The sequence below is a fragment of the Bos mutus genome, chromosome 22 (assembly GCF_027580195.1).
Source record: "Bos mutus isolate GX-2022 chromosome 22, NWIPB_WYAK_1.1, whole genome shotgun sequence".
Lineage (NCBI taxonomy): Eukaryota > Metazoa > Chordata > Mammalia > Artiodactyla > Bovidae > Bos > Bos mutus.
Genome location: NC_091638.1, coordinates 53,059,128 through 53,130,354, shown reverse-complemented (window position 1 = coordinate 53,130,354; position 71,227 = coordinate 53,059,128). Strand labels below are relative to the sequence as shown.

Genomic DNA, 71,227 nt, shown 5'->3' with positions numbered 1-71,227 from the left:
ACCAACAGAGAAAGAGAGGTTGGAGCTAAAGCAAAACATGGAATACTCTAACGGAGGTTAGACAGAATGAGAGCCAGAGTGCAGAAGGAGACATCAGCCTTCAATAAAAGAGGAGCAGCTGAGTCCGCGGAAAGAGGGAAGAAAGGAGAATCTGAAGCTGGGGACCAGGGAGCTGAGGCAGTTCAAGAAAGGTAGAAGGTCAGGTCATTTCCTGAACATAAATGTAGGTGACAGGGATGGGCATTTGAAGAGGTGGAAGAGTTTTAAATTGCTCAAAGTAGCCAACCGAAAATAGGAGAAAGTGGCAATTTGGGACATTCATGACCCATAAGAGTTAGAAGGAAAACGAGAAAAACCCTTGGAAGCCAGCTGAGACTAGAGACCATAAATTAGTCATAAATTCTGTCTTCATGGCTAAGTGGTTTTAACCAGCTATTCTCAGAAACACATTCTCAAAGAAAGAATGGCAGGGAGAAGTAGAGTGATGGGATCAAAGGCTGGGAATCAAGGGCACCCAAGGTACTGACCAGAGAATGACTACATTATAGACTATGGGATCTTAGCAAGACTAGGAGGGATGTGGCTGTAGGAAGGGCTGAGACGCAGAGGCTAGAGGGCTTGATGAAGGAGAACAACAGTACAGAAGGAGCAAATGCAGTGAGAAAGATCTAAGGAGTAGATGCTGTGATCAGAAGAGTGAGCAATTTTACTGTGAAAGTTCAGTGCAGAATCAATTTAACAAACCCCACATCTGACTGTTAGCGTGGATGATAGTGGAGTGAAACTGAAGGCCAGTGGAGTTAATGAGTTGAAAGCCCTGGGCCCTGAGTGGAAGGCAACATGGGCAATTAAGCCACCAGGATGATGGAGAAAACTAGGTGAAGAGAAGCTCCTTATCCACATACCGTTGTCTTAATAAGAGGCAATCAGGCAGACAGTGGTAATCAGCAATGATGAGCAGAGGGCAGGGTGGGGGCTGGAGACCACAGCAGTCTGTTATATATCTACCTACTGAAATCTGCAGGAGTAATGGTCAGCAAGAGGCACTGGAGCCAGGAACATCACCTTCTGACCCTCAAGGATTAGGCATGTGTAAAAGGGAAAGAGCATCCTCAAGGAACATGCCAAGGAATGTTCTGGGATTCAGTTGAGGATGCCAGGAGGATTGTCTGCAGTGGAATTCAGATTTCAGAGGGCACAGAGGAGAGCAATGGAGAAAAGAGAGAGTTAGGAAGGGAGGTGAGGGCAGAGGAGACAGGAAGAAGAATGGCAATCAGAAACTGAGCTGGCGCACTGACTGAAGATGGCATGGATGGGGGCATAATGACATCAAGTGGCCTTATGTGTCTCAAAAAGATTGACCCCAGCAGAGCACAGGTAGGTGAAATGAAGTCGCTCAGTCATGTCCAACTCTTTGCAACTCCATGGACTGTAGCCTAACAGGGTCCTCCATCCATGGGGTTTTCCAGGCAAGAGTACTGGAGTGGGTTACCATTTCCTTCTCTAGAGGATCTTCCCGACCCAGGGATCAATCCCAGGTCTCCTGCATTGTAGGCAGGCACTTTACCATCTGAGCCACCAGGGAAGTCAGGTAGACAGTGGCTAAAAAGATGAAGGAGGGATTAAGATGCTGGTAAAGAATCTGCCTACAATGCAGGAGACCCAGATTTGATCCCTGCGTTGGCAAGATCCCTGAAGAAGGAAATGGCTACCCACTGCAGTATTCTGAAGAATTCCATCAGAAGAGTCTGGTGGGCTACAGTCCATGGGGTTGCAAAGAGTCAGACATGACTGAGCTACTAACACTTAAGATGCTGCAGAACATATCATTCTTCAGTAAGCAAAGGACTCAAGACTCTCTAAAGACTGATGTCTCCCTTCCAAGGCTGTGTTTACCCAAATTCTTTCAAGATACAGACACTAATAAGTGACTCAGCATAAAATAAATGTATTAGATGAAACCTCTGAGAGAGATTGCGAAGGGTGGCGGGCAAAGCTGGGAAAGTTACCAGATCACAATGCAAGTCTGACCCAAAACAAAGGACAGAAGGAAGAAGTGGGGTGAGGGAGAAGCACCAGTCCATCATCCAGGAATGGGCCCATCCCAGTGGCCCTAGGGCCACTGGGCTGGGAGCAGCCCTTGGCAGGCAAGGCCTTGGCATGGATGCAAGGATGTACTTTTGGAGTGAGGGAGCTGGGCTCCTCAGTCAATTATCCTCGTTCCCACACAGCACTGTATAATCATAAGGGATTTGATTTAGGTCATACCTGAATGGTCTAGTGGTTTTCCCTACTTTCTTCAATTTAAGTCTGAATTTGGCAATAAGGAGTTCATTGTCTGAGCCACAGCTCCTGGTCTTGTTTTTGCTGACTGTGTAGAGCTTCTCCATCTTTGGCTGCGAAGAATATAGTCAATCTGATTTCAGTGTTGGCCAGCTGGTGATGTCCATGTATAGAGTCTTCTCTTGTGTTGTTGGAAGAGGGTGTTTGCTATGACCAGTGCGTTTTCTTGGCAAAACTCTATTAGTCTTTGCCCTGCTTCATTCCGTATTCCAAGGCCAAATTTGCCTGTTACTACAGGTGTTTCTTGACTTCCTACTTTTGCATTCCAGTCCCCTATAATGAAAAGGACATCTTTTTTGGGTGTTAGTTCTAAAAGGTTTTGTAGGTCTTCATAGAACCGTTCAACTTCAGCTTCTTCAGCATTACTGGTTGAAGCATAGACTTGGATTACTGTGATATTGAATGGTTTGCCTTGGAAACGAACAGAGATCATTCTGTTGTTTTTGAGATTGCATCCAAGTACTGCATTTCGGACTCTTTTGTTGACCATGATGGCTACTCCATTTCTTCTGAGGATTCCTGCCCACAGTAGTAGATATAATGGTCAGCTCAGTTAAATTCACCCATTCCAGTCCATTTTAGTTCGCTGATTCCTAGAATGTCGACATTCACTCTTGCCATCTCTTGTTTGACCACTTCCAATTTCCCTTGATTCATTGACCTGACATTCCAGGTTCCTATGCAATATTGCTCTTTACAGCATCGGACCTTGCTTCTATCACCAGTCACATCCACAACTGGGTATTGTTTTTGCCTTGGCTCCATCCCTTCATTCTTTCTGGAGTTATTTCTCCACTGATCTCCAGTAACATATTGGGCACCTACTGACCTGGGGAGTTCCTCTTTCAGTATCCTATCATTTTGCCTTTTCATACTGTTCATGGGGTTCTCAAGGCAAGAATACTGAAGTGGTTTGCCATTCCCTTCTCCAGTGGACCACATTCTGTCAGATCTCTCCACCATGACCCGCCCATCTTGGGTTGCCCCACAGGCATGGCTTAGTTTCATTGAGTTAGACAAGGCTGTGGTCCTAGTGTGATTAGATTGACTAGTTTTCTGTGAGTATGGTTTCAGTGTATCTGCCCTCTGATGCCCTCTTGCAACACCTACCGTCTTACATGGGTTTCTCTTACCTTGGGCGTGGGGTATCTCTTCACGGCTGCTCCAGCAAAGCGCAGCCAATGCTCCTTACCTTGGATGAGGGGCATCTCCTCACCGCCACCCTTCCTGACCTTCAAAGTGGGATAGCTCCTCTAGGCCCTCCTGTGCCCGTGCAGCCACGGTGTGGGTTGGTGCTCCCGGCCACCGCCCCTGGCCTCGGGCATGGGGTAGCTTCTCCCGCCCGCCACCCCTGGCCTGGGGCTTAAGGGCATGGGGTATCTCCTCCCGGCCGCCACCCCTGACCTCAGACACTGGGTATCTCCTCTCGGCCGCCCCCCCTCCCCCCCGCAACCTCGGACGTGGGGTAGCTCCTCTCGGCCAGTCCTGCACCATCGCAGTCTGGCACTCTCGGCCGCTGCCCCTGACCTCGGACGTGGGGTAACTCCTCTTGGCCGCCGCCCTTCAGGCATGGGGTCCTCCGGGCTTCTGCCCCTGACCTCAGACGTGGGGTACCTTGCCGGTGCCAGCCGGCAAAGTCGATCAGGTCCCGAGAACGTGCACGGCGGGGCTAAGAAAGAAACTAAAGCAAGAGACTACAAAGATGGGGTCGATAGGTTCAGACACGTCACCACGAAGGGACGCAGTCTGACACCAACTTTATTCAGCATCTCATATTTATACAGAAGAGCGTGAGAAAGACAAGACAGTTGACATTTCTTGGTTGGCCTATACATCTTACAAACAGTCACAAGAAATCTTGAGAGCATGGGAATGGCACCCTGTTATTATTTCTTACACCAGATAACATTTCTCTGTGCGTGAGAAGTTTGCACAGAACTCCAGGTGCCTGCAGTAAATAAGCGCCTAATCTCTGGGGTGGCGGGACAGAGAGCTATGTTTGCAAGCAAACCCTCAAGGACTGAGGCAGCTCCCAGAGCTGTGTCCTTCGGACAAAGGACCCCGTTCTCACGGGCAGCTCCCCGCAGTACCTCCTCTAGGCCGCGCTTAGCGCGCCCGTCGCAGCCGCCTGCACTTTAATTGAAGAAAATAGGGAAAACCACTAGACCATTCAGGTATGACTTAAATCAAATCCCTTATGATTATACAGTGGAAGTGAGAAATAGATTTAAGGGACTAGATCTGATAGATAGAGTGCCTGATGAGCTATGGAATGAGGTTCGTGACATTGTACAGGAGACAGGGATCAAGACCATCCCCATGGAAAAGAAATGCAAAAAAGCAAAATGGCTGTCTGGGGAGGCCTTACAAATAGCTGTGAAAAGAAGAGAAGCAAAAGGCAAAGGAGAAAAGGAAAGATATAAGCATCTGAATACAGAGTTCCAAAGAATAGTAAGAAGAGATAAGAAAGCCTTCTTCAGCGATCGATGCAAAGAAATAGAGGAAAATAACAGAATGGGAAAGATTAGAGATCTCTTCAAGAAAATCAGAGATACCAAAGGAACATTTCATGCAAAGATGGGCTTGATAAAGGACAGAAATGATATGGACCTAACAGAAGCAGAAGATATTAAGAAGAGATGGCAAGAATACACAGAAGAACTGTACAAAAAAGATCTTCACAACCCAGATAATCACGATGGTGTGATCACTGACCTAAAGCCAGACATCCTAGAATGTGAAGTCAAGTGGGCCTTAGAAAGCATCACTACGAACAAAGCTAGTGGAGGTGATGGAATTCCAGTTGAGCTATTCCAAATCCTCAAAGATGATGCTGTGAAAGTGCTGTACTCAATATGCCAGCAAATTTGGAAAACGCAACAGTGGCCACAGGACTGGAAAAGGTCCGTTTTCATTCCAATCCCAAAGAAAGGCAATGCCAAAGAATGCTCAAACTACCATACCATTGCACTCATCTCACACGCTAGTAAAGTAATGCTCAAAATTCTTCAAGCCAAGCTTCAGCAATATGTGAACCGTGAACTTCCTGACGTTCAAGCTGGTTTTAGAAAAGGCAGAGGAACCAGAAATCAAATTGCCAATATCCGCTGGATCATGGAAAAAGCAAGAAAGTTCCAGAAAAACATCTATTTCTGCTTTATTGACTATGCCAAAGCCTTTGACTATGTGGATCACAATAAACTGTGGGAAATTCTGAAAGAGATGGGAATGCCAGACCACCTGATCTGCCTCTTGAGAAATTTGCATGCAGGTCAGGAAGCAACAGTTAGAACTGGACACGGAACAACAGACTGGTTCCAAATAGGAAAAGGAGTTCGTCAAGGCTGTATATTGTCACCCTGTTTATTTAACTTATATGCAGAGTACATCATGAGAAATGCTGGACTGGAAGAAACACAAGCTGGAATCAAGATTGCCGGGAGAAATACCAATAACCTCAGATATGCAGATGACACCACCCTTACAGCACAAAGTGAAGAGGAACTCAAAAGCCTCTTGATGAAGGTAAAAATGGAGAGTGAAAAAGTTGGCTTAAAGCTCAACATTCAGAAAACGAAGATCATGGCATCTGGTCCCATCACTTCATGGGAAATAGACGGGGAAACAGTGGAAACAGTGGCTGACTTTATTTTTCTGGGCTCCAAAATCACCGCAGATGGTGACTACAGCCATGAAATTAAAAGATGCTTACTCCTTGGAAGGAAAGTTATGACCAACCTAGATAGCATTTCAAAAGCAGAGACATTACTTTGCCAATAAAGGTTCATCTAGTCAAGGCTATGGTCATGTATGGATGTGAGAGTTGGACTGTAAAGAAGGCTGAGCGCCAAAGAATTGATGCTTTTGAACTGTGGTGTTGGAGAAGACTCTTGAGAGTCCCTTGGACCGCAAGGAGATCCAACCAGTCCATTCTGAAGGAGATCAGCCCTGGGATTTCTTTGGAAGGAATGATGCTAAAGCTGAAACTCCAGTACTTTGGCCACCTCATGCGAAGAGTTGACTCACTGGAAAAGACTCTGATGCTGGGAGGGATTGGGGGCAAGAGGAGAAGGGGACGACAGAGGATGAGATGGCTGGATGGCATCACTGACTCGATGGACGTGAGTCTGAGTGAACTCCAGGAGTTGGTGATGGACAGGGAGGCCTGGCGTGCTGCGATTCATGGGGTCACGAAGAGTCGGACACAACTGAGCGACTGATCTGATCTGATCCACACAGCACAGCAATATTTGCATGTCTGAGGTAACATTTCTCGAAACATGTCCTGCAGAGCGGTTAGTCCATACGTAACTGCAAGAGAATTAACAAGGGGGCTCCATGATTTAACAACTTTGGGAAACGCCACATACTTTCTCCAGGATCCAAATGCTTATCAGCACTTGAAGAGCTCTGACAAGCACTGTAGTAAAGACTTGTTTTATATTTTTAGTCCACCTATCTTCTAAACATCTGTGAGCAAAGTCACCCTCCCCCATTTTTTACGTTTTTTAGCACAATGCAGAATAAACCAAACAAACGTTGAAAAAGCTTTGTTAAGGATATAATTAACTATTTTTCTTCCAGTAAGTACATATAAAATCTGTATTTCAGAGTTCGTCATCAGGTAGCCCAGGTAGTACGAGGACTAAGCACTAAAGTGATGCTGTAAGCTTGGCCAGGATGTAGGAGAAAATGTGGGGGCAGGATGAGACATTCTCAGAATCCCTTAAATTACAACATGAAGGTATATTCCCCTTCAATCTACTGCTCAGCACCAAACAACGAACCCAGAGGAAAACTGATGGTTTTCTAAAAATAGGTTTTACACACTTTCCATCAAGAAGTAGTTCTATTTAAAAATTATAATAGCTGCTATTTGGGAGTATCATTATCAAAGATTTTTTTTCCTACACGTATCAAATTTTCTGGAATATTTGCTAATAAAAATTAGATAATCTGACAGCACTGATATTTGATGAAGCCATTTTAAGAAATAGATAAATTATTGTAATTCTAAATTTTTGAATAACCTTTTCTCAGTATCATTAGATCCCTGAAATGCCACCGCACTAGGATGCATTAAGCATCCTAGCACTCTCCCATCCCTTCACTCAACTAATTTAATGTTCTATCAATCAATCAGCATCCAGTTAAGAGACAGGAATCATACCAGCAATTTGAACAAAGAAAATTCACTACCAAGAATTGTTAAGCAGTCAAAGGGGACTGAAAACCCAAGGGAGGAGGAAGCAGATATAGGGAGCGGCCTCCAGGCTGAGGCAGAGCGCCCGAGAAGGAACACACCTGCAAGATGCCTTCCCTCGCAAATCTGAGATTCAGACCTTGTCAGAGAGGGTGACTGCAACCCTCTAGATGGTCAGGAAATTTGCCAAGGTGCTGCCCTTTGGGGCTGGTGAGTCGGAAACTGCCTGTAACGGTACCAGCGAGACACACAAGAGGGTGGGCATCAGTCTCCACACAGCACTGTCAGGTCATCCCAAGGAGCGAAAACAAACAACAAAATCCTGGAACCAGAATGAGAAGCCCCTGCCTCTTCCTGTGATTCTCAGCACCTTCTGTACTAGCTGGCAAAGGACAAATGTTTACAGAGTTCAGCTTGAGGATCACGAAGCAAAGGAAGGAAGGTGGGTTAGGGGCTAAAAGGCAATGAATTACTAACAGATGCACTGCACCCTCAGCTTTTTTTTTTTTAATGGAAAACCAATGTAACATGAAGAATACTTCTGCATCTCCTGTAAAGTTATTGCTAAGTGTGTTTTCCAGTGTGTTTCTGTGTGCCTTTGCTCAGTGTGTTTTCTGATCTCCTTGATACAAGAACTCAGTAACAAGAAGAAAATGAGATGAGTATAAATTATTGGACCTAATCATTTGCTGTTTCATCTCATCAGAGATTATCTTGTCAGCAAGGCTTTCTCTGACTATTCTACATAAAATGTGACCCCCCAAACCACCCTTGCCCCTCCTAGTCTCCTTCCCTGCTTTACTTTTTGCCACAGAACTTCTCTCCTACCACCTTCAACTTACATACTTATTTTGTTTTTGTCTGCAACGTAAGCTCCATGAAGGTCAGGATGTTTGTCTACTAAACAGAGCTGGGCACATGCTATGCATTTTATAAACATTCGTTGAACAAATGAATGATCTACATGTTATGGGGGGAGTAAGAGTTATAACATGATAGCCTCCTATACTGAAACTGGGACTGAACCTGAATAAACACTTTTCTAAAAACATACAGATGGCCAACAGACACAGGAAAAGATGTTCAACATCATTAGTCATCAGATAAATGCAAATCAAAACCACAATGGTATTATCACCTCATATCTGTTAAAATGGCTATTATCAAAAAGGCCACAAATAACTAATATTGGTGAGGATGTAGAGAAAAGGGAACCCTCGTACACTGTTGATAGGAATGTAAATTGATGCAGCCACTATGGAAAACAGTATAGAGGTTCTTCAAAAAACTAAAATAAAACTTCCAGATGACCCAGCAATTACACTCCTGGGTATACATCTGAAAAAAATGAAACCACTAATTTCAAAGATATAAGAACCCCAACTTTCACAGCATTATTTACATTAGCCATGATATGGAAGAAACCTAAGTGCCCATAAACAGATGAATGGATAAGGAAGGTGTGGTGCATACATGTACAATGGAATATTAGTCATAAAAATGAATGAAATTTTGCCATTCACAACAACATGGATGGACACAGTATTATGCTTAGTTAAATAAATCATAGAAAAACAAACACTGTATGTTATCACTTATATGTGGAATCTAAATTAAAAAAGCAAACTCACGAATATAACAAAACAGAAAGAGCCTCACAGATGCAGAGAACAAACTAGTGGTTACCTGTGGAGAGAGGGAAGATTCGGGGAAAGGCCAAGAGAGGGGTAAAGGGTGAAAAGATACAAACTATTATGTATAAAATAAATAAGCAATATTGATATATTGCACAACACAAGGAAATATAGCCATTATTTTGCAATAATTTTGCTGTTATTTAGTCACTAAGTCATGTCCAACTCTCTGCAACCCCAAGGACTGAAGCACACCAGGATTACCTGTCCTTCACTATCTCTGAGAGTTTGCTCAAACCCATGTTTATTGAGTTGGTAACGCTATCAAACCATCTCATCCTCTGTCATCCCCCTCTACTCCTACCCTCAATCTTTCCCGGCATCAAGGTCTTTTCCAATGAGTCGGCTCTTCACATCAGGCAGCTGAAGTATTGGAGGTTCAGCTTCAGCTGAACCTTCAGTCCTTCTAAAGAATAACTTCAAATGGAGTATAATGTATAATATCCTGAATCACTATGTTATACACCTGAAACTAATATAACACTGTAAATCAACTATACTTCAATTGTCTAAAAAACTGGGGTTTAATTATATGTATCACAGAATCATGTGAAATTTGAAGTTTCCTAGAGAAAAGCATTGTTCGGTAAGGATCATCCTAACTTCCTGATATTCAAATGGACTTCACTTTCGGAATTATTTTATTTTGGCTTGATTCCCAGAATTCTGCTTATTTACACCCAGACCTTGGATTTCTTTTTTTTTTTTTTTTAATTGAGCATGCAGCTCACAAACCTTAGAATGTAGTGAAGTTTCACCAATAATGATGACCCTATTACAGTTCCAGATACTAAAATGGTAAATAAAACCTTCCTCCTGCTTCAACTTTAGACTTGTAAACAACTCCTTCCTACTAATTTTCAAGAATCCCATGGTCTTCGAGATCAAATATACAGTATAGTGATTATAGACAACCAAATTGTATTATAAACATTAAATTTGCTAAGAAAACAGAATTGTTTTCACCACATAAAAAATTGGTAATTTTGTTAGCTAACACTACCATGGCAATCATATTGCAATATAAATGTATCAATATGGCACACCTTAAACTTCTAGAATGCTTTTTGTCGATTATATCTCAATTTAAACAAAAAAGAACTCCAAGGTCTGGGTGTAAATAAGCAGAATTCTGGGAATCAAGCCAAAATAAAATAATTCCGAAAGTGAAGTCCATTTGAATATCAGGAAGTTAGGGTGATCTGGAATTTACCGAACGATGCTTTTCTCTAGGAAACTTCAAATTTCACATGATTCTGTGATACAGATGAGGCACCTGCTTGCTGCTATTTTCCTCCACTTAACCACACAATGTGCAGTGTGTATGTTCATGGGGTTTTTTAAGTTTCAAAGTTTGACTTGACCCTCACTCCTCTCTGGGAGACTGACCAGTGAGCATCAGGCAATAAAGCACCATGAGGCACCATCACTTAGTCAAAGCTGTGGGGGGACTGATGTGTCTCCAAATAGCCCAGCTGCAGGGGGCAGAACCCCCAGGGCACAGTGACCCTCACTGACTCACAGAAGTCATACTGGGGGATGATGGAGGAAGACTTGCTGGGAAATATTCACAGCCCAGGTTCCCAGCAGCACCAATCTCTCCCAACCCCTTCCAACCCCTTCATACAGAGGAACATCACGAGTTTCCCTCTGGGTTAAATTTAATGCTTGTCACATATCTGTCCAGGCCTTTATTGTTTATTTTTCCTTTCCCTTAATAGTTCCCTCAGTTATATTTCTGACAGATCTACATTCTGCACTATCACTTCAAAAACATCTTTGGCATTAACAGAAGTGTTTCAACCAGTGAAATGAACAGGAAGCCAACATGTAAGACTGGTCCCCAAATTAGGTCCATCACAGGTACAAACAGTCGATCCAGGAGTTCATACAGATTTTCCAGTTATTTCAAGTTATTTTTTTCAGTTCATTTTTCTTCCCAACCACCCCCATCTCCCTTCAAATGTGGACTCTCAGCTTCCTTTCTCTCTGGCCTTAAACGTCACCCACCCCAGCCTCAGTCTAGGGTTGAACTTGTTCCCCTCACATTCTCTGCACAGCATTTTGATAGAGCCTGTGTCCTCACCATGGAATCTTCCTGCACTAGACCCTTCTTACAGGAGCAGGGTCAGCTCCTAACATCCTTCCTAATTCCTTGGTTCCATCACATCGATTTCCCCCAGGCTCACTGGTACTGAGGTCTCATCTCTGAACCCACTCTCTTCTCAAATGACATTATTCTGTGGCTTCCACTGGCACCAAATCCTCCCTTGGGGCCCCATTCTTCAGTCAAATATCTGACACACAAAAAATGTCTCTCAGAAAGAATAAAGAAAGTCGCTTGTCGTGTCCGACTCTTTGCAACCCCATGGACTATACAGTCCACAGAATTCTGCAGGCCAGATTACTGGAGTGGGTAGCCATTCCCTTCTCCAGGGTATCTTCCCAACCCAGGGATAGAAGCCAGGTCTCCCACATTGCAGATGGATTCTTTGCCAGCTGAGCTGAGGAAAGCCCTGTTACTGTTCCTCTCAGCTACTGCTACTTTCAAAAGTAACAGTACGAGTCCAAGCAGGGTTGCTCACTACAAGTTCTTGAAGACTGACCCATATGCTAATACTGATGAAATGCTCCAGGGGAGCATCAGCCCCTGGTCCGGATGCACAGTCACCGCCAGTCACTGCATGTGACACTTCTCTGCTGCTACCCACTACCTGCTCAGAATTGCACGTCAGAGCACTTTCCATCCCTCCCTCAGTATCACTGAGAAGCAGCAATAACTTAGTTCCTTATCTGGGGCAGCCAGCAGGATGGCCACAGGGAAATCAAAGGCGGGGTGCGGGGTGGGGGTGGGGAGAGCAGCAGCAGGAGCAAACAACTTCCCGGTTTCTCTTTGCAGCTTGAGAAACTATCTAGGGGTTAGTGGGAGCTTTCAAGTTGCTTTATTTCGCTTAGTCCCCGAGACCTGTGACTGGTGGGACACAGCCACCAGGGGGATAAACAGTGGTTTCTCTTGCCCCAAAGGGTCAGGGGCCGGCTATTCAGAAGGAAGTTAAGTCTTTGATCTGGCCAGACGGCTCCCACAGCAACTCGTAGGTCAGGAGGCTGTTCCCTCCCCTCCCAGGAACTCAGTCAGTGGTAAGTCATCGACGTATTTAACCAGTTGTGTCCACTTGATACTTAGGGTGGTTTCACTTTTGCAAACATTTATTTATATCCTTCGAGAGAACTCAGACTTCTCTGCCTATCACAGGAAGCTGTTTACAGAGGGTGAGCAAACTTTTTAAACACATAGGAACTGTGACGGACACCAATTTTGTGAAACTAAACCCTGGTACTTAGTTCTCTTTAATTGTGTTTTTTCTTATATAGCTTCAAGTAGGCAAGTCTTGTTTCTACCAGGAGAATGAAGTTGTATGAAGAAGGGTAACGTTTACTTTTGTCTCCCTGTGGTAGCTGGTATACTACTAAACACCTAAGTGCTTAATGAAGGGATGAATTATAGCAGCTGTGCTCAGGATGCAGGGGCATGTTAAAGAAATGTTTATTTTAAATCTTCTAAGTTGAGACCTGCTCTGGCTAAAATAAACACCAGAAAAGGACGCGCGTGGCTGCAGGGGCTCTAGTCCTGTGTGCTGTTTCATCCAGGACCACATAGCTGTAGGAAGGGAAAATAACCTTTCATTTCTCCCCAGGGCAGCCTGAAGATGGCTAATTACACGTCAGCACCAGAGGATGACTATGATGTCTTCATAGAGGATGATCTGAGTGATGACGAAATAGAACCATGCACCCCATACGACCCCAAGATTCTCTCAGCCCAGCTGGTGCCTTACCTCTACACCACGGTGTTCATGGTTGGCCTCCTGGACAATATCTTGGTTGTGTTTATCCTGGTAAAATATAAAGGACTCAGGCAAGCAGAAAATATGTCTTTCCTCAATTTGGCACTTTCGAACTTGGGTTTCTTGCTCACTCTGCCATTCTGGGCTTACGCAGCCTCTCATGGGGAGGGCTTTGATGACCCTCTGTGTAAAATTCTCCTGTTGCTCTACTCCATAGGCCTGTACAGTGAGGCATTTTTCAATGTCCTTCTGACTGTGCAAAGGTACAAGGAGTTTTTCCATGTGAGAAGGCGTTTCTCGGCCTGCAGGACTGTGGCCGGCAGCATCTTCATAAGTGTTCTAGTGTGGGTCACAGCCACTCTGGTCACTTTGCCTGAACTTGTTTCTTACAAACCTCAGATGCAAAGCCAGAAATACAAGTGCTTCTTTACCGGACTTCACTTCTTACCAGCCGATGAGACATTCTGGAAGCATTTTCTGACCTTAAAGATGAACATTTTGGGATTTCTTTTGCCACTGTTTGCTTTTGTATATTGCTACGTGCGAATGAGGAACACACTCCAGTTCAGGGAGAGGAACTATGGCCTTTTCAAGCTTGTTTTCACCATAATGGCAGTTTTCCTTCTGATGTGGGGACCCTACAATATTGTACTTTTCCTGTCTGCTTTCAATGAACACTTCTCCCTGCATGGCTGTGGGAGTAGTTACAACCTGAACAAAAGCGTTCAGATCACGAGAATCATCGCCGCCACCCACTGCTGCGTCAACCCTCTCCTCTACGTGTTTCTTGACAAGGCATTTAGGAAACACCTCTGCCACCTTTTCTACCTGTGTAGTGACACTGCACCTCAGCCCACTGAGGAACCTGCCCAAGACGCCTCAGGGGAAGAATATCACCTTTCTAGCTAAATGGAAACTAGCTCCTGTCAAAGGCAGGATAAATAAACATCGATTTTTCACTCATCATCTTGTTCTGTCCAGTCGTTTTTTACACATCTGTATATAAAATAGGACACAGGGAGAAAAGGGGGCGGCGAACAAACATCCACCAAGCATTGAATCTGTCTCAGGCAACGTGCTAGGCTCTTGACAAACGCGAGCTCCTCCACATCTCACTGCTTGCTCATGATATGGGTGGAATTATTCTCCTTTCTCTGGGGAGGAAACAGGCTCAGAAATTTGTCTATGATCACACAGCTAGAGAGTGGCAAAGCTGGGACACAAACCCAGTGCCATTCACTCCAGAATCTATGCTGTGGCCAGCACACCAAACTTTCAAAATTCAGGCGAGAAAATACATACAGAAAATATGCACTTTTAAAACCAACTGAACCACATTCTGAAAGAGAAGCAACCTACTCCCACAGAAGCAATTTATCAGGCACCTTTCCTTTCATGTAACTGAAAGAGCTGGCTAGCTGGAGGCTCTGGATAAAAAGAGGAAAACAGACTTTCTCTGTGGAAAGTACTCTGGGTCTTCTTGGCTACTTGCCACACCCCCAATGAGCCCAGACAACCCCAACCGCTGAGCCTCCCAAGGTTTCTAATACTTCCTCCTATTTAACAATAGTAAATGTAAGATTGTGTCTAGAAACCTTTAATACAAGGCATGCTTTGTTCTTTTCAGTGTAACATACACCTTAGGCCTCACCACATGCAACTACAAAATGCCACAATACACGTTTGCCGGGTGCTATCTAGTGCCAGTTTTCTGTTACATATCCCAAGTAGAGGTGACAGCTTATATTTGGGATGACTACGGACAACAACCTCTCACCTCCAGTACAGAGGAGGGAGGAGGAAGAGGTGGCACCTGGGAGAAATCTCATAGTAAGCACAAGCTATACCAATCCCTGGATCTTCCATATCCACACAGGGTAGTATGGATGAATCATGTCCTACAAAATATTCATACATTGCAATCCAAGCCCCATTGTGACGGTATTTGGAGATGGGGACTTTGTGGGGTAACTTGGTTTAGATGAGGTGGAGCCCTCAGGAAGGGATTAATGCCTTTTAAGAAAAGACACTAGAGAACGTCTTCTTTCTGCACCATGGGAGGACACAGCAAGAAAGTGGCCATTGGCAAGCCAGGGAGAGAGCCAGCACCAGAATTCCACTGGCACCTCAATCTTGGACCTCCCAACCTTCAGTACTGTGAGAAATAAGTTTCTGTTGTTTAAGCCACCAAGTCTGTGGTATTTGTTGTGACAGCCTGAGCTAAGACAGGACTCATCCTCAATGACATTAAACAGCAAATAAAAACACCATGACAAGTTAAGAGCAAGACCTCAGAAGAAAGTACCCCAGCAGATATAAAAAGAGGAGAAGGAGAAGGCATTTGGGAATGCTCTTCACATGCTGATATGAGTAGGTCTGGACTCTCCATTCACCTCTACCACATATGGAACAGAAATCTCAGACAAAATGACATTGATTTTGGATGTTCATACACACAGTGCTGAATTCACACAACAAATCCTTTCAGAATTTTCAGAATGAAAACATGGGCGTATATAAATTCTGACAGTGACTCAGAGTGAAATCATTATTGAAAATCAAAAGTTTGTGAAGGATGATCCAGTTACAACAGCTCACACACATATGTAGTATATTTGGAACATTGATAATCCAGCAAGATCTTCTTCCCCTAGCAGAGGACAGTTGTTCTAAAGATAAAAATGATTCAGGTTTGCACCATTTACAATAGCCAAGACATGATAGCAGCCCAAGTGCCCATCAAGTGCAGATCACACACACCCAAAATGAAATATTATTCAGCCATAAAAAGGAAGGAATTTTAACATTTGCAGAAATGTGGATGGACCTACAGAATATTGTGCTGCATGAAATAAGTCAGACAGAGAAAGACAAATACTGCATGGCATCACTTATGTGGAATCTAGAAAATAACACAAATGAGTGTATATGAAAAACAGAAACAGTCACGGACATAGAAAATAAACTTGTGGTTACCAAAGGGGAGAGGGAAGTGCAGGGGACAAATTAGGGATATGGGATCAACAAACACAAACCACTACGTATAAAATAGATAAGTATCAAAGGTGTATTACATAGTATAGGGAACTATAGCCATTAACTTATAATAACTTATAAAGGAGTATCATTTGCAAAAATACAGAATCACTATGCTATATACTTGAAACTACTAAAATACTGTGAATCAACTATCTTTCAATTAAAAAAAAAACATGCTTTTGCACTTTTCTACAAACTATTGCATTAGAAACTAAAAATCATTAAAAAGCCAAAGAGAAAATAGTTAGCATAGTTAAGAAAAATTGACAACGTTTCTGTTTTGCCTGTAAATTAAATTATTTTCTAATGCAAAAAGAATTGCCTATCAAGTCAAGATAATTCTGACTTGGGACATTTGAGAGAAAGGCTGAAATCTCACAAGAAATCTCTTGTTCATCTCAATTCTATGTATTTGTGGGTATAAACGGAACAAGTTGCAAAATGGTAAACAACTGATACAGTGAATGAGAAAGCAATAAAATTTGAGGTTGAAAAAAAAACACAGGATGCCAGTTAATTTTGAAGTTTGGTTAAGCAACAAATACCCTTTTTTCTCCCCAAATGTTCTGGGGCCACATCAGCCCATCATCCTCCTTCCTAAGAGCTGCTCATCCTTTGCTGGTCTCAGGCTCCCCCACCAAGCTGGAATTTCAGTAAGACTTTGTCGTTGTTGTTTACCAACTGCCTTCACAGACATATCTGCACCACAGAAAAGTCAAAGAAAACTGAGAATCATCAGCTTCAGTTTACAAGTGTGGAAACTGAGAATTAAATCACACAGCTCTCAGGGGTCAGAATCTGGGCTTGACATTTTCTGATATCAAATCTTATGCTCCTTCCTCTCCTCCACCCAGTACTTCCTGGTTAGTCTCTAGAGCTTGGTTTATAGAGTGAGTTCCTGTATATAACTGCACCAGATTTTTTACAATATACCAAGTGATTGGGGGAAGGCGGGTCTGAGGATTGCCGGTCCTGTCAACCACCCATTTACGGACGCTGAGAAAAGCAGAGTTCTCCAAACCACCATTTCTGGCACATCTAACAGAAGAAAATCTTTGATCTAAATTTCAGACTCCAAATCCTTTGATCTTTCCCTGGGATGTGGCCTTTAGCTATGACTAGGGCCATTAGTCACATCCCTAGAGCCCCCTGCCGTGCCTGCTTGGAGAGAGGGTAGGAAGGGGTGTCTCTCTCTTCCAGTGGGACCCAACACAGGCCACCTAGCCTCCCTGACCTTCAGATAACTGGGAATAAGACTCCTCCCCAGGCAGGGTTGATGGCCAGGATGAGGGCTTAGTGAGCAACACGGTGACTGGCCCACTGGATGCTGCCACACAGCACTTTTCCTCACAACCTCCACAGACGCTGCCTGAACCTTGATGGTGTTTGAATTTCAGTTCTCATGGGCCTCCTCCTCCCCATATAAGCCTCCTGCAACTGCCAGGTAAATGACTATGTTTAACAAAAGGATCTGGGGACATGTGGCTCATCCCCACTTCTTTGTCTGAAGAGTAGTAGGGAGGATCAGACCATCTGGCTTGTATCGCCTATGACAATATGTATTTTCCTCTGCCCTCAACCACATGGTCAGCTCAACAGTTTTGCTGTGAGTCTGTGGACAGCCCTCCCCACCAAGCCCTCGCCCACACGCTACTTCAGGCGTCTGTCTTTGCAGCGCACCTGCCGCACACTTCCTGGGGGTGCACCCAGCTTGCTCACCATGGCTCAGGACCTTCCTCAGCTGCCCCGTGCAAACAGGCCGGCCCTCCTCTGCAAGCACACAACCCAAGTCCCCAAGTACACACCAGCTCTGTCTGACGATGATCTGCACACATACTCACTGTTTCCACTCTGTCTCTGAAAGACTCCAAGGCAGAGGTCAGGTTCATCTCCAAATGGACTAGAGGAGATGGGATGCAGTGACAGATGAGGAGGTGACCAAGAAAGACTCCAGCCAACACAGGTGCTGTTATTCCCACAGAGAGAAGTGACACTTATGCCCATGAAGGAAGGTAAGGAGGGGTTGACTACCAATGGGTAATGGGAACACTTCCTTAAAAAGAGGCTAAAGACATTACAGGGAAAATCTGAAAAATATGACTATGAACAACATATCAGATGCTATAGATTTATCATTTCAAGAGTAACAATAAAATTGGGATTATGTGGGACACTGTCCTTACTCTTAGAGAATGCATGCTCAAGAATTTAGGAATGATATGGCTGATTCATATTGATGTATGGCAGAAATCCACACAATATTGTAAAGCAATTATCCTCCAGTTAAAAATAATTTGTTTTAAAAAAATGCAAAAAAAAAACCAACTTAGGAATGAAATGTCACAGTGGTCACAACACACATTCAAATGATTTAATGTCTCACACACACACACACACACATCAGGTCATATAAAGGAAACGAGGAAGAAAACACATCAAAATGTTAACACCTGTCAGCTCCACATGGTGGGTATGTAGATGTCCACTGAGCCCTCTTTGACTCTCACTGCACAAAGGGAAATGTTCCTAAGATCAAGCTGAAGAGGAAAACTGATTTTTTTTTTAATTTTCTGGCCACGATGGGTCTTCGTTGCTGTCTGTGTGCTTTCTCTGGTTGCAGGGAGCACGGGCTGCTCTCCAGTTGTGGTGCATGGGCTTCTCACTGCAGTGGCTTCTCACCTGTGCTCAGCAGTGGCAGCTCCCTGGCTCTGGGCACAGGCTTAGTAGTTGAGGAACACAGACTCAGTTGCTCTGCAGCTTGTGGAACGTTCCTGGACCCGAGATGGATCTCATGAGTCCTGCACCAGCAGGTAGAGTCTTTACCACTGAGCCACGAGGTAAGCCCAGAAAACTAACTTTGATATTGTCTGGATAATATAGTGGCCAGAGGACAAAAGAACAAGCTGAGCTCGAAGGGCCTCAGAAGGCAGAAACAGAAAGCATCAGACCCTTATCGCCCTTCCACCCATGTCACAACTGTTGCAATTTTTGCGCTATCCTGGGCAGAATAGCTTGTCCCTTTCCTAACCCCATATTAGGAAGGGTATTTGTCCTGTTCTTCTCCCCCGTAAAAGGAAAGCATACATATGGTACCTAATTAGTAAATGATAGCAAGATTTCTATCCCATTCCCTTCCTTGTTCCCCGGCTAGAAAAGACAGGCAGATGACCCGTGTTAGTTGTCATTTCTTCCCTGAGCCTGCCCGCTGCGTCTATTAGACACACTCTATTTAATGAGTGCACTCTAATAAATTGTATTCTCCTCTCATTCTGCCTTTCTAGAAATTCTTTTCCAACCTGCACACAGACCACCACAGGTAAAAACAAAGAAAAAAGTATGATACCCTTCCCCAGGACAAATTTTAAAAGTCTCCTTTCTGGTCCCTCATGACTGGGGTGAGACTCAATCTGTTCGACAGTCAGAGAGAACAAGGCCCAGCCCCTCATTTCACCCACAAATAAAGCCGAGGCAAGAACAGTTAAGGGACTTACCTGAGGTCACACAGCAGCAGAGCTGGGCCTGGGCTCTAGATGTCCTGCTCACAGGCCACTTCTTTCCCACTCAGGACTGACTTGTAATTATTTCTGGAAACAACGCGGCGCTAAACTAGTCCAAATACGCTAAGGCTAACAGCTAACTCCCTGAGAGAGAATTATGCAGCCTCAGTCTGTTTCCCGACTTAAGAATACATGACGCTCCTCCTGACAGGAAGCTCCCGGCACCACACGGTAGGGGCTTTTCCCTCAAACTAAACCCACAAAACAAGGAAAGCAGCCAGAGGGAAAACCTTCGAGCCCTTGACATAATCTTAAAGGCCGTCAGAGAACTTTTGAGGCCTCTCGAGAATCTTCTAACCCTCGCGATAACCTTCCGGCCCTCTGCCGCGCAGTCCTTCCGTTGCCGCGCAGCCCTCCACGGAAGGACTGCGCAAGCGCAGGCGCAGACACTGGCAGCCACGTGGACTCTTGCGCGGTAGCGATAGTCCCAAAAGCACTGACCAAGCGCTGCAGCACCACGCTGCAGGTATCGGTGTGGTGGATAATTCGCTGCCCCAGAGCAGCTCTAGGCCCTTTCAACACGTGGTGCAGTGGAAACAAGAGTCGTCGTTGTTGTGCTTCTAGAGCACCTCCAGACACTTGTCCTGCTCGGCAGAGGCAGAGCCTAACTTGTAAGAGTAGATGGAAAGAGCCAGGGATGTTCCTACCACAGGACAAAGGGCGGCATCCAAAGGAACTGGCAAACTACAAGCCTTGGAACAAACCCAGCCTACCACCTGCTGTTTTGTTTGGCAGGGCACCTGTGCAAAGAATGGCTTTTACCTTTTTTTTTAATAGTTAGGAAAAAGTCAAAAGAATATTTCATGGCATGTGTAAGTCATATGAAATAAAGATTTCAGTATCCATTAACAAAGTTTTATTGGCATTGTAAATACGTGTTGCTAGTGGGCTTTTTTGCACTGTAATGGCTGAGTCCAGTGGTTGTGCGATGGTTTCTGGAACTCTCGTGGCTTCCTGCTGCCCCTTGGTGCCTTGCAAATCACAGTCAGGTGGTTATGATTCAGCAGCACTTCAAGTAGCAGACTGTGACGATGCGATACGACAATGGCATGTACATGTACAGGCACAATACGATATGACATGTACATGCAATCTTCAGCCTAGACTGACGGGGTGATAGGAGTGTCTTTTGTTATTCATAATAAACTTTATACCTGAGTTTCAGTCAGATCTGAGTGTATGCTGGTGAAGTAACTTTTGCTGCTTTCCTATGTAAGTTCAGCGTGGGAGCTGGTTCCCAGCACCAACTTGTAATTAGAGGATTGGATCTTTCAGCTCTACTTCCCAACCTCCAGGGATGGCAGAGTGGCTGAATAATCACCAGAGGTAAATGGCTTAATCAATTGTGTGTATGTTACAAAACTTCCATACAAACCCTATACTACGGGGTTCAGGGAGCTTCTTGGTTAGTGAACACATTCATGTGCTGGAAGAGAGGCACACCCCAACTCCACAGGGACAGAAAATCCTATGCTCTAGGCCCTTCCAGTCCTTAGCCTATGTACCTCTTTATCTGGCTATTCTGTATCTTTTATATGCTCCTTTAACGTAAATAGGTAACAATAAGTAAAGTGTTCCCCTGAATTCTATGAGTCATTATAGCAAATTATCAAACGTAAGGAGGAAGTTGTGGGAATCCTTGGTTTATAGCCAAGTTGGTCAAATGTATATGTAACCTGGGAACCCACTACTTGTGATTGGCATCTGAAGGAAGAGGGCAGTCTGGTGGGCCTGGGCCTTTAACCTGTGGTGAACTCTAAGTGGTTAGTGTCAGACTTGAAATGACTTACAGGAAACCCACAGTTGGTGCCCACAGAGAATTAGATAATTGTTTGGTGTAAGAAACCCACATATTTAGTATCCAAAATGGTTTGAGTAGACACATGCATACAGAACAGACTTGTGGTTGCCAATGGCAAGGGTGTGGTGGCAGGGATGAATTGCGACTTTGGGATTAGCAGATATAAACTGTTATCTATAGAATGGATAAACAACAAGGCCCTACTGTATAGCACAAGGAACTATATTCAAACTCCTTTGATAAACCATAATGGAAAAATTTTGTAAAATAATGTACATATATATATAACTGAATCACTTTGCTGTACAATAGAAATTGACACATCATAAATCAACTATATTTCAATATAAAAAAGTGTTGTCAGTAGACAAAACAGTTTCTCTTTACACACACAATGTAAATTTTAAAAAAATGTTTTCAGTAGACAGTTTCTTTTTATTACCAGTTCATATCCAGCATGTCAAAAATAAACAAAAAGTGAACTTCAAATGTCACTATGAATTGTGGATTATTTTGTTATCAAATTAGATGACAAAGCACTGTATTTATTACACAGTGAAACTGTCATTGTGCTAAAAGAATACAACATGTGTTGATATCTCCAGTCTAAGCATTCATTGCACTATTCCAAACTCAGAGGGAAAAAAAAATGATTAGGAAATTTAGAAATTTTAAAGTGAAATATCTCATCACAACAGAATTTCTTCAAGGGAATTCCCTGGCAATTCAGTGGTTAGAACTTGGCTCCTTCACTGCTATGGGCTGAGAATCAATTCCTGGTCAAGGAATTAAGCTCCAACAAGCTGTACAGTCCAGCCAAAACCAAAAAAAGAAAAAAAAATTTTTTTGTTCAGAACAAAAAATGAAATAAGGCTACAGGCAAAGTAAGTTTCTAAATAGCTCACTTGTTAACCAAGCAAGAAAAGCCTTTTAACTATGTTGAATTAAAGAAATCGTTTGATTGCAACTGCAAACAAATGTGTCCAGAGAAAATTAACTTATTTAAGACTGGTAGGGCTTCCCGGGTAGCTCAGTGGTAAAGAATCCGCCTGCCAGTGTAGAGGACACAGATTCAATCCCTCATCTGGGAAGCTCCCACATGCCACAGAGTAACTAAACCTGTGCACCACAAGTACTGAGCCTGTACTCTAGAGCCAGGGAACTGCAACTTCTGAAGTTCTCATGCCCTAGAGCCTGTGATCTACAACGGATGAGGCCACCACAATGAGAAGCCCAACACCGCAACTAGTGAAAAGCCCATGCAGCAACTAAGACTCAGCACAGCCAAAAATAAATAAATATTAAAAAAAAAAAAGACTGTTAATGTTTCATTGACAATTCTTGCTTACAGAGTTGAAGACATTGGGACCAATATCAATGGTCAAAACACAAGGCAGATGGTTCTGAATGGCTTTCCTTGGCTTTTGATGAGTAAACAGATGTTACAGACGCTGCATTGTCTTTCTGAGGAATTAGTGGTGTTTGAAGTGAGTAAATAATTAGCCTCCGTGAATAGTCTGCATGGTTAACTATAGACAAGAATATTTTCCAAAAAACTGAGGAAACACTAATTCAGTACAATCTGAAGTGGAATGTGCTAAAATGTATTACAATTGATGGTCGTTAATATCTATGTCAGGCAGAAAAAAGCTTAGAGTGGGAACCATGCAGAATGCAAGGCCATGAGCTTTCCTAGAAGATTTTAAGGAACTTGGGGGTTTCAGAAAGTAAAACCAGGGCCACCAAATAGAGTTCACACTCAATTCAGGGTTAGAGTGAAAGGATATGAGACCAAAGACCCCTCCCCCATACACACACAGTGATGCTATGACCTCCTGACTTGTTTTGGGGTGACGAAATAATGGAAATTATATGGCCTCTCCCAGGAGGAAGCTTTAAGAGTTATTGTGTCATGCCTCCAACTCTTTTATTTTCCCCTGTTTAAAAGCCAACATTCCCTAGGTGGGAGCTGATGGTTCAGCCTGGGTCTCAGAATAAAGAGATGAACAACAGAGTCTCTGATGACTCACGACAGGCATGAATGTGACCCATGACCCATGAATGTGGCTTTGTTATGTAAGGCACTGGGATGTTGATATAACTTAGCATGAGCTAATGGATACAGGGGCTTCCCTGATAGCTCAGTTGGTAAAGAATCTGCCTGCAATGCAGGAGATCTCAGTTCGATTCCTGGGTTGGGAAGATCCCCTGGAGAAGGGAAAAGCTGCCCACTCCAGTATTCTGGCCTGGAGAATTCCATGGACTATAGTCCATGGAGTCACAAGAGTCAGACGTGACTGAGCATCAATGGATACAGTGATGTTAGACTTTGAAACTTTATTTCAGCCAGAAAAGGGGATTTCATGGGCCTTTCATTCCACTTAAGTTATCTACTGATGCCCATGAGCCCTGGAGTCCATGCTCCACAAGAGAAGCCACTGCAGCAAGAAGCCGGTCACAACAACTAGAGAAAAGTCCTTCCAGAAACAAAGACCCAGTACAACGGACAGAATAATAAGAATAAATTTTAAAGATAAATTTTTAAAAATCTTAAAGGCAGAGAAAGGAAGGAGGAGGAGCAATAAGGAAGATCAGGAAACAGGGCTTCAAGGAACACGTGGTCCACAGGATCGGAGATGTAAGGGGCTCAGGGGAAGAGATGGGAACCCTACTAAGCTTCTGTCTTATTTCAGAATTCTTATTCACTTCAAGGGAGTGAATAGGTTAGAATCAAATTACAGTGAGGTGAAGAGAGAATGACCCAACCACCCACCCGACTTGCTGAAGGAAATGAAGGCAGCCCCCTCTGACCACACTTGAAAAAGCTTGGCTGAGAAAAGTAGGAATAAACCGATGACTAGAGGTTAACTGGAGAATGAGGACCGATAAAGCCAAGGGATAAATGCACAGTTATGCACAGTTAGTTTCCCCTTGTACCTCAGTGTACCTGGGGATTGGTTCCAAGACAAACCCAAGGATGCTCAAGTCCCTTATGTAAAATGATGTAGTATTTGCATACAACCTACGCATATCCCCCTGTACATGTTATCTTTTTTTTTTTCCTCCTATACATTTTAACCAGTCCATTCTAAAGGAGATCAGCCCTGGGATTTCTTTGGAAGGAATGATGCTAAAGCTGAAACTCCAGGACTTTGGCCACCTCATGCGAAGAGTTGACTCATTGGAAAAGACTCTGATGCTGGAAGGGATTGGGGGCAGGAGGAGAAGGGGACAACAGAGGATGAGATGGCTGGATGGCATCACTGACTCAATGGACGTGAGTCTGAGTGAACTCCGGGAGTTGATGATGGACAGGGAGGCCTGGCATGCTGCGATTCATGGGGTCGCAAAGAGTCGGACACGACTGAGCGACTGAACTGAACTGAACTGATACATTTTGAATCACCTCTAGGCCACTTATAACACCTAATACAATGTAAACGATATGTAAATAGTTGGCTGCTGCTGCTGCTAAGTCGCTTCAGTCCTGTCCGACACTGTGCGACCCCATAGACGGCAGCCCACCAGGCTCCCCTGTCCCTGGGATTCTCCAGGCAAGAACACTGGAGTGGGTTGCCATTTCCTTCTCTAATGCATGAAAGTGAAAAGTGAAAGTGAAGTCACTCAGTCGTGTCCGACTCTTAGTGACCCCATGAACTGCAGCCTACCAGGCTCCTCTGTCCATGGGATTTTCCAGGCAACAGTACTGGAGTGGGGTGCCATTGCCTTCTCATGGCAAATTCAAGTTTTGCATTCTAGAACTTTGTGAAATTTTTCAAATATTTTCAGTCCTCTGTTGGTTGAATTCAAGGGTGTGTAACCCAGGGACATGGAGGGCCCAATGTATTCCACATTTTCCCCTGCTTGTCTATATTTGTACATTTATTACACCTGATGCTATTTACTCAAAATACCAAATATTCATAAACCTTTTTGGCACCCACTTTCTTCCACTAATCACTTGATTCCTACTCTCTATTTCTTCCCCACCTTAGAAACAAACATATATGCACATACACACTCCAACATACACTTACACAGACAGCTATGTAACTGACCAACCAGGTGCCCTAGAGGAAAATAGTTCCTTGGCCTGACCTTAGATTCCAGACCATCAGACACCAAACACAAAACTGCAAGAAAGTGGGAGGCGGGTGCTACCTGGAAAACAGGGAAGGAAAGGTTCCACTGGGCAGATATTTGGTCAGACACGATTTCAGTATGACATTTGAGAGAAGATAATTGGCATTTTATAGGGAATGAAAATCAACAGCATTTCTAATTTTATTTCTTGCTAAAATGACAGCAGGGAATTGTAAATACTGATGAGCTTGGCAAAAATCCGACTTCAGGAAGGGAGAGGAAGGTCCCTCGCGCCTGGAGATTGGGGCTGAGAGCAGGGAGGAGCTGAGGCCCAGGGAGGCAGGCTAGCTTCTTTGCAGGCTTTACCTCATCAGGAAGGCGCAGGCTTCCAGAAGCGCTGTGGGACACAACGAAGCCAGAGATTCAGAAAAGGATTCCTTTTTTTTTTCTTGGAATCAATACATCAATCAAAGAAGACACTAAAACAGACTTCCCTCTGCCCTTCTTCCCCACTGTAGGTCAAAGCTTGCCATCCCCATATTTCCCAGTGACTCCTCCTGCTAAGAGCCGCAGGGCCCAAGGAAGCACACAGAAGCTCAGGTCTTCATTGAGCTTCGAGATTTCCTGCTCTGGCCTGAGTAACACGACCCCCACCCACTTGTCTCCAGGTGAACCAGCTGTCACACTCTCAAGTTCACATGGTCCTCAAATTTCTTTTGCGAGCAACTGATCATCTTCGTGCAAATCTGCCTGCAATAGTGTCTACCTACTCACTCACTCATTCATCCATGAATCCCTCCTGAGCACCTGCTTCGTACAAGTCTCTGTTAAGTGCTGGGGATTCAGCACAGACAGAGGAGCCCTGCCCTCCAGAGGCGCAGTCCTGAGCGGGCTGCTCTGAGAGTAGCCCTGCAGTGGGGTTTCTAAGTGTAGCCCTAGATCCACCTGCATCACAATTCCCCGAGATATCTGTGGATACAGCAGGGTTTCCCAGCCTTGGCGCTACTGACATTTGGGGCTGGGGAATTCATTGTGAAGGCTGTTCTGTGCTTTGTTTAGAAGCATCCCTGCTTCTACCCACAGATGCCAGCAGCACCCCCACCCCAAGTTATCAGAATTAAAAATACTTCCTGGCATTGCCAAATGCCTCAGGGGCAAAATCACCCTCGGCTGAAAACCACTGATGTAGAGATTCCCAGCCTTCCCCTCCCCCTGGACCACCGCACAAGCCCCACCAATGCCTCCAACTCCCCTGGGGAGGGACCAGGAACGGGAACCTGGATGACTCCAGTGCACAGAGGAGGTAGAACTCACTAAGATTTGGGAATTATTGCCGGAGCCTTACAACACTCTGCTATGTCTTCTAGACGTTTTAAAATTGTTGTCAATACATTCTCCTGGCTAAAATGGTTTTTGAGAATTTATATTCTCTATGGTTACTGTTTATGGTAACTTGCCTAGAAATCAGAATTTGCCGTTTCTCAATATACATGTATATACATGTGTACATACGTTTATATGCATTGGCAGGCAGGTTCTTTACCACTAGCACCACCTGGGAATCCCATGTATATACATACATACATATATTTATGTACATAGGTATATTTACATGCATAAATATATTTATAATTGCGATCAGCATTATAAAAATTTAGCATATTATCTACTGCTTTATTTTATTCTCTAATTCTTTCACTTTATCAATGACAGCATAATTTCCTGAGGTATTTGTTGTTCAGTCGCTCAGTCATGTCCAGCTCTTTGCAACCCCATGGACTGCAGCATGCCAGGCCTCCCTGTCCTTCACCATCTCCATCTCTGAGGTGCAGAGACATTGTATTGCCTTAACGTTTTTAAACCCACATCACCCCTAAAATGTTTGACCCTCCAACTTTGACCTTCATGCAAGACGCTTTCTCAGTGATGTTATTTATATTCCACTTACGGGAGGTTGAGCATTTTTTCAGGTTGGCAATGGCCGTGACATACTCTGTCCCCAAATATTCTTCATACGTTGGTCTGCCTCCAAGTTTGGCCAGACACTCAGTGTTGTCATTGAACAGAAGGTTTTTGGTTTCAGATTTGAACAAACAAAACTTGTCCGGGCAGTTTTTTCCATTTTTCCCAAACAGAGCCTATGTCAGAAGGGCAGACAGTAAGAGACCAGCTGAGGAAAAGAGGAGAGATTATGGACTTGGGAGGCAATCTCTGCTGTGCAGGATCAGCTGCAGGAAGACCGTGGGGCAAAAGGAGCTGAGTTCTAGAATCGATCTACTGCCCTGGCTGAGCCTTCCCCTGCGCTGTGTCCCCCTGCTCCAGGCTCCAGGCCAGTGCCCAGGCACCTCACCACTTCTGATCTCACCTCCCACCATCTTGCCTTGCTTCTTAAATCTGTGGCCTCCGCCCTCAGAACTTCTTATGAGTGACTAGGTACCAGATGAGGAGTTTGAGATCCGTCCTCAAGGTTAATCACCTCTAACATTCTAATAGGCCAGCTCTCCCAGAGGGGCAGTCTGCATGGGAAATCCTCTCTGCCACAGACCAGGTCATTGCCTTGGGCGGGTTACCCAGCCTCCCCTGACCATGGTTCCTCTTTTGTGCCCAGGGCTCCTCCAGAGGTGAGCTGCAAGGACCAAGCACCTTCATGGTGGCAGACCTCTTATCAGCACCTGTGACTATGCATAGTGGGAGCTCCAGACATGCAGGTAATGGGGCCTATTTTTACATCCTAGGGTCACTGTCTTTAGAGCACATCTGAAAAAAAACATGCTGTTTTAACACAGAACTAGACAAGCTAATAGAAAAATTCCAGACTTTAAGGAAATTATAGGATTTCTTTCAAATGTCTTCACATAGATAGCCTTAAATCTATAGAGGTTCTGGGTCAGCTGTTTTTAGAGATTACAAATGCAGGGGCCTTGTCAGAGAACATTGCCCAGCCAGCCCAGGCTCTGGAGACATCAGCAGAAGAAACTCAACTCTCTACCTGGCTATGAAAGGAAGGCTCAGTCGCCTCCCTCATTTGCCAGAAGAACAACAGGAGGCTCAAGGAGAGACAGCCTCTCCTGGCTGGGCAGTGAGCACACGTCCAGGGGCCTGAGACTCGGGGCAGCCCCACAGTGTGGACAAATACTGTCATCTCCAGCTTCAAGCAGGGGCACGAGGAAGAATGGCTGGAGATAAGCAGATCCGCTGAGCTCTGTGGTTGCTCACCTGAGGGGAGCCCCTGCAGGTAAGCACAGGCAGGAGGCCCTGTGATCCTTACCTGCTGGTGGAGCAGCACCTGTTCCACGTGTGCTGCCCTATCACTCCGAGACACCACAGCGTGATTCGGGGCCACCGCCAGGTGGCAGCTCTGAGCCTCCGTCACAGGCTTCCTGGTGCCATCGAGGCAGAGCAACCTGAAGTCCTCACGATTCAAGTTCTTAGCCCAGTCTGCAGTGCTCTCTCCTGGAGACAGAGAGAAGGCTGCATCAGCCAAGGCTGCCCGGCTGAGTCAAAGCCTCCTTTCTGGGGCTGTGACCACCCACCGGCCTCTTGAAATGCACACACGTGAAGGAGAACAAATAAAGCTCCTCAAGTTATACAGACTTCAAACGTATCAAATACCAGTGCTCACGATGGAGTCTTACTCAGCAACAAGAAGAAGCCAAGTTCTAACACATGCTACCACGTGGATGAAAACATGATGCAAAATAAGACAAGCCAATCACAGAAGACCACTTATCATAGGATTCCATTTCTGTGAAATGCCCACAATAGGCAAGACAGAAAGTGAATTGGTGGTTGCCAGCTCTGGGGGTGTGGGGAAGGGACTGCTAACAGGGGCAGAGCTTTTTTAAGGGTTTTGTGAACATTCTCCAATTGTATTTTGTTGGCAACTGCACCACTCTGCGAATGTGCTGGAGATCACTGAATCAGACAGTCCGAATGGGTGGATTTTACAGTATGTAAATTGTATCTCCACAAAGCTGTTACATTGGAATGTGTATTATAAAAATATGGAAAATCCATATTTTCCAGCAAGTTCCAGAAATAGAAGTGCTGGTTTGTGTTCAAGAAGAAATTGTTTCCTTTCATACTCCAACGCTCTTAATGTAACTAGAAGAAGGATAGGAACTTCTCTTATGGGTTTATCAAATATATTTAAATCAATTTCAATAAAATACAGTTGCAAAATCCCAGAGAAACATAAAACTATACTCATCTGAGCCCTGGAGATCACTTAGATTCAAGGTTCCTGAATTCGAAATGCAGTTGTGTGCATGCCCGCCTGTGTGTATGCAAATCGCCTGTGTGTATGCAAATACGGCTTCCTGGTCACACAGCTGCTTCTCTCCTTTTGTCCTCTCCCCTCAAGAAAATACTTCCTCCAACCTCTTGGCTTTGTCTATTCGATACTCAGATCATCCCAAAATTTACATGTCTGGCCTCAGTTGCTCTCCCCAGGGACTTGAGGAAGCAGCGGCTAGGACTGTGGCTGTCACTGAAGGAGGGAGGTGGAAAGTTGAGGCAGGTCCTTCTCCAGGGGAGGAAGTAGTAGTTCCCTCTGGGTGGGGAGGCTGATGGGAGGTGAGCACAGAGGTGCAGTTTAGAAGGTAGCAAACTGCTGAGTCTTGAAGTTATCATTATTATTTTCACCAGAGGTCAGAAGAGAGAGTGGCTAGTTCTCTACTGGCTGGTGGATCTTCCCTTGATCATCCGCCTGTGATTTTGCCCTCATTCACTCCCCAAGAAGTCTCCCCACTGACAGTTCACAGGGGCTGAATGAAGCCTTCTACTTCCTTTTTAAAAAGGGGAAACTTTTACTTGCATATGTTCAATTTTTTTTTTTTTAAGTGTCATTCACTTTCAACTTCCAATTGGCTGAGACAGGCAGATAGCGTGCTTCTGTGGCTCAGAATCAAGGTCACCTCTGGAACTGACTGAGCCCCATTGCAACCATTGCCAAAAGTCCACCTGATCCTTACTGACCAGTTTCCTGACCCCGTATTATTAACAGGAAAAAATGCCTACCCCGGTACTCACTCCCTAGCGCCCTAACCAATCACCTAATGCCACCCTTCCAGCAGCAATTTTCGTCTCGAGGTTATAAAAGTTGGCTACTAACCCAGGAAAGAGTCAGTTCTCCCTTGAGCCTAGTTGCTGTTCCAACAGCATTTGGTCAACTATCCCTGGTCAGGAGGTCGGCCCGCTGTGCCTGCAGACCCTCATTATCTCTGCTCCTTGTTCTTATAAAGTCACTCCTTGCTGAAATACTTTGTGTCAGGAAATTCTTTTCCAACCCGCGCTGGGACTGCCACAACAGTAGGCTCTGTTGTGACGGCAAGGATCGTGCTCTGAAGGGGAAAGGAAAACACCTTTACCTACCATTCGTGTTCTCCCAGACTGTGTCGTTTTTCACAAAGGCAACGTCCCCAACGTCCTCAGCCAGGCACCTAAATTGTTCCAGAGAATCAAAACATTGCCAGAGAGGAAAAACTATTAGAATTTTCATAGCTATTTATAATACACATTCCAAAAACTGAAACATGGAAGCAAATAGAAAAAAGAAAGACAAATATGTCCAGGAACTTTAGAGTTTAAAATAGTAGCTTAAAGACTTCTGAGTACCTTCCCTCCTTGTAAAATGCCAATAACATGGCACGAATGAGATTTTCTTTTTTTTAAGCCACAAATCCATGAGTGAGAGGAAGGCAAGAGGGAAAGAGGGAAGATAATAATGTCATTTGGAAGTCAGAGATCAAATAGGTGAGCAGTAATTGACCCAACAGAGTAAAGAAAACTGTGACATAAATTGGACGCCCAAGTGTCCAACTTGGGTGGGGGACACCCAAGGAGAAAGCTGATGTGCACAGCAGAACTCCAGAAAAACTCAACATTTAGAAGTACGAGGTACCATGAAAGTAGCTGAGACCAGGAGGACTAAATAGAACCTATATACATGCAGTGTAAATACACATGTGCAACCAATGGATTAAAAGAAGACCCACATATATAACCTCTTGAAGTTTCAGAACACTGGAGGGAGATTGAAAAATAATTTTTACAACTATTGCTTATTTCTTTTATTTTTTAAAATCAAAAACTTTTCAAGAAAATAACTTTCAAAGCATTTTACATTGGGTGAAACCCCGAACTCATTTTTCCTAGAGAGTATTTTTCATTCATTGTTTAGTCTCTGAAATTTAGAGATAAATATGCATCCAATATGTCTGATTTATTTACTCTTCAAAAAAATATTCTTTGTGTAGATCTGTTTACTAAAACATCTCATGAGCTTTCTAAAACTTCTCTCTCAGAATCAGGAAGCCAAAAATAAACTGCTAAAAACTTAAAAACAATTTTCTTTTCAAGAAGAAAAAAATGTCATATACAAAGAATTAGGGAAGCAATGGCAACCCACTCCAGTACTCTTGCCTGGAAAATCCCATGGACAGAAGAGCCTCGTGAGCTGCAGTCCATGGGGTCACTAGGAGTCGAACACGACTGAGCATCTTCACTTTCACTTTTCACTTTCTTGCATTGGAGAAGGAAATGGCAACCCACTCCAGTGTTCTTTCGTGGAGAATCCCAGGGCCGGGGGAGCCTGGTGGGCTGCCGTCTATGGGGTCGTACAGAGTTGGACACGACTGAATCGACTTAGCAGCAGCAGCAGCAGCAGGAATCAAAAACCGCTATCAGCTTTCTCATCGGAAACTTTAGATTTAGAAGACAATAGATTGATGCTCTTAAATTTCTGAATTTGCTTATTTTCTTTCTATGTTACATTCTGCATAATTTTTTCATATACTTTCCACATCACTACTTCTCTTTTTAGCTACGTTTAATCTGCTAAATTGGTCAGCTGCACAGCTAACTTCAATCGCTGTACTTTTTTTCCTTTCTAGAAGTTCTATTTATTCCTTTTAAGAACACTAACCTGCTGCTTCTTCTGTTTTCCACTTCTGGCAACTTCTTCCCTGTGTGTTGGTTTAGCATTGCTATAGTTACTGCTTGTACTGTGTCTGGCTCATTATTATTCAAAGCGTATTTCTGAGCAGTCTTTGAGGCCTAACCTGAAGATTCTGTCTTCCAGACAGGTTCCTGGAGGAGTGATCTCGCTAGTCTAGGGTCACTTTTTTTGGAATTATGAGTTGAGAATTTCTGAACCATCCTAAGAGACATAAGTTGGAGCTACAAATTCATGTAAGAGCTGGCCCATGGTTTCACTTTTTCAGGGATGGTGTGTATTTTCCTCAGCATCTAGGCAACTTGAAGCCCTATGGGAGTGGAGGGGAAGCTACCTCTCGTCCACTCCTACCCTAAAGGTGTATGCAACCTCTGAGTGTAAGTTTGTCTCAGGACAAAGTGGCTCCACTTAGTTCCCCGAGTCCCTGTTCGCCTTAGATTTTAGTCTAATAATCCCTTGTTACTTTGTCAGTTATTCAATGCTCTTAGGAACATGTCTGTGTGTGTGTTTGTGCTGAATCCAACACTTTTCCTTGTTTTTCGTGGGACTGTTGATTAAACCAGTTAATGCTGCCATTTCCCAGATGTGGAAATCCTGCCAGAATTCCTAGGAACATTTTTTCTAGGCTACATTTACTTATTCAAACTATAAATCCCTTCAAGAGTGGGCTAAAGATGTTTTTAAACATGTAAATACTCAAAAACCAGCAACTCCTACTCACTCTTTCTCAAGAAGATATGTTCTGTCACAACAAAATCAAGAAAGCGAAAGATGCAGGATCCAAAAAACAAGTCCTTTAACAGGAAGTAAGACAATGGAAAATCCCAGAATGATGATTCAGAGGAATCTCAGGACCACAGATGTTCGGGGGGCCTAGAAAGGGCCAATCTAGACTGGGAAGGAGGGTGGAAACTTCAGATGCTACATTCGCAGGTAAATGATGAACCTGGGGCAGCACCCAGTCTGTTTATGCATAGGATGTTAGGAGATTTGTGCTACGAGTGCAAGGTTTGGGGATGAATGAGTGATTTTTTAAAAGCAGTATAGAAAGTTAAGCAAAGTTTAATAAGACACTTATCAACTCCAGAGTAAACTAAAACTTTGTACAGTAAGGGAAATATAATCGTATTATATCACATATTTAATATGAGACTAATATTTGCATATTCATAATAAAGTAAACCCTAAATATGGAGAAGGCAATGGCACCCCACTCCAGTACTCTTGCCTGGAAAATCCCATGGATTGAGGAGCCTGGTGGGCTGCAGTCCATGGGGTCGCTAAGAGTCAGACACGACTGAGCGACTTCACTTTCACTTTTCACTTTCATGCATTGGAGAAGGAAATGGCAACCCACTCCATGTTCTTGCCTGGAGAATCCCAGGGACGGGGGAGCCTGGTGGGCTGCCATCTATGGGGTCGCACAGAGTCGGACACAACTGAAGTGACTTAGCAGCAGCAAATACTTCATACTCTTGTTGGATACTAAAAGGAGGTGAAGCCTGTGGTTACGAGTGGAAGAGGCACAGGAGCAGTAACAGAGGCTAGGTTTTCTTCTTTCATAATAAAAAGTCAGCAGAAAATGGCTGGCATTTAAAAATTGAGAACCAGCAATATATGAGGATGTTAGAAACAGAGAGATGAACAGAACTTCCAGTTCCAACTTTCGAGTTGAGCAAAAGACAAAGCATTTCCTTCTAGTATAAATAGGAATTCTAAAGTGTATGTGTTTTCAGTGAAATAGTGCCTTACATAGGTTTGAAAAGGAAAACCTCATGGTTTTTTATCAGACAAGTTGTCTGTTCAGTATTTCTGAGTGGAATCACATCACAACTCTTCCATGTGCAAAAACTTAGCCCCTTAAAATTTTTTGTACATTCATGAAATATTTAATAAGTCACTCAGAGTATAGCAAAAGCTACTTTTATATCATCCCATCACTGGAGTGAGGGCTACTGAGTTTACGTTAAAAAAAATTCCAAGACCAGTTTGAGCAGTGTTTCTCAGGTACATGACGCCACCTAGTGGTGAAATATATTCTTGGTGAAAAGAGAAAAAATAAAGGATAGGGGAGAACTCTGCCCTTCAAACCCCTAACGGTATCACTCAGAAGTAACAGCTGCATGAATGGGATTGAAAAAACGAGGGCTGTGAAAAGATACTGTAATTCACTAAGTGTTTATAATTTGTGATTTCTGAGAACACTTTTGGTTTATTTTTCACTGCTGCTAAGTCGCTTCAGTCGTGTCTGACTCTGTGCGACCCCATAGACAGCAGCCCAACAGGCTCCCCCGTCCCTGGGATTCTCCAGGCAAGAACATTGGAGTGGGTTGCCATTTCCTTCTCCAATGCATGAAAGTGAAAAGTGAAAGTGAAGTCACTCAGTCATGCCCGACTCTTAGCGACCCCATGGACTGAAGCCCACCAGGCTCCTCCATCCATGGGATTTTCCAGGCAGGAGTACTGGAGTGGGGTGCCATTGCCTTGGAGAATAACTCTGCAACACTCTCTCTCTCTGCCATTTCTAAGGCCAAAATCAAAGAGAGCAGAAAAACGTGAGACATAACTACCTAGGCTGCGGGAGAAGGTGGCGCCTACGGGAAAGAGAATCTTCCCCATAAAACTGAGTTCCCGAAAGGACTTATACCTCAACCTCTCCCTCTCTGATTCTGAACATGCCACTGAGGTCCACTGAGATCAACCTTGGTTCCAGGACACAGGAAGGGGTCCAGCAGAGCTGAGGTCAGACAGCCCCGGGGTCAGCCTGATGGTGGGTGTTGTGGGAGGAGCCCTCCCCAGCCCGCCCATCAGCTGATCCCCAGGCTGCCCCCGACAGACCACATCGGGCCCCTTAGCAATGCAGTGCCAAAGACTTGCGGGCACAGCAGGGCGAAGGAGAGGGTGGGACGAACTGAGAGAGAAGCTCTGAAATGTAAACATCACCACGTGTGAAACAGAGAGTCGCTGTACCAGGCAGGGAGCTCAACTTGGTGCTCAGCGATATACAGGGGTGTTCCAGGGGGCAGGGGGCAACGAGGGAGGCCATGTGCGTATACTTCTGGTACTTACGGCTGATTTTCTATGGCAGAAGCCAACACAACATTGTTAAGCAGTCATCCTCCAATTCAAAATAAAGGAAATATATTTTACAAAGAGGAAAAAAAAAATGAAATGCGATGTGCCAAGATCCTGGAGGCTGAGGGCCAGGGCCCTGTCCTGATGAAGCCTGGCCACAGCACTCACCTGAAAGCCCCGTTATAGCCATAGTACTTCTCCTTAGTGTTGGGCACACACTTGTCCAGGCCCTGGTCATCGCCAGCACACAAGGCACAGAGTCTGGATTTCGGGTCAGCCCCAGGGGCACAGCTCTGACTAAAGAATTCATCTGCAGAGAAGAAACATGGGGAGCCAGCTCTTCCTACCTGTGTTAAGATTAAGTGGTCTCTGCCTAACAGGTGACAGATGTGGCTTGGTCTGACCAAGGCAGACAGAACACAGTCATTATAACACATAGTAACAAGTTACCACCAACCTGTGCACCAACAGGATTCAGCAAAACTTGAGACTATAGGCAACCTGACTGGGGCTGGAGAAGAGGGTCTATGACTGTACAAAGGGTTCCATCCTCGCAGCCTAGAGCAGGGGACTCAGCCTGATGAACTCCATGGCCATTGTATCAGAAGCTGCAAAATGTTCAGGTTGTGCTCTCCCCTTTTCCTCAGTAATAGGAACCCTGCTTTTTACCAGGGCACCTGGTACCCAGTAAAACAGAGATAAGTCTTATCAAACTGCAGCTAGTAAGCCATGTGGCCAGGCACTCACTCCTGAAATATGAGCGGGAGTATTGGGGGCCAGTGTCCTAACATCTTCAAAAGACAGTTGGCACACATGTTCTGCCCCTTCTCCTTCCCTTCCTTCATTCTGTATGTGGAAAGCAGAAGTGTGGGCTGGACCGCCAGATGTGACATGAGCCGTGAGTGACCTTGAGCATGGAAGTCACATACGTGTCAAAACAGCCAGATATTTGAAAGCCAGGTCCCTGATACCATGTTGCTGTCCTGTCAGCTCTGGACAAGCCACCTTTGGGCTTCACTCACGTGAGAGAGAAATAAGCCTCTATTCACTTCTACTGGGGGTTCTCTGCCCTTGCAGCTGAACCGAATCTGGACCAACTCATCATGCGATTTAGCCCACATTAAGAAGTTAGTGGGGGCTTCTCTGGTGGTAAACAATCCACCTGCCAATGCAGGAGACTCAGGCCCGATCCCTGGGTCAGGAAGATTCCCTCAAGAAGGAAATGGCAACCCACTCCAATATTCTTGCCTAGAGAAATCCCATGGACAGAGGAGCCTGGCAGGCTACAGTTAATGGGGTCTCAGAGTTGGACACCACTTAGCGACTGAACAACAACAAGGAGTTAACATGGATTAAAACAGGTTAAAGAGAGAGGAAATAAAAGCGACAAGGAAGCCCTGCCCCAGTGAGCAAACAGCGCCCCTTATCTGACTTGCGCATTCCCTGCCACTGGAAAAGCCACACCATGTTCCAAGCTCAGGAGATGCTGGGAGTGTCCCTCTGTGGTCCTGGCAGCTTCCCCACAGCTTGGAGGCAGCTGTGGGGTCAGAAAGAGCCACACCAGCGTGCACTCCTGGGGAGGAGCAGAGCCACATGAAAGCCTGCCAAGGCGGGATCGCAAAGACCCGTTCAAAATGCAGCAGGGCCCCACCGGAGAAGAGGCCTGCCCAGGACGTGGCCACAACGAGAACAGAGCACACACCTCCCCATCACCAGGCCCGGGGCAGGTAGGGTGTGGCTCCTGTGTGAGGCATGAGCACGGTGTGCAGTGGGGAGGGCAGGAGCGGGGAGGCTGAGGCAGAAGTCTGGAGGTCTTACTGGGTTTCCTCTGTAAGTCAGTTCTGTGTAGTAGCAGAAGACACCTTTTATGAGGAAGGCAGGTGGCTTTTCCCAAAGTAGGGAGCCAGCGCCTGGGAGGAATTTAGATCTGGAGCTCCAGGAGGTGGGAAAAAAAAAAAAAAAAGACTTCTGGACTTCTCAGTACCTGCATGCATTCTTAGCGTGCAGAGAGGCAGACGGACACTGCAGCTTTGTGCCTCCGTGTGGGGTGCACGGGGCGTGGGGCAGGTTGTATGAAGAAACTGAAGGAGGCAGCCACAGGGGACCGCTTACACCAAACGAGGCCTGTGGGCCGCAGCCAGCCTGCAAATCCCCGCCCCTCCCTGCCCTGACTTTCTCAGGGGACCCCAGCCTACCCCCACGACTGCCTCAGGACTCCTACCAAATGCGCAGGAGCCTGTCTGGTTGACGATCAGGCCCATGGGGATGTTCCAGCCTGCAGTCCTGTCCACGGCGGTGTGGCACGACTTCTTGTCTTTCAGAGAATTCCATGTGAGCCCCTCATTTGCCTTCTTGACAACTGCCACGGCAAGGTACCCTTGGACAGACAGAAGAGCAAGTCAACCTCCCAGGGCCTGGTCCATGGACGCTATTGCACAGAGCGCAACCCAGGCCCACAAAGGTTAAGAAGCATCGCTAGGCAACGATCCCCCCAGATGACTGGTCAGTGTCAAATAGACCAACACAGCTTAAGCTTAAGTGGGGTGCAGCTCCCCTCCTGGTAGCTCAAGCCTGGTAGACTCTGCTGCCGGCAAGTGTCACTCTCTACCGAAGCCGAGGAGGCACCAGCTCTGGAGGGTGGTGGGCTGGCTGGTGAACAGGGCATGGGATTTAGCACAAGGGACCCTGGCTCCGGCCAGGATCTGCACAGTATTATCCATGGCTATGAGTGAGATCTAGGGCTCTGCTTCCTCATCCGTACGAGATGGGGATGGGCCACCCCTCCTCCCCGTGCTCAGGACACAGTGAGGAACTCTAAGATTTCTCTGCCATGTGTGAGGGTCTATGTGAACGTGAATCCCAGCACTCTCATCTCTGAATGACTGGCATCTGCAAAAGAACTCACAGCTTCTATGGCTGCATCTCTGTGAGTTTTTTTTTTTAAGTTCCCAACCTCTCCTCCTCCAGGGACAAGAATGTACCCTTGACCCTGAACTCACCTTCCGTTGGTCTCAGCACACAATCTAGGCTACTGTGTTTGGAGGATTCTGAAAGAATAAAGAGAAGCAAAATGTCATTAAACACATCGTTTAGTGTGTTCATTTATTTTCCAAAGGTACCCACATATTGAAAAACGCATATTGGCATGGCTTTGTATACGTTTGTTTTCAACATAAATAAATGGCATTGTAGAATAGACTTCACTGTGTTTCTTCCTTTTCTGGTTTTTGTTTTCAGTTCAACCCAACGCTGTGTTTTTAAGTTCTTTTTTTAAACTGACGTGTAGTTGATTGACAGTGTCGTGTCGATCTTTGCCATATGGCAAAGTGACTCAGTTAAACACATATACACATTTGTCTTTTTATATTTGCTTCCATTATGGTTTATCCAGGAAACCAGACACAGTTTCCTGTACTGTACAGCAGGGCCTTGCTGTTTATCCGTTCTAAAAGTAACAGTTTGCGTCTACCAAGCCCGAACTCCCAGTCCGTGCCTCTCCCTGCTCCCACCCGCCTTGGCTACCAGTGTGCTCAGCATGTCTGTGAGTCTCTTTCTGTTTGTAGATAGGTTCATTTATGCCATATTTTAGACGCCACATGGAAGAGACATCATACGACATTTGCCCCAATACTGTGACTTTAAGTTCGAAGCGCCTTACTGTCGTATGGAACTCACTGAGCTGAGTTGTGGCTCCTGAGTTCACTGCTTCCATTGTGGTCATTGACATCTTCACACGTGTCTGGGGATGTACCCAGGGGTGGAACTGCTGAAACGAACGTCTGGACAGTTCAATCGACTATCTTTTTTTGTTTAAGCCACTTGGCAACTGCTTGGTGTTATTTGCAACCAAAGGACTCCTACCTAATCCCCACCGGTTGGAGGTGGGGGGCACCTGGCCTCCTCTGGTTCCCTGTGGAGAGGCGAAGGATAAAGTGGAATTGTTCACATCCTTGCAGCACTCTCCATCCATGCCTTTGGACTCTGGAATCGGCTTCTCCTTGGGAAAAGCTCTCATCACCCCCACTTCATGTGATGGATAATTTGAATGTAGGTGTTGCTTTATTGGAAAAACATTTTGTAACTAGTTTATAACATTATGTAAGTTTTATGAGTACTATACCTATTGTGTGTGTGTGTGCTCTTTGTGACCCATGGACTATAGCCCCCCAGGCTCCTCTGTCCATGAAATTTCCCAGGCAAGAATACTGGAGTGGGTTGTCATTTCCTCCTTCAGGGGATCTTCCTAACCCAGGGATCGAGCCCATGTCTCGACTCTCTCGCATTGGCAGGTGTATTCTTTATCACTGCGCCACTGGGGAAGCCCCTTACCTGCAGTTGCTCACCACCAAAACTTTAGTTTCCATCCATCACCTACCCCCATTACCCATTTCCCTCTCCCCCACATCTCTTTCCCTGTTTTCTTATCCACCACTCTGTTCCCGGAATCTGTGTATTTGTTTTTGCTTGATTTGGTTTATTCACTTAGTTTTTAACTATCCCACAGAGGAGTGAAATCAGAAGGTATCTGTCTTTCTCCACCTGAGAAATCACAAAGTTTTAAATCTCAGCAGTCCAGAATCAAATCCAAACAGACCATCCCAGCAGTTCCATGCAGCAGAAATGCATGTATGTGTTCACCAAAAGACAAGGATCCAGATGTTCACAGCAACTCTATCCACGGCAGCCAACCATTGGAAATTACCCAAATGCTTCCCCACAGTAGAATAAATAAGTAACTGCAGCGGAGTCACAACAGAATACTGCAAAACGAGATATAATGCTGAGCAAAAGACTTTTTAAAAGGTACCTGCTGTGCAACTCCTTTTACATCAAGCTCAAAGACGGGCAGAGCCGATTTGTGCCATTTGACGTCAGGAGTCGTTACCCTTGCTGGGGTAAGAGGGCTGGTGGACGCAAGAGGACTTGTGGAACCTGCTGTATCTCGCTGTGGGCACTAGAGCTTGGAGATGCACCAGTGTGTGAAATGTTCTTGAGTTGTACACTTAGGTGCACTTTTCAGTATGTATATTATAACTTACTAAAATCTTTTCAAAAATCAAAAAGAGGAAATCAGTCTGACAGAGGAGCATCTGTCAGTTCTCACCACACTAGGCCATGTGGTGAGACACACAGCCACTTTCATCTATTCTTTCTCCTGATTCTCCTGTTTGAACCTATCTGTCCATTTTAATGTCTCCGCATGACCCACCGAGTGGGGTTACTGCTCTCCACCCCACCCTCGAAGCCCAGAGGGAATAAGCCAGGGGGTACTCTTCTCCACTTACTCCGGTTCTCTGCCAGGACAGGCACCAGGCCACACTTGCCCGCAGTGTAGATATATCCTCCATCCAAGTTCAGGGCATCTGCTTCCCCTTTCTGCCAAGACAAAGCATATCTTCAGCACCACGGTGAGGCTATTTCCCACCCTGCCTGTCTTTACAGCTCTAAGAGAACGGACGTCAGGTGCCCAGTGAAGCAGCAGGATTGATGTGAACAGCCCGAGGCAACGCCACGTGCACCATTACTTCTGTACCGGTTGTGCACGCCTTTCACGCCGTCACGTCCACTGCAAAGACCGGGAACAGGCGGCCCGGTCGTGGCTGCTGTGGAGTCACTAAGACGTGAACGACTCTTTGCGACCCCATGGACTGTAGCCCACAGGCTCCTCTGTGTATGGGATCTCCAGGCAAGGATACTGGAGGGGGTTGCCATTTCCTCCTCCAAGGGGATCTTCTTGACCCAGGGATCGAACCCACGTCTCCTGCATTGGCAGGTGGATTCTTTACCCCCGGACTCGGAACAAAAACTCCTTCTGTACTTGGAGCACTGTTGGGATGTACTCCTGCACCAGCCTCCCTCACTGAGGACACAGGTGGGAATGGTTGGTCTTGTCTGGTCTCCACTCATTAGCACTACACTCAAAGTATTCAGCAAGTGAACAGAACCAATTAAATTCGCTCACCATCAGAATGAGCAAGCCCTCACTCCAGCACTGGAACATGGATTCAGCAAGACTGTGAAACTCCCTCTTTGACTGAAAACTTTTTTACAACTGTATTGAAGGTAATTAGAGATGTGGATGAAGATTTCTATTCAAGGCTGCACAGCACAGGGTTATTGATAACATCAAAATAAGGGGACAAAGAAGAATAGGGTCATGACTAAATTGTACCACATCCATATACAAGATATTCTGAAATATTTTTTTTTTTTTGGCCCCACCATGCAGCACATGGGATCTTCCCCAAACAGTGATCAAACCAAGGCCCCCTACAGGCCTTCCTGCACTCTTCACTACTGCTACTGCTGCTAAGTCATTTCAGTCGTGTCCAACTCTGTGCGACCCCATAGACGGCAGCCCACCAGGCTCTGCTGCCCCTGGGATTCTCCAGGCAAGAATAGTGGAGTGGGTTGCCATTTCCTTCTCCGATGCAGGAAAGTGAAAAGTGAAAGTGAAGTCGCTCAGTCATGTCCGACTCTTAGCGACCCCATGGACTGTAGCCCACCAGGCTCCTCCATCCATGGAATTTTCCAGGCAAGAGTACTGGCTACTAAGTCACTTCAGTCATGTTCGACTCTGTGCAACCCCATAGACGGCAGCCCACCAGGCTCCCCTGTCCCTGGGATTCTCCAGGCAAGAACAGTCACTGAAATAATTTTTTAAAGTGTTTTCAAAGCATATGTCACATGGGAAAATAGCCAAGATATACTGTTAAGTGAAAAGGACTCAAAACAACATAAGTGGAACAATCTACCACTGTTCTGAGGCTAAACTGAGATGAATTGATGAGTCCTTGGGTGAGGAATTAGTGAAACTCTTAACTATGTGCTAGGTGCTTTCCTGCTGGCTCAGAAGGTAAACAATCTGTCTGCAATGTGGGAGACTCGGATTCAAGCCCTGGTTCGGGAAGATCCCCTGGAGAAGGGCATGGCAACCCACTCCGGTATTCTTGCCTGGAGAATTCCATGGGCAGAGGAGGGCTACAGTCCATGGGGCCACAAGGAGTCAGACATGACTGAGTGACTAATACGCACTCAACTGTGGTAGCCCCGTGTGAGGCTCCATTGCTGTTTGGTTTTACATCACATCTTTCTAAATTTTCCAGATTACCTGCATTCATTGTGAGTTGTTCTTAAGATCAGAAGAGTGGGAAGTCCACAGCAGACACTCTGGAGGACAGAAAGCTCTGTCTGTCCCCACTCTGGGCAGGCAGCACGAGCAGCCCCTGCCCCCCTGGGGGCGGAGCACCACTGAGCCCCTGCTCCCCTCCAACCATATGCGGTGACCTGTGCCCCCCACCCGCACGGCTTGCAGGCCGGCAGCAGGCCCCCTACCAGCACCAGGACGATGCAGTCGTCGGTGGTGGACGCCGTGGCACAGGTCACGTTCTGGCCGCTCTGCTGGCTCCACTGCTGGCACTTCTTCTGCTCCTCGGGTCCCACGGCACACCACACGACCCTGGTGTACCGCGCCTTCACCTCCTCCGCAGCTGCCCGGGGACACAGCGGTCAACAGGCTGTAACAACAGTGCAGCCTCCCCGTTCACCCGGAGTCCGCCTGAAGCCTCCAGCAGAGGAAGAGCCACAGCTGAGCTGGCCCAGGGTGGTATCGTGGCCAAGTTCAGGGCCCAGGGCTCTGGATTCATCCCAGAAGGGCCCTGGCTCTCTCGGGGTGTCTTCGTACCTCTCACTTCCCCAGAGGCAAACTGACTGCTCTACCAGGGCTGGGCATCCCGCCGCACACGGGGTCCTGCGCAGTGTTATCAGCAGGCGACCCGCCGCACACGGGGTCCTGTGCAGCATTATCAGCAGGCGACGTGCTCCTTTGGAGACACCAGTCACCCGATCTGGTCCACAGAAGACGCTCACATTTGCGTCCCACCTACCACGGTGAAGACCTCCAGGGGCTGGAAAGTGACCAAGGGACGACTGCAGAGCAGGGTCAAGCTGCCCGTAGCGGGCGGGGGTGGAGGGTGGGGAGGTGCTCCCCGACGGCCTCAGCCAAGGCTCACTGCACAGTGCCCTTAGGGCGGGCCTGGCCCTCACTCACTTTCCCTGAGGTTCTTCAAGGTGGTCAAGTAGCGGGAGCCCAGGTACAGCGCCGAATCTACCTTCGAGGGGATCCTCAAAAACCCAAGAGCAGAGTCTTTGAACAGCAGGTCCCTCTGGCCGGGTGGAGAGCCAAAGAGCTGGAAGCTCCGAGACTTGTTTTTTCCAAATTTCTCCTAATTAAGGGAAAGAGAATTATGAGGTCAGTGGTAGACAGGAAACCGAAACACCAGGTTGAAACAGAGTATCTGCAACTCCGGGATGATTCTGAGAGCAGGAACCTGGGTTGACCTCCTCCTGTAGAGGATCTCACGGCCTCCCTGAGACATAGCTCAGTCATGGCTTTGTCTTTATGAAGTTGCTGGGGTCTGAGCACCTTAGAGTCTTGACAATATTGCATCATCCTCCACCTACTTCTGTTCCAGCCCGGGAGACACCGCCAGTGGGTCATGCTAGAGGAGGCGTCATTGTTTCAGCTGTATGGAGTACAGCCTAGACAGGCAGGCCACTGAATATTCCAGAGTGGCAGGAAGTTAGGGAAGGAAGGAAGGAAACCTCCCCACCACCAGACCCAAGCGGGTGGGGGTACTGAGGGTGGGGTACCTGCGCCTTGCTGAGAAGCTTCCAGATCAAGTCTTCCTTGCCATCCACACTTCGGGCCACGACAGCATGAGAAGGGACCTGGGCCAGGTGGCACTCCTTGAACGCATCCACTGGCGCCCGACTGTTGTTCAGGCAGAGAAGCTCATACTGGTCCCTGTCAGCCTTCTCTGGCAAGTTCTCTGGGGGAAGGGAGAGGTGGAGGAGAGGAGGGTCCAGATGAGCAGACCCCAGTCAGTAGCCATGAGCCATGGCCCTCCTCTCCCCATAGAATTTGAGCTGGAGGAGACATCTTGTACAGTTGACAAAACTGGGGGTCAGAAGGGCAGTGGATTGCTCCAGAACATGCAGAAAAGTAAAGACAGTGCCCAGGAAGCCTTAAGGGCAAGCCCATGTTCCTCTGATTGGATCATACAGGCTCTGGGATTGTTGCACCTCTTGCCTGGCAAGCCAAGGAGGCTGAACCAGACCTGTCTGTTTGCATGACAACCCCACCTACAAAGGGACGCAGGATGGAAACAACCCAGAGACTGCTGCCTTAACCCACATCTCTACAAAGAATAAAAATGGTAAAAATTTTAAAGCAAAAAATGCAGTTGAATCGTTTCTCAACACTTGGGTGTATCCAAAAAAGGGGGAAAGACAGTATGAGTGAGTCCATCCCGATTTGGAACTATTGATCTATATCACATGTAAATTGCATCAGAATACATTAAGTAATGGAAACTGACCCAAGTTGTTTTATGAGCTTAGTATAATTTGGATCTCAAAATCAGAGAAAGAAGTACAGGAGGGAATAATTACAGACCTATTTTACTTATGAACATAAAAATCTAAAATAATTAGCTAACTCAATATAACAGAACATGTTTAAACTAATAGGTCAGACTCTTACATTTATCAGTTTATTCCATTCGCAAAACAATGACTGAATGCCAAAGAAGCTAAAGACATTCATGACAAGAATGGATTAAAGGAAAACAATGAGATCATCTTAATAGCTACAGAGAAAAGCACTTATATGTTCAACATTTATTTGTGCTTTTTTTTTTTCAGTTTTGGAAAACCAGTAATATATAGAACTTGGCAAAGGTATTACACTTGATAAATGCTAGTTATCAAAATATCTACAGCAAAATCATACTAAAAGAAGAAAATTTAAAGTCACTTCAAAATCAGGACCAAGGCAAAGATGTCAGTTGTCACATTGCCAACACAATACCAGACGACCTGTATTTCACAATTTACTAAAGAAGTGAGAGATATAAACACTGGAGGGAAAAAGACAAATTTTAATCATTGAAAAATGATGTAATCACCTACATAGAAAAGCCAGTGAAACCAAGAAAAAACTAATAGAACTAACAAGAAAGTCCAGCTAGGCAACACTACAAAAATCAAGTGTTACCCGCATTAGCAACAACAGAGCAGAAACTAATACAGAATATAATATACTATAATAGCAAGTAAAATCATTAAATAGCAGGTAATTGGCCTCATTGACTTCTCGGGTGGCTCAGTGGTAAAGAATGCGCCTGCCAATGCAGGAGATGCAGGAGACCTGGGTTCAATCCCTGAGTCAGGAAGATCCACAGGAGTAGGAAATGGCAACCCACTCCAGTATTCTTGTCTGGAGATCCCATAGACAGAGGAGCCCGGCGGCCTACAGTCTATAGGGTCACAAAGAGTCAGACACGACTGAGTGACTGCAATTAGTTTCATTAAACAATGCAGGAAAAAAAAAAAAAAATTCAGGAGAGAGCTCCCTGATGGTCTAGTAGTTAGGATTCATTGCTTTCACTGTGGTGGCCTGGGTTCAATCCCTAGTTAGGTAACTGAGATCCCATGAGCCTTTCTGCACAGCCAAAGTAAGACAATAACAAACAATGCAGGAGACTAAGAGAAAAAGGTTAAGTTCTATAAATTCTATTAAAAAACCTAAAAAGAGATGGGATCAAAAGGGAGAGATTTATTATGATTTAGGGAATAGAAAATTTGACATAAATAAATCAGTTTTTCATGGATCAATTTAAATTCAATACAATTCTACTTAAAGTATGATGTTTTAAACAATCAAGAAAATAATTCGAAAATCTTACTTAGAAAATAAATAGCAAACTGTTTGGGGATGGTTCTCTTTCTTTCTCTCCCTCCCACTTCCACCTCCATAAGCTATTAAGAATCACTACAAACCAGAAGAATAAAAGCAGAAAAATACAAATAGACCAGTGATACAAAGGAACGTGGAGTCAAGTGGGCCTTAGGAGCATCACTTCGAGCAAAGCTAGTGGAGGTGATGGAATTCCCGTTGAGCTATTCCAAATCCTCAAAGATGATGCTGTGAAAGTGCTGCACTCAATATGCCAGCAAATTTGGAAAACTCAGCAGTGGCCACAGGACTGGAAAAGGTCAGTTTTCATTCCAATCCCAAAGAAAGGCAATGCCAAAGAATGCTTAAACTACCGCACAATTGCACTCATCTCACACGCTAGTAAAGTAATGTTCAAAATTCTCCAAGCCAGGCTTCAGCAATACGTGAACCGTGAACTTCCCAAGCTGGTTTTAGAAAAGGCAGGGGAACCAGAGATCAAATTGTCAACATCCAATGGATCATCAAAAAGCAAGAGAATTCCAGAAAAACATCTATTTCTGCTTTATTGACTATGCCAAAGCCTTTGTGTGGATCACAATAAACTGGAAAATTCTGAAAGAGATGGGAATATCAGACCACTTGACCTGCCTCTTGAAAAATCTGTATGCAGGTCAGGAAGTAAGAGTTAGAACTGGACATGGAAAAACAGACTGATTCCAAATAGGAAAAGGAGTACGTCAAGGCTGTATATTGTCACCCTGTTTATTTAACTTATATTCAGAATACATCATGAGAAATGCTGGGCTGGAAGAGACACAAGCTGGAATCAAGATTGCTGGGAGAAATATCAATAACCTCAGATATGCAGATGACACCACCCTTATGGCAGAAAGTGAAGAGGAACTCAAAAGCCTCTTGATGAAAGTGAAAGTGGAGAGTGAAAAAGGTGGCTTAACCTCAACATTCAGAAAACGAAGATCATGGCATCTGGTCCCATCACTTCATGGGAAATAGATGGGGAAACAGTGGAAACAGTGTCAGACTTTATTTTTCTGGGCTCCAAAATCACTGCAGATGGTGACTGCAGCCATGAAATTAAAAGACGCTTACTCCTTGGAAGGAAAGTTATGACCAACCTAGATAGCATAATAAAAAGCAGAGACGTTATTTTGCCAACAAAGGTCCATCTAGTCAAGGCTACGGTTTTTCCAGTGGTCATGTATGGATGTGAGAGTTGGACTGTTAAGAAAGCTGAGCGCCAAAGAATTGATGCTTTTGAACTGCAGTGTTAGGGAAGACTCGTGAGAGTCCCTTGGACCACAAGAAGATCCAACCAGTCCATCCTAAAGGAGATTAGTCCTGGGTGTTCATTGGAAGGACTGATGCTGAAGCTGAAACTCCAATACTTTGGCCACTTCATGCGAAGAGTTGACTCATTGGAAAAGACCCTGATACTGGGAGGGATTAGGGGCAGGAGGAGAAGGGGACAACAGAGGATGAGATGGCTGGATCGCGTCGCCAACTCAATGGACATGAGTTTGGGCAGGGAGGCCTGGCGTGCTGTGGTTCATGGGGTCGCAAAGAGTCGGACACGACTGAGCGACTGAACTGAAACTGAACTGAGTGATACAAAATAGCTCATACTGAGAAGAGATTTTCCTAAAGTCTAGAACCAACCATGGCGGGTTACCTAGAGAGGAGGAATGCCTCAGCTTGAATCAAAATCATGAAGAAACAGGCATGAAAATCAATAGAAAGATAGTCAAAGGTGAAAAAGGAAGAAAGGGAAGCCCAAACTACCAGCAAATATACTGAGATGATCAAACTCACCAGATGCCAGAGAAATGCAAGATAAACCAACACTGACGTATCTACCGCTTTACGACCGTGGATAATAAATGTGTTGTGTGCTCTCCACAGAGCACGTCTCAGTGTTAGAACCACTGAACCAGACAAGTACAGCACAACAACACGTAAATCTCTAAAACAGAATGCTGAGCGGGAAACCTTGATCACGTCATCATCAATAACGATCAATAAAACTTCTGTGAGCTTAGAATCCAGAAACACAAATCAGCCCCATACACTTTGCAAGACTACATCTGTCTCGGAGGACATGTGTCAGATACCTTGACATGGGCGTCTTTGATGCAGAAGAGAAAGATAGCGGGCACGGGAGTTTCAAAGAAAACTGATTGCTTAAAATATAAAGTCACATAAAAATAAGAGCTGTGCTCTACAGAGAGCTTTGATAATCGTGTGCCAGGAAGTGAGGAGTCAAATTAGCTCACTACTTGGATTTACAATGAAATGAAAGGAAAGCAAAACAAAGGAGGCAGTACCCGTGGCTTCTCTCCTCCCCTTACCAAACACTGTCGTCTCTTTAACAAAAGCCACGTCTCCAGCCCCATCCTGCAGACACCTGTGGGATGAGAAAGCACCAGAAGGGTCAGCACAGAGCAGCCAGCCCGGCTTGTTCCTCGAGCCTGCCTGTGGAAAGGGGCCCTGGGGCTTGTCTTCTGTGGGCTCCTGACCTGCAGAGGACAGGTCTCTGAGGCTCTGGGGCCCCCACTGGGAAGGCATCAGAAGCCACCTGCAGATGGATTCTGAGGAAGAAAGAACCAGAGGATGCTGGCTAGAGACCCCCCACTTTCCCCTTTAAGGGTTGACTGAGAGAGCAAAACTTTGTCTTTCTCTGTAAAAGAGTTTCCAAGCCTCTGCACCAGAGGGTAAAAGCAGTACATGCGGCCACGTGGTTTTTTCCCCTCCCAGGGCTAAGTGGTAAACGTGCCCTGAGCAGCAGAGAATCGGGGAGGCCTCCCCCCCACACACAAAATGCCTGAGTCCGAGAGGCAGATGGGGTAAAAGGAGAAACCTCAGCTTCAGTGCGAGGCTGGGGCGAAGGAGAGAGCTCCCCAGTGAGGCAGAGATCACTACCTCCCAGGGAGAGGGACCAGGCTGTCCGGCTGCCTGGCCAGGGGTCTGGGGCCGGTCTGCTCATGACAAGACTCCTTCAGTCCCTCGGTAGTTAGGGAGGGGACACCTGTCAGCAGGAGGAGCCCAGGACCGCAGAGGGACAAAGCCAGATTCAGGGATCTCTGGGGAGACATGAGGGGACGCTGACGAGGTAACTGCTGGGCTGGTGCAGAGGTGAGGGGGCCCTGCGGGGGGCTAGGGGACTGGAGGAGATCGTGCACTGGACAGAGCCCGCACCTTTTTCAGACTCAGTTTCTCTGCACAGGAGAACTGGACCTCCTCCATGGTCCCCACTAGCTCACTGAGCTCTATTTGGGCCCAGAGAAAGGGCCTCCTAGCCCAAGGACACGTGGGCCGCTGGGGAGAAGAGGACAGTCTCACTTACTTGAAGGCACCAGAATAACCGAAGTATGGTTCCCGGGAGGAGCAGGCACACTGGTTCTCCCCCTCCCCCTTGCACAGTTGACACAGGTTGGGGTATGCTTGTCTATCAATGCAGGGAACACAGCTGGCAGAGAAGAATTTAGCCACAGCTGTTGAACAGAGAGAAATAAACCAGGGTGTGAGCTCACCAGACCACAGCCAGTGGCACCCCCAGTGTTCCCTCCCCTCCACCCCCACCTGATAGCCTTTGCAAAGCCAGGAGCTCAGAAGATGTACAGTGGCTGAAACTAGACTCAGCTACCTGGAGAAGGCAACGGCACCCTACTCCAGTACTCTTGCCTGGAAAATCCCATGAATGGAGGAGCCTGGTAGGCTGCAGTCCATGGGGTGGCTAAGAGTCGGATGTGACTGAGCGACTTCACTTTCACTTTTCACTTTCATGCATTGGAGAAGGAAATGGCAACCCACTCCAGCGTTCTTGCCTGGAGAATCCCAGGGACAGAGGAGCCTGGTAGGAAGCCATCTATGGGGTCGCACAGAGTCGGACATGACTGAAGCGACTTAGCAGCAGCAGCAGACTCAGCTACCAACTCCCAGGGCTGCTGATACAGAAGACCCCATCCCCACAGGCTTCACAGTAGTTAACCTGACCCCTGCCTTGGATTCACCCCACATGCTCACCTGGGACACCCCGAAGTGGCTTGTGAAAGTGACACCGGAGTAGAGACCCCAGCCTGGGATCACCAGAACCCCGACGTGTCTTACCTCCCTGGAGGGGCTCGAGTGACTCTGTCCAGTTCAAGTACGGGCGAAGGATTCCCATAGGGATGACCCACCCAGCGGACCTGCCAAGGCCCGTATGGCAGGACTTCCGGCCTTGCAGCTGGTCCAGCTGAAAGTTGCTGCCCTTCTTCACGACGGCCACAGCATAATAGTGGGTTTGGGGAGCTGCGGAAAAGGCAGAGACAATAGAGAGCTCTTAGCCTGAACCAGAGAGAGAGAGAAACAGCCCTCCCTGAATGAGCCCCTAGTGGGAGGGGAATTCCATCTGGTCACTGCAGCGCAGCGCCTCCTCTGCTTCCCCAGTGGGTTGGTGACCGGCCCAAAGAGCCCAGGGACATCATTCCCTGGACATGTGACACTGTCTGAGACCTCAGCTCTGTGCCTTGTCCACTCTGACCCCACAGAGCCCAGGGCCCAGGTCCAGGCCACCTCAACTTCTGGGTCCCCAGGGAGAACTCACACTCTTTCGTCCCATAGATCTCTGCTGCTACTGGCCGCAGTTTGTAGGGGTCCCGGCCCGCCTCAAACACCATGCCACCATCCAGGGTCACAGCATCCGCCTTTTTCTCCTGAAAACACAGGCCAGACCAGCTTCAGGAGAAAACCTACCCTAAGCCAGGCAAGTGAACCTCAGGATGTCAGAAGGCTCCATGGCTGGAAGGATCTTCCAGAGGGTCAGCTTCCAGTCACGTCCCACTCAGTTGCCATGAGAGGTGGTATGAGCCCAGAGCCCCTCTGGGTAATGAGCTCCAGCCCCTTTGCTGTAACTCCTGAGGTCACCAGGTGGCCACTTTTTCACAAGACATGCCTCAGATCACTCCGCGATGGCATCCTTTACCGTCTTTTATATTATAAATTTGGGGGATGGACATGGACACACTACTGTATCTTAAGCAGATAACCAACAAGGACCTACTGTGCAGCACAGGGAAGTCTGCCCAATGTTATACAGCAGCCTGGGTGGGAGCATTTTGGGGGAGAGTGGACACCTGTATATGTATGGCTGAGTCCCTTTGCTGTTCCCCAGAAACTACCTCAACATTGTCAATCATCTATATTCCAATACAAAATTAAAAGTTCAGTAAAAACAAAAAGTTCCAGATGCTTCCCCCCTGTTTTTCCTCTATATTTAAGTTATTGTTTTTATTGAATACAAATTTCAACCATTAATATATCTTAAAGTTATCATCATCATAAACCATGTTCATCCTCTTTGGCATATTACTTCACCTATGCTTACTTATTTCTCATATTTGCAGCCTGGTAGAAATAATATTTTCCAAACTGCTTTATTCATCTAAAACTGCCTACATTTTCTCCTGTAGCAGCTTTATTGATTGTATTGACTTCATGATATTTTATCATAATGTGGCTCTTTCATAATTTATTAAGCTAAATTTGAAACATTCCCTCCAATGTTCACCACTTGGGCTCCTTCTAACTTTTTGCTGTTAAAATTACACTTGCATGGACAGCTTTGTCCTCTTAGATTTTTTCCCTTCTGATGACCTGGTGCCTTGGGATCGGCATCTGAGGGCAGGATCATCCGGACAATGGGCATTTTGTCTTCAAGGCCTTGGCTATCATTGCCATCCTGCTTTCCAGGCCATTCCTTTCCAATTTGAAATGCCACCTACCGTGAGGACCAGTCTCACTATAGAACCACCAGTGTGAGAGGCTTTCATTTTATTAAGTGCTATCACTTAGAAAATTCAAGGGCTAACAAATTGCTTAGATTTGTATGTCTCTTGATTATTACGGGGAACATTTCATAGTATTTTTATTAATACTACCTCCATCTCCCCATATTGTTTTTCTTATGTGATCTTACATTTCTTATCAGTTGAATTAGTTCTTTATAGAATACTGTCACTTGTCAGAGCTGGTGCGTATTCACTCCAGTGCTTTCTAAATTTTTTTAATTGGAAGATAATTGCTTTACAATGCTGTCAAATGTTTTGCTTAAGTGTTTTTAATGGCTATAAATTAAAATTTTTAATCATTCATTTTACTTCGTCATTTAGTTCATTGCTTTTTTAAAAGCTAAGAGACTTCTCTTCCCTCCACAGTTCTGCTAATGAATCTACCTCTCTAGTTTTCAATAATACACATTTTTAAGCATTTAGTCTATCTCTATTTTGGTGTATGGTATGTAGTTGTTGTTGTATAGTCGTTCAGTCGTGTCCAATTCTTTCCGACCCCATCGACTGGAGCCCACCAGGCTCCTCTGCCCGTGGGATTTCCCAGGCAAGAATACTTGAGTATTTCCTTCTCCAGGGGATCTTCCTGACCCAGCAATTAAATCCACATCTTCTGCATTGGTAGATGGATTCCTTACCACAGAATCACCAGGGAAGTCTGTGGTATGTAGTACTGATTTCAAAGGGAGCTCTTATTAAAAAGGCAGATTTTGACGTCTTATTCACAGATATGGAACAAGTTCGAATAAGGCCTACAAATCTGCATTTTAAGCCATCAGGAAATGCTGGTGGTAAAATAACAGTCTAAAACATTATTCAAACTAGATTTTTCCCTTAAGTACTGTTCCAATATGGAGAAGGAAATGGCAACCCACTCCAGTGTTCGTGCCTGGAGAATCCAAGGGACGGGGGAGCCTGGTGGGCTGCGGTCTATGCGGTCGCACAGAGTCGGACACAACTGAAGCGACTTGGCAGCAGCAGCAGCAACTGTTCCAATAACCCTAGATATTAATGGGAACTTTACACACATTACCTACTTTGTGCTAAAATCACATACACATTACCATGCCACATGGCAGACACACAACATACTTGTCAAACAAATAAATAAAAATGATGGCAATAGATTTTACATCTGAAAAAAACAAAAGGAATCTGAAGTTATCCACAAGTCATGACTGCCTTTCCTTTCTCTCTCTGCTAACGTCTTAGACAAGTGTCTTTCCAGTGTGGCCTGGCAGGCCGTGCCCCAGCGTGTAATGTGCTGACTATGATGGGCTGGGCTGTTTCCTCTGCAAGTTCAGAGGTAATCTCTCTGGAGATTTTCTTTTAGAGTCACCTTGACTTTTGCCAGTGTTACATATTCACCCAATACAACTGCTCCTGTGACATCGTTGTGTGGTGGTGGTGGGTTAGTCACTCAGTCGTGCCCGACTCTTTGCAACAACATGGACTGTAGCCCACCAGGCTCCTCTGTCCATGGGATTCTCCAGGCAAGAATTCTGGAGTGCGTTGCCATTTCCTTCTCCAGGGGATCTTCCCAACCCAGGGATCGAACCCAGGTGTCCTGCATTGCAGGCGGATTCTTTACCGTCTGAGCCACCATCGTTGCACTGTCATTATTCTCAATTTGTGTGGTGATGCCAGTTTCCCTACAGATGGTTTTCAAATGTTAGAATGGCAATGTCTGCTTCCAAAATAGCGCTGTGTCCTAGGAGAGAGGACAGCTCCCAACTTACAGGCGCTCGGGAAGAAGAGCAGAGGAGGGCAGGGCGAGCACATTTTCCATGGCACTTGGATCCCTTCCCTTTCAGTCTGGTCCCACCCAGCCTACGGCCTGGACTCACCGCGATGGCCCGGATACATTCCAAGGCAAAGGCCCTCCTCACACAGGTGATAGAGGGAGCACCCAGCTTCTTCATCCTCCACTGCCATCGGCGGCATTTGAACCACTCGGGTTGGGAGATGGTACACCATCGAACGTTTTTCCTCGGGGCAGCCAGACACAGTCCTGGGAGAAAGAGGCCAAAGAGTGAGGGCTCTATCACTGTCCGTAGAAGAGACGGCCTTGCCCTCTCAAGCAGGGGCCCTCCCCTTCCCTCTCCATTCTGTGGCTGAGTCAGGCCACTCTCCTCCGATGGAGGTGTTTCGCTAGCCTAATGACCACTCCATGCTGGCCAGAGGGCTGTTTGCGGACATGATCAGAGCCTCTGGAATCGTTTCCCTCCTCTGACTGACATACTTCCTACCCCGACAAAAAGCCAGCAATGCTCCCTTGCATCAGCTAAGGGGGTTCTTCCACCTGCTTTGATCCCCTGGAACCTAGGAGGTAGGCAGGGAGAAAGTATTGCGTCTGTCTTTCTGGTGCGGAAGCTGACTCTCGAGGGTGGCTGAGTGACAGTCTGCTCAGCAGCGGCAACGTCCAGCCTGGAATCCAGGTCCCTCTAGGTTGTTGAGGCTTCAGACGTCTCCCCAGAGGATGCCAAGGGAATGAAGGAAAACACACCCCACCCCTTGTCGGGAGCTGAGCTGCCGTAGGCGTTGTACCAAATGGGTCAGTGTGCCTGAGTTACACCATTCACCACTGCACCGAAAAGAGGACTCTCAAGGAGGGATGGAAATGTTCTTAAATTGATTTACCACGATGGTTGTATCACTTGGTAAAGTTACTAAAAACCGCTGAATTGTATACTTTGATGAGGTGAATTTTATGATAAGTAAAATATACATCAGTAAAACTGCTACCAAAAAAAAAAAAAAGCCTCTTGGTTGCAAAAGCCACTCCCCTTTTGGATGTGATTTGGTGGGGAAGGAGGCTGCATTCAGCTCTCTGCCACCGTCCCAGGGAAATTTCTAGGGGTGTAATCTACCCTAGGAAGCCTTCCTGGATCTGTCCTGAAGTGAGAATCAGCACTATCCAATTTAGCCACTGGGATATAGCAGGGTTTCCTGGATGCCCTCTGTATACACGGCACTGGGTGATATGCAGAGGAGCGTGCAAGCAGATGGCAGCAGCCGTCTCATCGGAAGAGGCAAAAAGCCCCCAGGGATGCAACCAAGTATGATGAATGCCCTAGAAGAGAACAAGTGCCAAGCCAGGTGTGATGTCCCCATGACCTGAGCCAGTAATTGGGGCGGGGAGGCAATCCAAGAAGTGGGCGCAATGGGCCACGTGCACAGAGAGGTTGCAAGGCCAATCTGTGCCAGGTCTTTCCTCAGCCCTTCATGTGTTCTGTTCTCCCTCAATCCACCCAATCCCTTTTCATTGAGTTTTGCTGATATCCACATTTCCTAGGTGAGAAAACTGTGGCTTTAACTTATGGCTTGCCCAAGGCTTCACAACTAATAAGTCTGGATCCAGGATTTGAACCTAGGCAGTCAGACACCAAGCACCCTGCCTATGTAAGCTGACTGGTTAGAGACGGGGTGCCATGGACATGGTAAAGGGTTTGGGGGCAGGTCATGGAAAGCCTCCCGTGCTGGTCCTAGAAGGTCTCGTTCAGAAGCCGTGGAGCGGCGACTCACAGGAGAGCAGGGACAGGTGGGCTGAAACCTGGAAACCAGGCAGAAAAGCGTCGAGGAGGGAGAACACAGCAGAAATCGGGAGTTGGGGGAGGTCACAAGATGGAGGTAAAGGGAGAGAGCAAAACGAAGACCATGTGTCAAGCTGGAGGGAAGGCATGAGCAGGGGCAGGAATAGGGAACCGGGGAACGAGCTTGTGTGCTCCCTTGGGAGGGGTGAACCAGGAAACTAAAGCACCACTGAGAGGTTTTCTGAGACGCACCGACCCCAGCCCCCCAAACACCAGCGCTGGGTGCAGAACGCAGCGCTCTGTTCCTCCCCTCCAGCCAGCTCTGAAGCTGTGTGTCTCTCTCAAGACAAAACGCTCCCCGAGGCAGATCTAGGTCTGGCCCTGTATCCCCAGCCCCGCCCCTGATCTGTCTCAGTCACTCACATGCTGCCCACTTGGGCCTGGATGGCACCCTCCTGAAAGGACACGTGCTCAGATTCCTTCTGTGTGGACACACAGTGCCCGTCTCTCAAAGGCAGGGGCTGGGGTGGAGTTACTCTTCTCGGCCCACCCAGCCTCTTCCTGCCACGACACCCATGGGGAGCAAGGCAGGAACCCCCTAGGCCAGTGGCCAGTCCTTCCACTGAGTAGGACAAGGGATTCAGTGATACTTTGGGACATTGGCCACCATCCCATGGACAGCAGGATTTAAACTGCAAACCTCAGTGGGGGTCAAGACAACCAAAGATGCAAGTGAGAATGGAACCCAGTGATGCAACTCTGAGCCAGATCCCAGACCACAGCCCATGACCACTTCTAAGAAAGCAAGGCTTCCTGCCCCTCCAGCCTCTCCTAGGTGGCCCGGACCCTGTGCTATGGGCCCAGCAGGCCACGGGTCAGGGAGCAGAAGGAAGGGTAGTCGTGAGCTGGTGGTCCTGGCCAGGTCCAGTCCTGCCTTAGAGAAGAGAGAAATAATCCACAGCCCTGGGGAGGATGAGATGGTTGGATGGCATCACCGACTCAATGGACATGAGTTTGGGCCAACTCCGGGAGATACCAAAGGACAGGGGATGCCTGGCATGCTGCAGTCCATGGGATTGCAGAGAGTTAGACATGACTGAGTGACTGAACAGCAACATGGGAGGGAAACTGGAGAAGAGGACCAGAAAAGAGGGACAGGTTAGGGAGCAAAAGCGCACAGTTATCCTCCAAACACCTCTTTTCATCCAGGAAGCTCCCAGCCCGGAGTAGATGCCGGAGGACAGAAGGAGGCTGCACTGAGCTGCTGGCGGGACAGGCTGCAGAGGGTGACACCTGGGCTTTCACTTGAGCCCTGCACACACCCCGTCTCACCGCTGACACTCTCCAGCCCTTGAGGCCACTGTCCTGGACCTTCCCCTCGGCTGCTGGAAGCCCGGCCCTCACATTTACATCACTAATGTCCAGCACAGGTGAGTGTTCTGAGCACTCCAGGAATCATTTCAGACACTTGAGGGGGTGGGGGGTGCGGTCAGAAGGAACGGTGATTTAGTTCCTTCTGCTTAGTCCCCTTCTAGTCCAGGCACATTAAAAACCAGGCACCAGGCACTCCTCTCGCACCCTCTGACAGAAGGGGCCCAGCAGCAGGGTCTGTGCCCCCTACCCCTGCCCCTTTGCAGTGGGAGGGCTTGTGTGCGCCTCTGTCTACCAGGGCAGGCGGCCCAGCGGCCTCCTCACAGCCCTGTGGAAAAAGGGTTGAGCCATTTTTCAGTGAAGCTGAGGTTCAGAAATACTGTCTCTTGCCCAAGTTACACAGTTCTTACAGGAGCTGGAACCCCATCTGCAGTCTCCTGAGTGTCTTGGGCAAGTCACTCGCCCTCTCGGAATCTCATTACCACCCAGCCTCCCTCTGTATACTCCTGTCACCAGTGCTATGGGTAGGACAGAAGCGACAGGGACCGGGAAAGACCCTTGGGGAGCTCGGCAGCTCTGGGCACCGGACCCCGCCGGCTTCTCGGAACCCAGCTCCGGGCTCCTCCCCAGGCGAGTGGGCGGGATCCGCTCCGCTCCGCTCCCGGCGCCTCCTCTGCGGCAGGTGCCCGTGTCAAACTGCCTGCTGCGGGGACAAGGAGGCCCACACGGCGGGGAGCGAGGACCCAGACGCCTACACTGAGGGGTGAGGGGACTGGATGCTCCCACAGCGGGGCGTGGGGACCGGGACATCTACCTGGAGGGGCATGCCCCCGCCCCCCCTCATACCTGCACTCACCAAGGGCTCCAAGGGACAGCAGGGCGGGGACGAAGAGCTTCATGGCTGGGGTCCTGGGGCGACTCCGGAACGAAGGCTCTGCCACCTGCGCTCGTTCTGCGTCCCTTTATCCAGTGCTCGGTGACCTCACGAGGTTTGCCCCGCCCTGTGGTCCTATAAGCGCCCCAGCCTCCCTCCTCCCCTCTCCCGAGGTCTGCTAGTTCCTAGAGGGGGAAAACCGGGGGGAAGGGGGAAGAGTGGGGGTGGAGACCGAGGGAGCGAGAAAGGTGCCCGGGCGGGGCTTGGCGCTCGGGGAGAGGATACCCAACCCACACCCACCTCTCAAGTTCCCCAGCGCTGCCTAGTTGGGGGATGCTCTTTCTTTCCCACTTGTCCGCAGCCCTTCGGGAGTGGCAGTCCCTGGGTTTTGTCCCCGCTCCGGTCTCAGTGCCTCCTAGAGAGCGGGATCCAGAGCAGGGGTCCTAGGGTGAATCTTTGCGGATCAGCTTGACTATAGAGAAGGTATCTAAAGTGCTTGGGAACCAGTTAAGACAGACGGAGACCCTTGCATCTGCACGCAGCAGCCAGCCTGGAGTTTTGAAAGAGGGCCCGCTGCCTGGCCCGGGGTCCATGGCAGCCTGGTCCAGCTGGCAGAGGCTGCCCAGAGTCTGACCCAGACTGCCCCTGGGGTCCTCCTGAGACTGCAATACAGCTCCCAGAAAACAGAACCAGAGGCCTAAGTGCCCAAAGGCTGTCTCCTGGTCCCTCATTTGCCAATGAAAAGGATATCCTACCCCTTGTGTTGTTTTGTGGCAATATGAGGTGGGAGACAGGAACCTCATTTTGATAAATGTCCTATTTTGTCCTCAGTACACAGGCTGACCCTGTTTCAGGAGGCTGGTTTTCAGTTCTAAAGCTAGAACTCTGCTCTGCATCCTTGAAGGACACTCCCTTGAAGCACAACAACTCCCACGCAGGGGTCTCCAGTGCAGCCCTGCTTATCGTTCACTGATTGCAAGCAAACTAAGTGTCCCCAAGGGGTGGGGGAGGACTTCCCTGGCCCTTCCATTGCAGCATGTGTAGGTTCAGACCCATTTGGGGGAACTAAGATCCCATATGCTGTGAGGTGTGGCCAAAACGTTTAAAAAAAAGGAGGGGGGCTGTCACATAGAGCATGGTGCTCTGGAACATACTGGGGGGCCCAGAGAGAAAGGGCCACCATGCAAGTACTGATGAGCACTTAGCTCCAGGAGATACTAAGTGAAGAAGTCAGGTACTAACAGTGAGAGAAATTCCCTCTGTGGGTTAGTCTAGACAGTATGTTATTCTGAAATCTGTCTGTCCTGAAAAGCTGGCCTTGATTCTTTGCTTAGACTACTGAGTACACAAAGGGTTTCCAGGAGCAGAGGGGCAACACCTCAGGAGGTGGCCCTGTTGGGGGTGGATATGCAGTGGGCGGCACTTGGCACCATGGCGAAGAAGAGCCAGCCCAAGTCTTGGAGGCCCTCGAGGAGGCTGTGGGGCCCCTCTATCCTGGGCGTGGATCTTGCCAAGGCACATGAGTGGAGTCTGACTAGGGATCCTGCTTGCTGGGCACAGGAGTGGGATCCAAGGTTCAGTGGGAGAATCACCAGTCAGCTTTTGGGGTGACGGATCCAGGGTCTCTCATGGTTTGGAAACACAGTGTTGCACCATTAAAAGTTGCTTTCATCAATAACTGCAATAAGCCATTACAAAAATAATGAAGTAACACAAAATTGACTAATTCTCAGGAGTGCTGAAGCATCTTTGTACCTAAATTAGCAACTTGGCTTTGCCCTTCCGTGATTATAAAAGAATTAAGACATGTCACAGCCCAGGTCTGTATCTCCAAGTGCAAATTAGAAAAAGGATGGGTTAGGAGGTAAGATGCCTGCAGATTCTCTCATGTCTGATACAGAGTTGGCAGGAACATAGAGAACCTGGGGCCACAACTGAGAGGCTGAGCTGAGGGATTGCCCTGGAGGCAGGATTGGAGTAAGCAGACTGTTTTCATGCTGTGTCTTCAAGGAATGTCCCAGCCTCAGGCCAACAGAACAGCCCCCAAGACCATCTGAAGCTGACAAAGGAGGTGGGGCTGCCCAGAAGACAATGTTCCATGGATCTGTTATCAACATTCATTCATTCACCCATCCAAGCCAGAACTGGTGGGTGCCAAGAGGGACACAGAGAAGAGGGTCCCGTCCTGGCCCCAAGGAGCTGATGGCACACCGAGGGTGGGGTGAGCACAGGCCACGGAAGAGGCAAGGCAGCATAAATAGAGTGAGCGAGGGAGCCGAAGGAGGGCCATTTGACCGGTTTGCATCATCAGGAGCCCATAAGGCTTTGAAGAAGAGCATTTGACCTAGGTACCTGAAAGAAAGGTTACCTATCTACCAAGAGAACTTCAGGTAGAGGAAATAGCCAGGTAAAGGCTTGAGAACATGGATTCAGTGGCCTCAACGGACAACCAAAAGTTGCCCTAGGCTTTCCGACCTGGAATACATTGAAGGAGGATTCACAAAGTCATGTCCTCCATCCTGAGCTCCACGTCAGGTGTCTATCTGCCCCTTGCTGCGTGTCCTGCAGGCACTACAGTCAATGCATCAAAAATAGATCTCCTCTGCTCCCTCAAGCCCCACATTTCCTCTCGTACCTCCTACTGTGGTGGTGGTTTAGTCACTAAGTCATGTCCAACTCTTGCGATCCCATGGACTGCAGCCTGTCAGGCTCCTCTGTCCATGGGATTCTCCAGGCAAGAATACTGGAGTGGGTTGCCATTTCCTTCTCCAGGGGATCTTCCTGACCCAGAAATCGGACCCGAGTCTCCTGCATTGCAGGCAGATGACTTACCAACTGAGTTATGAGGGAATCCCTCCTACTACTTCCCACAAATGAAGAGCCTTGGAGTCATCCTCAAATCCTCTGGCCAATGAGCCCTATATGTGTGCCAGGCACTTAATGATTAACATTGGTTGAATGGATGAGTGAATGAATGAGGAGGAGGGACAGTTCAGTTCAGTCCCTCAGTCGTGTCTGACTCTTTGCAATTCCATGAACCGCAGCACACCAGGCCTCCCTGTCCATCACCAACTCCCGGAGTCCACCCAAACCCAGATCCATCGAGTCGGTGATGCCATCCAACCAACTCATCCTCTGTCGTCCCCTTCTCCTCCTGCACTCAATCTTTCCCAGCATCAGGGTCTTTTCCAATGAGTCAGCTCTTTGCATCAGGTGGCCAAAGTATTGGAGTTTCAGCTTCAACATCAGTCCTTCCAATGAACACCCAGGACTGATCTCCTTTAGGATGGACTGGTTGGACCTCCTTGCAGTCCAAGGGACTCTCAAGCGTCTTCTCCAACACCACAGTTCAAAAGCATCAATTCTTTGGCGCTCAGCTTTCTTTATAGTCTAACTCTCACATCCATGCATGACCACTGGAAAAACCATAGCCTTGACTAGATGAACCTTTGTTGGCAAAGTAATGTCTCTGCTTTTCAATATGCTGTGTAGGTTGGCCATAGCTTTCCTTCCAAGGAGTAAGCATCTTTTAATTTCATGGCTGCAATCACCATCTGCAGTGATTTTGGAGCCCAGAAAAATACAGTCAGCCACTGTTTCCCCATCTATTTGCCATGAAGTGATGGGATCAGATGCCATGATCTTAGTTTTCTGAATGTTGAGCTTTAAGCCAACTTTTTCACTCTCCTCTTTAACTTTCATCAAGAGGCTCTTTAGTTCTTCACTTTCTGCCATAAGGGTGGTGTCATCTGCATATCTGAGGTTACTGATATTTCTCCCGGCAATCTTGATTCCAGCTTGTGCTTCTTCTGGCCCAGCGTTTCTCATGATGTACTCTGCATAGAAGTTAAATAAGCAGGGTGCCAATATACAGCCTTGACGTACTCCTTTTCCTATTTGGAACCAGTCTGTTGGAGGGACAGGAGGGCAGCAAAAGATCCTGCTTGTAATGTGTCAAATGTGAAAGACAATGAGGGCCAGGGCTGGCTATGACAGTTACCCCAGAGCCCTTGTGCCTGGAGCCATCAGTTTACCCATTAACTCAACATCCATATATGGGGTACCTCTGATGTGCCTGGAGCTGGACCAGATCTTGAAGAGCCTGCAGGGAAGTAGGATGCAGGTTTCCAGAAGCTGAGACAGTGGCAGAGCCTGAATATAAGGAACATAAAGAAGCTGGCTATGGTACAAACCCCTGTGTTACGGCAGGAGCTGGTGTTTAACAGGGCTTTCCAGGTGGTACAAGTGGTATAGAATCCACCTGCCAATGCAGGAGACACAAGAGACGTGGCCTGTGAGGGAAGCTCTTCCCCCAGGATCCACCCTCTCTCCACCCCTGAAATTCACACAGTGACCCTCTGCCGTCCAAGCTAAGCCCTCCCCACAGATGGGCAAGTAAATCCCATGCCCTCTCTAGAGTCCTCCAGCTTCAACCGCCAAGAGGAGTATTGGAAAGAAATGAGGGAGCTGGGCAGAACTGGCTTCACATGGGATTTAGGAAAACAGGAATTCCCAACACATCCACTCAATGGGGGCTCCAGCCTGACTGACAGGAGACCCAGGCCTTGCTTCCTGCCCCTGCTAGTGAGGTCACTGGCTTGGTACAGAGCCACTTGTTAAGTATTGAGGGCTTTCATGGCGGGTTCCAAACCACTGGTAGCTTGGAATCAGTCATGGTGGGAATATTTATACCGTGGAAATCAGCGAATTCTAGATGTCTGGTCATTTTTCCCTCCAAGAGAGCCAGTTGACAGCAGACCTCTGCCTGTGCTGGTCATTATTTGGAGGAACACAGTGCCCATTGTTGTAATGGGTGTGTGTGGGGGGGAGTGTCATCCTAGCAGGGAGAAGATAATAGTGCCTAGCAGTTAGATGGCACCTTCTCCTCCAAAGAGCACTGTCAGTCACCTTGTCTCCTGTGACTCTAACAGAAACTCTGAGTTAAGAAAGTCACTGTTCCTGCTCTAAAATGAGGGAAACTGAGGGTCGCCTGTGGTCACGCAGTGAGTGAAAGATGGAGACCAAATTGTTAACCCTGTGTCTCCCATTAGGCCCACAGCCAGGCACGCTTTCTACCACTCGGCCAGAACTCTCTGAGAGCTCTGCATGTGAGACCAGGGCCCAGCGATGGCTTCTACCCTCGATCTCAGTGGTGGTATTGGACCGTCCTGTGGACCGTGAGTTTGGGTAAGCTCCAGGAGTTGGTGATGGACAGGGAAGCCTGGCGTGCTGCAGTCCATGGGGTCACAAAGAGTCGGACACGACTGAGCGACTGAACTGAACTGGGGACCAGGCACTGTCAGCCCCTTCACACATCAGCTGAGCTTCACAGAAGCACCGTGATTGCCTTATTGGTCTTCCTTCCAGACGTGGGGACTCTGGCAAAGCAGCTAGCTCGTCCACCATCCAGCTAGAAATCTGTCACTGATCCCTGCCCCCTGCCCCATGACCTCTTAATGGTTTGATTGTTCCTGTGCTGACCACCTTGAAGAGAGAGCAGAAAGTAAGCAAGAATGAGCAAGAGATGGATGGAGAGCTCCCAGCTTTCCCGCCAGTGCGATGACTGAGATTTCAGATCAGGTCTTCGCACTGGGCCCTTTCACAGAGCCCAAGGTCCCTGGGAGCCTTTGGACGTGCCTGTGGGTGCTGGGGGGTCATCAGGAGGAGGAGGGAGCTCAGAAGGGCAGTGGGCAGGAAAACCGGGCCTCTGTTAACTAACACGTTGTGTTGCCAATTGTTGCCCAATTTACAAAGAACCCACAGAGACAAAGAGCTTCTATTTCTGTGCACAGACCTCTTCCTCCTCCTCCCTGCCCCTCATCATAATCAGGACCCTCGGCCGGCATGGACCCTCTCCTCTCAGGGCCAAGCCCTCCCGGGGCAGACACCCCACAGACCTGCTGAACAACAGTCTCCCCAGCAGTCAAAGGGGCAGTGGAAACACCCCAGGTTTACCCAGCTGCAAAGTTTCAATTTTGGCACCCCACATTCCTGGCAACAATCGGATTCCATGAGCACCTAACCGTGGTATCCACCGAGGTGAGAATGTGCAGCATGCCAGGCCCAGGGAGAGTCCCCCAGGAAGGTGCCAGTCAAGGGCAGCCTGGAGGAAGCTGGGGGCTGGCCCCTGGCCAGCCACGCAAATGTCTTCCCAGAAGGAATGAGCCCCTTGCCCAGGGAAACCCCCAAGCAGGAAGCACCTGAGCCCTGGGGGCCCTTCTGCTGCCCTTCCCAGGGCCACATTCGGGCAGGGAGGGGGCCTGCTCTCTGGCCTTGAGCAAGTCAGCTCAGGTGGCCTCTGTGTCTGCCACCTGCACCCCATGGAGAGAGGTTAGGATGGCTTTCACCGAGAAGCAGCTGGAGACGCACACTCAGAGCTCCTCCAGGCTGGGAGTGCCCAGCACCCAGACCGCTGCTCCACACAGGCTTCCCTTCCTCATCCCTCCATTCATTTCTTCCCTGGACAGCCTGGCATGCTGGAGGGCACAGGGGAGATGCGGTTAGAAACTCAAGAGATGGGCTTGGATGTGGGGTTCCCACCTGCTCCAGCCTAAACTGCCACCTGGTCCTGGGCCATCTCTCAACCTGCCTAAGCCTCAGTTTCCCCAGATGTAAAAAAAAAAAGGACACAGATAATATCAGTTCCTGAAGTGGGCAGAGTTCAGACCTGATGTTTGAGATGTTTACAAAGGCTCAGAACAGGCGAGCTATTGTCCATATTTACAGACACTCAGCAGCCCCGGCCACGTGGGGCTTAGCTAAACAGAGGGTAACAAGGGAAGTAGAAATGGCCTCTGGGGGCACCGGGCCCGGCGGGAGGGGCTGTGTGTGCTGAGAGGTGCACACACACAGGTGTCACAGGGAGCCTTGACAGACACGGGAACAGCCCACCTAGGGTGCGCCCAGGTGCCTCATTTTCTAGAGTGTTCAGTCCTGCCCTGCCCTGCTCTCTGGCCCCTTCTCCATGTCTCTGTCTCTAACCCCTGCCTCCTCTCCTCCCCCTCTCACTTTCTGTCCCTCCTTGGCTTCTTTCTCCATGTCTAGCTCTCTCTCTCGCTCTTTCCCTCCTGAAACACACATCTGCATTTGTCCTGGATGCCCTGCTGCCTGGATCCTGCTGTGACCGTGGCTGAGCTTTCTTCTACCCCAGTCATCACAATTACCAACTCATCTCTGGCACCCCTACCCCACGTCCCCGATGCTGAGCTCAAGGGGAAAGGGTCTGTGGCTGCAACCAGAAGTAGAACTAGCACAAACCCGGGGCCCTTTCAGAGCTGCTTGCCGGAGAGCTGTGGCCTTAATCCTTCAAGCGTGTCTTACTCCGGAAATGACGCTCTCCCAAGGTCGCTCCGCAGGCACCAGCCCAGGGCGGGTGGGGTGGGGGTGGGGGGTAGCAAGATGCCACCTCTTTGTCACCCACCCGAGACTGATCTTGACTGACCCTGAGCAAAATCTTCCTTCAGTGAGAATTAATTTCCAAAAAATGCATTTGAGAAAAGACTCTTAAAGTTCAGCCTTCTGGTTGGCCCTCTTGAAAAGAGAGCTGACCCCCTGGAGCTATGGTGTTTGTGGGGGATTTGGAGGAACCTGAGGGGAGGGGGCTGGGGGCCAGGAGAGCAAGGGCCCTGAACCAGTAGTGGTGTTGCCCATCGTGGCCCCATTTGTAAAGGACACTCAGTGATCAAAGGGCTTCTCTGCTTGTCTTTCCTGCCCCTTCTCTATACACTCCCCTTCCCCATGGTCTTCTCTTCACTCCAGTCTGGTAGGGCTGGGCTCAGGTTCTCAGTCTCACGGGGTTAAAATACTCGTGTGTCTTTTGATTCCCCTTCTCCTTCACCCATAATGTGTGGTCTGGGGCCCAACGGCAGCCGGTCTTTCTTCGTCCTGCCCCTGTGCCAACATATTCCTTTCTATCCTATGGTCACAAGATGGCCCTGGGCTCCTGACCTCTCCCCTGCCTCTCGACTCCCCGATGCAGTCTGTGCCGGAAGGAATCAATCTTTCAGAAGCACAGAGCTAATAGCGGTCCCAAGGCATCTCCTCTTGACCCCGTTTCCTGTCCCTGCACTCTGTGCCTGAAGAATCTCATCCTTCTTCCCCCTTGGGAGGTGCTGAAACCTCCCAGAACCATACTGCCCACCCAGGTCTCATCTCAGCCGTGACCCAGACAACTCTGTCTGAAGTCCCACCAGAACCCCAAAGCAGCATACCCAGCTTCCAGTGCTGGCCCACGATGGAGAACACACATCTTTCCCTATCCCCCCTACCAACCCCGCTAATACAGCTTAAACCCTGGAGATGATAGAAACGGTGGCTTAAACAGCACAAATGAATCATCTCATAGTTGTAAAAGCAGAGGCTGAAGTCAGACTCAGAGGCCACAGAACAGCAGGCTGTGCTCCTCCTGGAGGCCCCAGGGAGCCCGCTTCCTGGCTTTTCCCAGCTTCCTTGGCCCCGCCTCACTCCCCCTTCTGTTTCCATCATCATAGCCCAGTCTCTCACCCTGACCCTCCTGCCTCTGTCTTATAAAAACCCTTATGATGACATTGGGCCCACTAAGGTAAAAAACATCTCAGGATCTATAATTTAATCATATCTGCAAAGTCCCTTTTCTCACATGAGGTAACATATTTACAGGTTCCAAGAATTAGGACGTGTACATCTTTGGGGCCCACACTCAACCTATGAGACCAGTATACAATGATAAACTGTGTGTATGAGATAATACCTAGAGCAACCACTAGGTAAACTATACAAAGAAATACACTCGAAAACACTACAGATAAATCAGGATGGAATTCTAAAAAATGTTTAGACAACCTACGAGATATTAGGTGAAAGAAAACAGTGAAATGTCAAAACAGGAAAAACAAACAAAAAGCAAAACTAAAATGACAGGCTTAACTCTAATATGTCAATAATCACATCAAATATAAATAATTTAACTATCCCAATTAAGAGGCTTCCCTGGTGGCTCAGACGGTAAAGAATCTGCCTGCAGTGCAGGAGACCAGGGTTCAATCCCTGGGTTAGGAAGATCTCCTGGAGAAGGAAATGGCAACCCACTCCAGTGTTCTTGCCTGGGAAATCTTATGGGCAGAGGAGCCTGGCAGGCCACAGTCCACAGGGTTGTAAAGAGCTGAACATGACTGAGCAACTAACACACACACATCCCAATTAAAAGACTGAGATTGGAGGAATGCTTTGAAAAAATAATCTTGCATTGACTGCTTACAAGAAACTCACTAAACTATATAACAACATAGCTAGGTTGAAAGTAAAAGCATGGAAAAAAATATATACCGTGTAAACATTAATTAAAAAAAAAAAAGAAAGTGTGGCTATATTAATATCAGATAAAGTCAAATCAGAGTAAAGAACATTATTACAGGCAGCAAGAAATATTACATAATGATGAGTCTACACATCAAGACATCACAACAGTCCAAACGTGTATGCACCAAAAACCAGAGCTCTAGAAATGAAAAGAGAGGGACTTCTCCCGTGGTCCAGTGGCTAAGACTCTGCACGCCCAATGCAGGGGGCCCAGGTTCAATCCCTGGTCGGGGAACTAGATCCCACGTGCTTCAACTAAAGATCCTGCATGTTGCAACAAAAACCCGGCACAGACACATAAATGTTTTTTAAAAAAAGAAATGAAAAGAGAAACAGATAAATTTATAATTATAGTCAGAAGTATATCTTTCAACAATTGACAGAACAAGGAGACAGCAAATCAGCAATGTGTAAGGACCAACCCATCAGCACCGTCAACCAAGATCTAATCAGCATTTGGGGAGCACTGCCCAACAGCAGAATACACATTCTCCTCAAGTACCCACAGAGCATTGAGCGAGACAGACTACATCCTGGAACACAAACCAAACCTCAACCCTTTTAAAAGAATTTAAATCGTACAAAATGTGTTTGATCACAACTAAATCAAACTAGAAGTCAAGAACAAAGAGATAGGAACACCTTCAAACACTTGGAAACCAAGTGTCATACTTCTAAATAATCAATGGGTCAAAGAGTCAAAAATGGGGAGCTTGAGTTCTTCCTGAACAACAACTTTGAATAAGAACCCAGTTAGTTTTAAAGCAAGCAGCCAAGCCAAGGTTTTGAGTAACACAGGTGTGTACGTTCAGATATAGGGGGAAACACACACACACAGAATGAGAACCCATTTTTCCTTGGGGACCCCCCATGAAATGAGATCACTTTCTCTGGCTCTCACCTCCCCCATGTCTCTCCCTTCCCCTCTCATACTGTCCTGGAAAGGGCTACCTTTGAATCACATGGCTCTTTGGATTTGGCTACAGTCAACTAACTTAAACTGTGGATCACTTACTCAAGCTGGCCGAGTACTCTTTTTTTTTAACTTAAAAAAAAAAAAATCTCTCTCATACAGGAAAGTGTAAAAACATAAATGTAGAGCTAAATAAATTGTCCCAAAAAGAACACGTATGTAACCACCAGTCAGGTCTAAAAAGAAAACACTGCCAACATTCAGAAGTCCCCTTATACCCAACTCAAACCAACACCCTCTCTCTTATCCCCAAAGTTAAAGCTACTATCCTAATATTTAACACTATAGTTTACTTTTGCCTGTGTTTGAACTTTATGTAAATCATACAGTATGTATTCTTTTGTTTCTGATTCCTTTCAGTCAACATTTATGTTAGCGAGATCATCCTTTTTTTTCAACTTTCTGAATCTTATTCATTTCCTAATAATTGCTAGTATTACAAATACAATCTGTTTTTGAACGTTATCCTGATATCTGGCAACCTCATTGAATTCACTTATGAATTCTGTGGCTCACCTTGGCGTCTTTAATCTGTCTCCTAGCCAGCTATTTCCTGACTCTCAGGCCCTACCTCTGCTCCGCATCTTCTCTCTGATGCCTCCAGAGTTCTCTGGGCTACAAAGGAAGCTTTCCCAGGGTCCACGTGGCCACTTGGCCACTTCCCCAGGAGCAGAGGGTCACTACGTTGGTGACTAAGGACGGGTGATGTGCTTTTCAGGGGCCATGGAGAGTACCAGGGACTGAGAGTGAGTCCAGGGCCAGCTCGTTCTGAACCATCCTTCCCTGGTCATCCGGGAAGGGGCACCTTGATGAGAAAGCAGCAGCGGGATGCCGCACGGATGCCAGAGGCCAGAGGCCGAGATGAGGGCTTAAAGGTGGCAGATGACTCGTAGAATGAAGAACTGGTAACAAAGCCTGGGGACCTGCTACACAAAGCAGAACTTGATGGCTATTTGGAAATGGAAGAAAGAGTCGGGGAAGTAAGCAATTTCCAGGATATTTGGAAATATTCTGGCACGCGGTTGCTCCTATGAAATAACCTGACCCAAAAAAAAAAAAAATCAGACATTCTCAGAGCTGAATGTTTCCTTTGATGCTATTTCACAAATGAAGTCTCTAACCCCAGAGCCCTGTTCCGCCCTGGTAGGTCTAGGTAGAATCTGGCTTCCTGACTCCTTGCACTAAGGGAAGAGAGGAGTCTCCTTCAGCTGAAGGAGCATTTATTGTGGTCCAGGTGCTTGTCAAGGTCTGGGGCCACAAGTGTCAGTCAGACCTGGTCCCAGGCCCCGAAGACAACAGACAAGTAAGTGAGCAGCAGTTACCATCAATAATCAGGGAGAGAGATGAGACAGCTTCATCTGGGGTGCAGCAGCAGGGAAGCGGCAAGACAAGTTGAACTCTAGGTGTGATTTACGGGTGGACATGATGGGATTTGCTTACATCTCCAGAGGATATGGAATGTGAAGATCAGGAGTGGGAGATGACAATACCAAGGTGCCTGGCCTGAGAAGCTAAAGGATGAACTTGCATTAACTGAAATGAGGAAGACCATGGATGGAACAGACTGGGAGTAGGTGGACCAGAAGTTCCATCCTGGGCACCATCGTATTGACAGACCCTTGGACCTCCAGGTCGATTGTGAGAGAGGAAGCTCCCTGACTTGCAGCTGCCCAGAGTATGATGATCCGACAAGGGCCAAAGGCAGAGCGCTCTGGAGCTTTATTTAAAACTATTTTTTGGACCATGGATCCATCTTCTCCCGGATAATGCTGATGCCTAATTACCCAAAACAGTGTCCAGCATCAGGGGCTCATGAAACACTCGGTATCATGTCGATGGCTCAGTCTTACATGTTGGGAGTCTCGGACAACTTCCCTAATGGCCCCCTTGAGGTCCCCCTGACCGTTCTGCCCTTGCACTGCCCTCGCCTGCAACAGTGGAGGGCAGACTGTCTCCCATTCAAGCCTTGGGCTCACCCTCGCTGTTCCATGCATGTGGGTGCCTTCCTTGCACAGGGACTCGGCGGGGTTGAAGTGTTTCTCCACACGGTCCACACCTAGCACAGAGCCTGCCTCTGGGAAATTCGGGACTAACCCTGCTTTGTGATGACTGTTGACCACATCATGGCCTCTCCCAGAGCGAGACAGTAGGAAATGTCCACCCTGGCTGCAGGGAGAACAATGGGCATATTCACAAGCCCCCGAAGGGCTTCTGTGCGTTTCTCAACAATGTTTACTTATCATTTTACAGGCTGCTCTGTGTTGCCCACAGACTTCAGGGCACTAAAGGATTTATTGAGATCAGATCTGGGCAGTGATCCATAAGATGTGAGAATTAAACCAATGAATTAAACTCAAGAAGCCTTGAGGAGGAGAGCACGGGTTCCTCACCCGGGGCTTCTGCCCCAGGGACAGCCTCGCTGGGGCTTCCTCCCGAGTGGGCCAGGCGGCCGATGCACACAGGACAGGAGCCCCAGACAGTGGGGACACCATGGCCAGGGGAGCTGCCCCCGGCTCCGCGCCCTCTGCCACCATCTGTGGGAAGATGTTCCAGCTGGACTCTGCCCCGCAGTGCTCACGGGCTGCCCCTGCCCTGATGCCTGCGGCCTCCCTTCCCCACTCAGATTCTCGGAGCCAACCCAGAGGGGTGGGATGGGGGGTGGGAGGCAGGAGGGAGGTTCGAGAGAGATGTATTCCTATGACTGATTCATGTTGGTGTATGGCAGAAACCAACACAATCTTGTAAAGCCATTATCCTCCAATTAAAAATAAACAAATATTAAATGGGGGAATTATAACTAAAAAAAATTAAAATAAATAAAAAATTTTCAGGGCCAGCCAACTGCAGCCCCCTCCAGGAAGCCGAGTAGCTGCACCTGCATCGCCTCTTCCTTCCTACGGCCTACCACCCTTCCCAGACCCCACGTCAGCAAGTGGCCCTAGGAAGTACGTTTTGCTTATG

General features: G+C 47.2%; 2 protein-coding genes across 8 annotated transcripts in view; one reads left to right on the top strand and one right to left on the bottom strand.

Annotated features, from left to right (window-relative positions):
- The window catches only part of CCRL2 (C-C motif chemokine receptor like 2), a 14,175-nt gene extending 132 nt beyond the window's left edge, over positions 1 to 14,043 (top strand). The window contains exons 1-3 of one of the 7 annotated variants that reach the window (XM_070360563.1): positions 12,435 to 12,510; positions 12,613 to 12,666; positions 12,936 to 14,043. In XM_070360563.1, the coding sequence (XP_070216664.1) occupies positions 12,948 to 13,994 (1,047 nt within the window). In that variant the 5' untranslated portion in view covers positions 12,435 to 12,510; positions 12,613 to 12,666; positions 12,936 to 12,947 and the 3' untranslated portion in view covers positions 13,995 to 14,043. The other 6 variants (XM_070360562.1, XM_005900895.3, XM_014479838.2 and 3 more) reach the window with 6 other exon arrangements.
- Positions 14,044 to 25,372: 11,329 nt separating this feature from the next.
- On the bottom strand, positions 25,373 to 59,949 carry LTF (lactotransferrin). Its single transcript, XM_005900896.3, has 17 exons — positions 57,940 to 59,949; positions 54,027 to 54,190; positions 50,940 to 51,048; positions 50,462 to 50,644; positions 49,698 to 49,845; positions 48,703 to 48,758; positions 44,248 to 44,426; positions 43,646 to 43,820; positions 42,931 to 43,085; positions 40,881 to 40,971; positions 38,595 to 38,642; positions 37,817 to 37,972; positions 35,764 to 35,905; positions 30,939 to 31,006; positions 28,834 to 29,018; positions 27,514 to 27,703; positions 25,373 to 25,962 (listed from the first exon to the last, which is right to left on the bottom strand). The coding sequence occupies exons 1-17, from the start codon at positions 57,980 to 57,982 to the stop codon at positions 25,928 to 25,930; spliced, it is 2,127 nt and encodes a 708-aa protein (XP_005900958.2). The 5' UTR covers positions 57,983 to 59,949; the 3' UTR covers positions 25,373 to 25,927.
- Positions 59,950 to 71,227: the final 11,278 nt, after the last annotated feature.

Bases quoted from the DNA above. Each gene is read 5' to 3' on its own strand.
- LTF (XM_005900896.3), bottom strand. From the start codon at position 57,982: ATGAAGCTCTTCGTCCCCGCCCTGCTGTCCCTTGGAGCCCTTG. The intron at 49,846-50,461 runs GTAAGACACGTC...TCTGTTCAACAG, and splicing joins ACTCGAGCCCCTCCAGGGAG to CTGTGGCTAAATTCTTCTCT. The intron at 35,906-37,816 runs GTAGGAGTCCTG...TCTTCTCTGCAG, and splicing joins GACAGGCTCCTGCGCATTTG to ATGAATTCTTTAGTCAGAGC.